Source organism: Terrapene carolina, unplaced genomic scaffold, assembly GCF_002925995.2.
Source record: "Terrapene carolina triunguis isolate 2854851 unplaced genomic scaffold, T_m_triunguis-2.0 Scaffold32, whole genome shotgun sequence".
NCBI lineage: Eukaryota > Metazoa > Chordata > Testudines > Emydidae > Terrapene > Terrapene triunguis.
In genome coordinates this window covers 1324548-1396636 of record NW_020664383.1, presented here as the reverse complement: position 1 = coordinate 1396636, position 72089 = coordinate 1324548, and the positions used below count along the sequence as shown (strand labels likewise).

Below are 72089 nucleotides of genomic sequence, written 5' to 3'. Positions count from 1 at the left end.
TCTACCTGGCCAGTGCATCTGAGATGAGAGTGCTGTCCAGAACGGTCACAATGAAGCACTGTGGGATAGCTCCCGGAGGCCAATAATGTCAAATTCCGTCCACACTAACCCAATTCCGACCCCCTAAGGCCGATTTTATCGCTAATCCCCTTGTCGAGGTGGTGTTAAGAAACCGGTTTAAAGGGCCCTTTAAGTCGAAAGAAAGGGCTTCGTAGTGTAAACGTGTCCAGGCTTAAGTCGATTTAACGCGGCTAAAGTCGACCTAAACTCGTAGTGTAGACCAGGCCTAAGAAAAGTGGGAATAGCTGGCTCTGACTTGAGAGTGTCTAGATTGAACAGTCCCGAGGTAGGAATCTCATGAACCAACATGCCTGAGGCAGAGGAGGCTTGAGCTGTGCTTTATGTTATTGCTAATTTTTTCATGAATAAAACCAGTCCCCAGAAAGGGAGTGAGTTTTTACTATATACACTGTGTATGGATTTTGTTCTAGAGCAGATTACAAAAGAGTCCTAGTTAGAGAGTCCTGTTTGGGGCTTACTAGTTTGTGTGGGGAGACAGCCTTTGGTAGCATGTTATGTTATCTGGTTACCTCATGAATAATGGAACTAGTTTAGAGAAATAGGTTTTAATTGATACTATTTTTCTACTAATGGATAATTAAGATATCAGGTGAGAGTTAAACTGGTGAAAGCTTTAAATGACATCCACTATGTAAAACATTACTTTCCAGTCACAATTAGTTTTTCATCTGAAATCCATCAAGATATGACTGCAGGGAGGAATCTCCCCTTCCCTCCAATGTGGCTTCCTGAGCAGCTGGCCCACTGAGTCTACCTGCCTCTCTGGCTTTCTGCAAGAGATGGGGGATTGGAGAAAGACTACCTTCTTTATATTTAATCCCTGCTCAGTCTCTGCCCTTTGGTCCAATGATAGCTCTCTGCTGAAGGCTTCAGAGATAGCTATGAAGTGAAATCTGTCTCAGCAGCATCACTAGGCCAATCAAGCTTAGCAAGTGGTTCCAGAACACAGGAAGAGACCAATATCACCACATATTCACAAGCTTGCCTTTGTGTTAGGGCTTCCTCACATAGTATTTATAAAACACCTAGACCTGTGGTAGATGTGGTATAAATAAATGAACAGTATGAAGGCAACTCCGTCACTGCACTCTCCCAGCCACTAAGCCTGTGGAGTTGTCACCCTGGCAAGTCTCTGGTGCTTCCCATCTTACTACTGGAGCTTCTGCTACCACAGCCAAAACTGGCCAGAACACAGCTGCTGAGCCTTCCTGTATCACTCATACAATTTACATGTTGCTAAATTAACTGTATCGACTCGGAAAATGACCTGAGCATCATTACAGACCTCTCAATGAAGCCCTCTACTCAGTGTGCAGTTGCAGTTAAAAAAGCAAACAAGATATTAGGATGCATATGGAATGGGATGGAGAATAACATGGAGATTATTATAATGCTTTTCTATAAATCAATGCTGTGGCCTCAGATGGAAAACTGTATGCAGTTCTAGTCACTCCATCTCAAAAAGGATATTACAGAATTAGAAGGGGTTCAGAGAAGGGCAACAAGAATGATTAGGGGCATGGGAAAACTCTCATATGAAGAGAGATTAGAAAGACTGGGGTTGTTCACTTTAGAAAGGAGAGGAATAAGAGTTAACATAATAACAGTATATAAAATAATATATGGTCTAGAGAAGGTAGATCGGGAGCTTCTCTTCACCTTATGTCACAACACAAGAACAAGAGAATAGTCAATGACATTAAAAGTATCAGGGGGTAGCCGAATTAGTCTGTATCCACAAAAACAACAAGGAGTACTGTGTCACCTTAAAGACTAACAGATTTATTTGGGCATAAGCTTTCGTTGATAAAAAACCTCACTTCTTCAGATGTTGTTTTTGGGACATTAAAAGGTTTGCCACAGTAAACAGTATTCAAAACTGATACAAAGAAATGCTTTTTCATAGAATGTGTAATTAACCTGTGCAACTCGTTGTCACAGGATGTTGTTGAGGCTAAAAACTTTAGCAAGCTTCAAAAAGGACTGGATATTTATATGGATAACAAGGATATCCACAGTTATAATAGTTAATGCTAATATACATTTTAGAAGAGATAGTAAATTCATGCTTCAGGGTTTAAATCGATCTCTAACTACTAGGGATTAGGAGATCTAACATAGGAGGTAGATTATTCCATTCTGTCCAATGTGCGGTTTCTTGCGCCTTCCTCTGTAGCATCTGGTGCTGGCTATTGTGAGTGATGGGATATTGGACTAGGTGGCCCATGTGTCTGATCCAGTATGGCCATGCCTATGTTGCTAACTTCTCAGGTATGAGAACAAAACTCTCAAGGAATACCATAACTGGGTCAGCTATCTCTCCTGGCCCCATGCAAATGTTTGGCACTGTGATAGGGCCTTCAGTGGCCGGGCAGCCTAGTAGCTAGATCACTGTGTCAGGGGGACCTGACCCCTCCTTTTCCCTCAGTTTCTGGCCCAGGGTCCTGTGCCGCTCACACCTCTAAGTAGTGGGGCTGGATCTTTCTCCCAGACATGTGGGGGGGGTTCAGGACACTTTTCGTGGCCCCAGTAGTCCAGTTTCCCCACAGTTGGGGCTTAGGTGTAGGTTCCACTTAGCAGGGAAAGACTTACTCGTTTCCTGTGGCTGAGTGGCTGGCAGGGTGCCAGTCTATGCCTTCAGGCAGGCATACAGAGAGCTCCTGCCTCTTCACCAGTCAGCCCCTGACTGAGCCAGACTCTCTTCTTTTCTCCCTCCTCCATCCTGGCATTGGTTGCAGGTATAACAGGGCTGGGTTAGCTGAACCACTGGTGTTCTTTAACCCCTGATGTGCCAGGCAGCAGTCTCTCTGCTCCTTCACACATCCCCTCCCCCCCATGACCCCATTTGGGGTGTGACTTCCCTCCAACATCCTGGGAGAAGAAGTCTGCATTTAGATGGGCTCTCCCAGCTGGATGCGGAAGGAGAAGGGTTGGAGGGAAAGGTACCACCTCATTATTCTGGGGTTTGTGTCCTTCATAGCATGCAGCCAGTGGAGAGGGGCATGGTCAGTGACTAGGGTAAAGTATGTGCCTAGAAGATAATAACGGAGCGACTCCGCTGCTCATTTTACCACCAAGGCTTCCTTCTCAATTACGGAGTAGGCCTTCTCCCTCGGGAACAGCTTTCTACTAATGTAGAGAATGGGGTGTTCGTCGCCTCCCACTACCTGGGATAGAACGGCTCCTAGGCCAACGTCCAAGGCATCCGTCTGTAACAAGAACTCCTTAGTGAAGTCAGGGCTATACAAGATGGGTTCCTGACAGAGCTGGGCTTTCAGAGTTTGAAACACCTCCTCACAGGCTCTGGTCCACTGGATCCTTTTAGGACTCTCATTCTTGAGGAAAGCGGGGCCACAATGGAGAACCCTGGGATAAAGCAGTGGTAGTAACAAGCCAGTCCTAGAGACTGGCGTACTTGCTTTTTTGAGGAAGGAGGGGGCACAGCTGGAGAGCCTTGACTTTGCCATTCAAGGGTTGGACGGTGCCTTTTCCCAACGTGTATCTGAGGTAGGTGGCCTCATCCTTTCCAAGGTGACATTTAGCGGGGTTTGCCATCAGGACGGCCTTTTTGAGGGACTGTAGCACTGCGGCCACACGTTTTAAGTGGTTCGGCTAATCGTGACTATAAATCACCACGTCATCTAGGTAAGCAGCTGTATACCAGCTATGGGAGTGGAGAACGCGGTCCATTAGTCGCTGAAATGTGGCAGGGGTGCCATGCAAAACGAAGGGCATGGTCTGGAACTGGAAGAGCCCAAAGAGGGTGAAGAAAGCTGTCTTTTCCGTGGATTCGGGTGTGAGGGGGATCTGCCAATATCCCTTTGTTAAGCCCAGAGTGGTGATATACTCCGCCTTTCCTAGCTGCTTGAGCAGCTCATCAACATGTGGCATTGGATATGCATCGAACTTTGATACTGCGTTGACCTTGCGGAAGTCAATGCAAAAGTGAGTACTCCCATCGGGTTTTGGGACTAGTACCACAGGGCTTTTCCAGTCACTGAAAGACTCCTCAATCATCCCCAATGCTAGCATCGACTGGAGTTCCTGTTTCATGGACTCTATTAATTTCTGGGGAAGAGGCAGAGGGTTTTCCCTGACCTTAACTCCTGGTTCCATCTGGATATGGTGGATAAATATTGTATAAAATACTATATACTAAAGCTGCATGAAACAAAAAATGTTTTATTGCCCAAAGTTTCAGAATTTGAATTCAAGCAATTTTATCTTGACAACATTTCTCTTTTCCTACAACATTTTGCAAAATAAAGTTTTTACAAGAAAGGTTGAGGTTTCCCCCATCCAAAAAATGTTTTAAAGGCAAAAAAAGAAAAAAAAATTGGAGGTATTTTATGAAATTACAATAAAATGCAAAAAACCTCACATTCTGAACAGGAGTACTTGTGGCACCTTAGAGACTAACAAATTTATTTGAGCATAAGCTTTCGTGGGCTACAGCCCACTTCATCGGATGCACAGAATGGAACATATAATAAGAGTATATATATACATACAGAGAAGATGCCATACCAGCTCTAAGAGGCTAATTAATTAAGATGACCTATTATTAGCAGGAAAAAAACTTTTGTAGTGATAATCAAGATGGTCAATTACAGACAGTTGACAAGAGGTGTAAGGATAGTTATCATAAGGCAATAGATTCAAGTAGTGTAATGACTCAGCCATTCCCAGTCTCTATTCAAGCCAGAGTTAATGGTATCTAATTTGCAAATCAATTCAAGCTCAGCAGTTTCTCATTGGAGTCTGTTTTTGAAGTCTTTCTGTTGCAAAATTGCCACCCTCAGATCTATTACTGAGTGGCCAGAGAGGTTGAAGTGTTCTCCTACTGGTTTTTGAGTGTTATGATTCCTGATGTCAGATTTGTGTCCATTTATTCTTTTGCATAGAGACTGTCCGGTTTGGCCAATGTACATGGCAGAGAGGAATTGCTGGCACATGGTGGCATATATCACTTTGGTAGATGTGCAGGTGAGCGAGCCCCTGATGGCGTGGCTAATGTGATTAGGTCCAGTGATGGTGTCACTTGAATAGATATGTGGACAGAGTTGGCATCGGGCTTTGTTGCAAGGATAGGTTCCTGGGTTAGTGTTTTTGTTGTGTGGTGTGTGGTTGCTGCTGAGTATTTGCTTCAGGTTGGGGGGCTGTCTGTAAGCGAGGACTGGTCTGTCTCCCAAGATCTGTGAGAGTGAGGGATCGTCTTTCAGGATAGGTTGCAAATCTTTGATGATGTGCTGGAGAGGTTTTAGTTGGGGGCTGAAGGTGACGGCTAGTGGCGTCCTGTTATTTTCTTTGTTGGGCCTGTCCTGTAGTAGGTGACTTCTGGGTACTCTTCTGGCTCTGTCAATCTTTTTTTGCTATTTTGCATACTGAAGAAAAGATGTACAGTTCCCTATACTACTCGAGGGCAAACTAGTAAAACTAGAAAACGAAGGGGTTAGTAATGAAGTATGAGCAGAGAGATGGGGAGAGAGAGAGAGGATTTAAATAGTAACCATATTAAATCTTTCATTAGTACCTTGGTGAAAACCTGTAGCACAACATATTCAACTCTGGACTCTTCCTCCACCAATTCAATTCCCAAAAAGAAACTCAGCCATTTGGCATGTTGTCCTTTGCTTGACAACTGCTTGGAAACAGGATGCTGCTCCCAAGATCCTTCAGAGACTGCAATGCTGGTCTCTCCATGACAGCTGTGGCACAGGGTTTAAAGGGCCAGTGGCCCTTTAACATGATTACTTTGATTAAAAAAAATGGGAACACAATTGCTATAGCTTCATATATTTTAGAATTAAAATTTTAAATTATTTTAAATAACACAAACAGTGAAAGGCACTGCTGGAAAACCCCAATCAGTCGATAGACATACCGGACCCCCATCGTGTCCAGTGCTTTGGGAAGACAACAGACTACTAGTACAGTTTACAGCAGCAGTCATGTATTAGAGGGGTAGCCGTGTTAGTCTGGATCTGTAAAAGCAGCAAAGAGTCCTGTGGCACCTTATAGACTAACAGACGTATTGGAGCATGAGCTTTCGTGGGTGAATACCCACTTCGTCGGATGCCTCCGACGAAGTGGGTATTCACCCATGAAAGCTCATGCTCCAATACGTCTGTTAGTCTATAAGCAGCAGTCATGTTTGTCTTCATGGACTGGGTCTCATGAATGACAATCACTGTGAAATTTTTATAAAGCAATCTCCAGCAGACACTACGTGACTGAGAGCTTGTCTACCCAGTGGAGTTATGTGCTCTACGGGGTTGTGATTTCTAGTGCACTAGCTAGTTGCACATTAATTGGTCTGTGTAGACCCTGCTGGTGCACTTTAAGGTAGTGGTGTTTGAAACAGTACTATGTTAAAGCACACTAGGGAACCTTTAGTGTTCACCAGCAGGGTCTACATGGACCAATTCATGCACAACACGTTCGAGCAGTGTGGAAATCACACCTCTGTAGAACACATTACCCTACCATGTAGACAAGCCCTGAAACTTCCACTGTTTTGGGTAGGAGTATCTCCCACTGATGGTGCATGGGTGCATGGTTCCATTTGCAGCCTCTCAACTTGATAATTTATTCAACCGGATACTGAAAGCAAAGGAGAAAAATCCCAGCAAGGGATGAATGCAAGTACAGTGATTTGATATTACCATCTGCACATCAGGAGACAAGGGCTAAATTCCTAACTGTGCCTCTGATCATTGTTTGACTTTAGGCAGGCACGTCGCTTAACCTTTCCGTGCCGCAGAGTCTTCAGCTGTAAAAATAAGGGTTATAATTAGAACTGGGAGGGAAGATTTTCAAGATTTCAGAAATGTTTTCATTGCAAATTGGGACCAAAAAGTTGAAATCTCAACTATTTTTGCCAACAGAAAAAAATTCAGGGAACTCAAAACATTTAATTTTGATCATTTCAAAATGTTTTGTTTTGATTTTGACCTATTTAATTTTTTTTACGCTTTTGTTTGGTTAGTTTTTTTACAATAAATTAACTTAAAATTTGAAATGAAAAGTTGTTTCAAACCAAAAAATTGAACTTTTTTTTTTGGAACATGTCAAAATGGGAAATTTGGTGAACCAGTTTTCCATGAACAATCTTGTTTTTTACAAATCATCATTTTTCAAAGGAAAAAATATATTATTGAAAAATTCCAGACCAGCTGTAGTAATAATACCCACTTACTTTTGTCCCTTCTTTTGACATCAGCATTACTGTCTGCCAGACAATAGCAGAATTCTGGGGCCTTGCAGTTTGCTTTCTCAGTGAAGGACAAATCAGTAACATGGGGTCCGTGTGTACCTGTGACACAGGGTACCAACCCTGCACTGGTGAGGTGAAAGTTAAGGAGCTGCTTTGGGCCCAACAGGCCACACCCTCTCCCCTCTGCTAGGCACGCTTCCAGTGAGGGAGCAGCTCAGCTCAGTCTGGGTGGACTGCGGAGGAGAGCAGTTGGGTGCAGCAGACTCCTGGTGGGAAACCACAAGGGCTCCACACCGCTAGGACCGAGCCTCATAGTGAAGCCTCTGGGAGCTGGTTGACCACAGGAGCCAAGGGTGACTGACTCACTGGGGCCAGAGGGAGAGAATGTGGAGACGGATCAGAGATCCCATGTCCAGCCCGTGATGATGCCAGAGAGACTGGAACAAGGGTAGGAAGTGACCCAGGGAGCATGCTGTGGGGTATCAGGCCCTGAGCCCTGTACGAGGTCTACTGTTTCAAAGGGTCCTGGGTCAGAACCTGGTGGAGTAGGGTGGGCCCAGCTTCCCCTACCCACCCACCCACTCTTGCCAGTAGATGATGCTACCCCTGAACTGTAGCCACTAATGGAGCTTCCTTGGGACTCTCACCAGTAGACGATGCTACCCCTGAACTGTAGCCATTAGGCTCAGCGGCCTTTGGACTCTTGCCAGTGGGCAACACTACCTTGGGCTGTAATAGCTAGATAAATCAACCCTTGGACTCTCACCATTAAGTGTCATGTCTCAAAGTACTGCCACTAGGCGGTACTGCTGACCTGGAGCACACAACCAACCCCTGACAGTACCCTAAGTGTAAATTGCTTTGTTTACACATATATAGCAGTTCTGACATTAAATGGTCAAACAGCTTCTTACAGGAATCTCGGCCCAGCACCAATGACCCTGAGAGCAACTCTGGCTCAAGAACTGACTCTAATCAGAGACCAAAACAGAGGGCAAATTCTTCTGCTGTTCACATAGCTCTCTCTCCCCCTAAGCTGCCTCTGTACAAAAATCTTGCATAACTCCAAAACATATTCAAAACTTGCTCTCACGCTATAAAATTGGAAGACTATGCATAACAGTTCCACTTGCTGACTCCAGACACAATGCTAACCTTTGTAAAGGGATCTGAAATCCTTAACTGTTGTTATAGTATACTATGTGTTTCATATAAGAAAGACTAAAATACTAAATCATGGATCACGTTAATTGAAGTAGTGAAAAAGATAATAGTTTCTAAGGCAAAAATCTCAGCCAACTTTAAAAGACATGTATATGACATATATTCCAGCCCATGGGAAAGAGATGCTGGCTAATCAGAACCAATTGGGAACAAATTCCAAAGCAATGAGATTTTACCAATGAGACCTTGGAAACACAAACTTAATTTCATTGTGTAGTACTGACCTTGCTACCTTATATCACAAGTTCCAATACAGTATCACCCCTGTGTCTACTGTTACTTTGTCTTCCAGCTGTCTCTTTATTCACCTTGTGTATTGTCTAAAATACTAGACTGTGAGCTTGCTGAGACAGGCACTGTCTTTGTGTGGTTTGAAGAGTATCTCATACAAAGGGGCTACTGAGAGAGAAATTAATAAGTATAATGACCAATTAGAGTTAGAACTACAACCTCATCCTGTATGTGGCATCCAGAAAAGAGCATATCCTTAGGAAATGATTTGTTGCAAACAGTATGTCTACTATGTACCCCAAACTGTCAGGTTCAAGATATATATATTTTCCAGGAAATCATTGAATAGATATTCATTAGTTTTTTAAAAAATATTTATTTATCACATACTTTACTGGGCATTCTTTTATGTTTGTATTTATTCATTATACATGAGCTTGAAATGATGATGCATTAAACTATTGGCAGAAACAGTATGCTGCAGTTTTGTCTAATAATAAAGAATCATGAAACCAACAAATGTTGGAAAATTTGCTAATGATTTTCAGGTTGGTTAAAAGCTTGCTTACAATGGGGGGAAAATTTAGGCTTCCTACATGAATTTACTGGAGAGAAACCTAATGGAACCAAGTAAGGGAAAAAAACATTTATAAATACAGGGCCATAAAACAGTTATACAAAACAGTTTCCCACTTTCTAAAGTGGAACATTTAAGAGATGCTGATTGTGAAGATTAGACATAATGGCAATGCCCAAAAGCAAAGTTTCTGTACAAGGCAAAGAGTCTCAACATTTTATTCTTGATTCATAAAGAAAACTTTGGTCTCAAAACAGGATGTACACCAGACTCTTAAAAGCCCTGACGCCAGCATCTGTATTAAGGATAAAATTTACCAAAGGAAGAGGAAACCTTTCACTGTTTTTTTGTTTTGTTTTGTTTTGTTTTGTTTTTTAACTGTGACAAAATTTGGGAATATTAAGAGTGTTAAATATATACTGTATGCAGAGAAGATTTTTCTTTTAATATAAGAAAAGGGGTGTTGGTTGTTTGTGTTTTACATTTTTGTTTGTTTAGGTTTTGTTTTAAAATGTGAAGGATATTAGTAAGAAGTTCACGACTCTCTCAAATCACATTAGTTACAGATTTTGTTTGGCTTCCAGTTTGCCAGAAGGGAATGGAAGAGTATGCACCAGCCAGGGAATGTTGCTATCCACTGAAAAATATGTTTGGATGGAGGAGTTCCTTTTCATGGATGGGTTGTGGCTTTTGGCATGCAGGAGGCAGGAAGCAGTTGCCATAACTACTATGCAATTTTTTAAATAAACTTCTCTTTAAGGTAAAGAGACCTTTTAAAATACATGTTGTTATTATCAGCCCTGGTGGAACCAATCTGTTCAATATGATGGGTGATAGTATATTGTATGTGGTCTCTCTGGTGTTGGTACACTAAAGATACACTTCTTTTAGGGCTATATCCTACCCTTGGCTTGCCTGGAGGAAAGGGTGTGGACAGCCACAAAGCAGAGCACAAGCAGCCTTGCATGGGATGAGAGTGCTTTCCCAGAATCATTTCATGGTGTTGAATATTGTGCTAGGAGATTATTTTTAAAGCATAAGGGTGGGATTTCCAAAAGCAGCTGAGTGATTTAGAAGCGCAAGTTCCATTGCCCATCGATGCCCTAGGCATATACACACAATTCAGTACATAAATACATTCAAATAATAAGAGACCAAACTGACAACAAACACAAACAGAGCTGGCTAACACCCCAAACTGAGCAGCACTACATAGCCTCAGGTTACGTTTCCCTCAGCATTACACAAGCCACTGTCATTATCAATGAGCAATTGGCAACTGTTGAAAGGAGCAGAAAAGAACAATGCAGAGAACATGGAGCTAGGTCACTGTAGGAAATCCTGGCATTTTCTGACAGGATTTCTTGTGAAAAGGATGCACTGGCCGGTGTCTGTATTTCTGTGAATCTAATCTAGCCTATTCATATTGTGTCCATCACCATAGTATCCGAGCATCTCACTGTGCAGCCTGCTGAGTGCCTAGGCAGACATTTTGTGAGGTTGGTCAATGTTTATTTATGAGATACATTATTTATGTCAACTACTTCTCTGAAACAAAGTTGATGATAAATTGCATTGCCCTCAGAAACAGCGAGCTGTGAAAATCCTGAAGACCTACAAAATGTTTTAAAGAACTATGGTCTTCCAACGCATTCCTCTTCTACCCCACCAGCATGTCTTAAGTTCTTATAGGACTGGGAATTTGCAGGAACACCACATACAGAAACCAATTCACTGAGACAGAAGTTGTCCTATTTGTACACTCCATTTATTTTGAAACTAAAGCCATAATATTTTTAATGTCTCTACCAATACAAGAGAAGACAGAAATCCACAAAGTACTCCTCATTTCCCCTTAACTACTGTCTCATCTTCTCCTGTCTCAGGAGCTGCCTGGGCTCACCTACTCAAGGTCAGTAGTAGGCAGCAGAAGGAAGTTTACAGGGGAAACTTGGTGGAATGTGACCGTAAGACCTGAACAGTTTTGTATCAGCATCTTTTGGGACATCACATAGTTCTCCTCATGACTGCTGCTGCTAGTGAGCATGTCTCCTTTCCCATATACATTTAGTTCTCGTATAAGCCAACTCTGAGATCAGCTGGAAGATCACCACCTTCTCCTCATTAAAGTCTTCTGAGGAGCCCCTGCAAGATTTCAGACAACCCATGTTTACGGGCTAAAGCGTGAGGCCTGCTGCCCAGAGGACAGTGGGTGGAGTGCCATGAAGGGGGCATTTGACCGTAGACTGAGGAAAAGCCTTTTACCTGGCTCCCTCTCTAACATGGTCTGGCTAGTTTTCAGTATGATCTATGGAAATCAATGTTGTTGAGTAGGATCCTGTGCTTCTATCTGACCACATAGCATATATACTTTGCATGAGCCCATCTTTTTAGGGTAATTTGAAATCATCGAATCATATAATCACAGAACCATAGGGTTAGAAGGGACTGAAAGGGTCATATAGTCTACCCGCCTGCCAAGATGCGGGATTTGTTGTGTCTAAACCATCCAAGACACATGACTATCCAGTCTCCTTTTGAAAACCTCCAGTGACCTTCCTAGGCAGTCTGTTTCATAGTCCTACTGTTCTTACAGTAAGGAATTTTTTCATGACATTTAATCTAAATCTGCTATGCTGTAGTTTGAACCCATTTCCTATTATCCTGCCCTCTGTGGCAAGAGAGAACAAATTTTCTCCATCTTTTTTATGACAGCCTTTCAAGTATCTGAAGACCGCTATCATATCCCCCTTAATCTCCTCTATTCCAAACTAAACATACGCAGTTCCTTCAGCCTTTGATCATATGGCTTGCATTCCACCCCTTTGATCACCTTTGACACTCGCCTCTGGATCATTTCCAGTTTCTCTACATCCTTTCTATACAGCAGAGATCAAAATTGGACACAATACTCCAGCTGAGGCCTAACTAACACTGAGTAGAGCAATACAATCATCTCCCGTGACCTGCATGCTGTGCCTCTGTTAACGCAACCTAAAATTGCATTTGCTTGTTTTCCAGCATCGCATTGTTGACTCATGTTGAGGTTGTGATCCACCACAACTCCCAGATCCTCCTCAGCAGTCCTACTGCCAAGTGAGATATCCCCCATTCTGTATCTGTGCATTTGGTTTTCCTTCCCTAAATGTAGACCCTTACATTTGTCTTTGTTGAATTTCATTTTGTTGTCTATAGCCCAGTTCTCCAATTTATTGAGATCCCTTTGAATTTTAGCTCTATCCTCTAAAGTGTTTACAGCCCCCCTCCACAGTTTTGTGTCAACTGCAAATGTGATCAGTATGCTCTCTATTCCTACATCCAGGTCATGAATAAAGATGTTAAATAACAACCAGACCCAGAACAGATCCCCGTGGAACCCCACTACTCGAGACCTCCTTCCAATCAGACATCATTCCATTAATAGCTAGCTACTCAGTGTTTGTGGCTGTTTAATGAATTATGTATGCACTTAATGATAGTTCCACCGAGCCGCATTTCACCAAATTACTTATCAGAATGTCTTGTGGGACTGTGCCAAAAGCCTTGCTGAAGTCCAGGTATATTATGTCCACTGCATTCTCCCTATCCACCAATCTAGTTACTCTGTCAAAGAAGGTAATTAAGCTGGTTTGACATGATTTGTTCTTGGTAAATCCATGCTGGCTGTTAGCAATTACCCCTCCATCCTCCAGGTATTCACAAATTGAACGTTTTATACATTGCTCTAGTAGCTTCCCAGGTATCAAGGTCAGGCTGACTGGTTTATAGTTCCCCAGCTTCTCCTTTTTTTTCCTTTTCTAAAGATGGGCACTACATTAGCCCTTCTCCAGTGTTCTGGGACCTCTCCTGTTATCCATGAGTTTGCAAATATTATTGCCAGTGGCTCCAAGATTTCTTCAGCTAAGTCCTTCAGCACTGTGTAGTGAATAGCACCAGCCTACACTGACTTGAGTTCATTCAAATTTGTCAGAAGAGCTCTGATGTGTTCTTTACTTATACTGATCTGCATCCCGGCCTCTTTATTGTCTATGGTAAATTTGCTAGTCATCCGGTCACGTTATTTTTTGTGAGAAGACAGAAGCAAAGAAGGCATTGAGCAGCTCTGCCTTCTAATCATCGTCTGTTGCCAGCTCACCTTCTCCATTGAGCAATGGACCCACACCATCGCTGATCTTTCTTTTTTGTCTGACGTATTTGTAGAACCCCTTCTTGTTGTCTTTAACACACTTTGCCAGCTATAATTCATTCTTTGCCTTGGCTTTCCTGATTTTTGACCCTACACACTCATGCTATTCCCATGTATACTTCCTTGGTGACATGCCTCTCCTTCCTTTTCCTGTATGGATCCCTTTTGGTTTTTAGATAGCTAAAAAGCTCCTTGTGCAGCCACATTGGCTTCCTGTGGGTCTGCTTATCTTGCCTTTGCATAGGACTAGCTTGATGTTGAGCCTCTAATATTACATCTTTTAGGAACTGCCAGGCCCCTTCGACTCCTTTTCTTTCTGCTTACTATTTCTGTGAGTTGATTGAAATCCTTGTTGAAGTCCAGTGTCCTTGTTTTGCCATAGGATGTCCTCCTTGCCATAGGATCTTGAATTCTATGAGATCATGAGCACTTCCTCCCAAATTCCTGACCACCTTCATATTTGCAACTAATTCATCTCTGTTGATCAATACCAGATCCAAACTGAATCAGAAAGTTGTGTCTAGACATGCTAAGAACTTGCAGTACAAATTTCATTTTGCTGTAATAGTTCTCCCAACAGATAGCAGGGAAGTTAAAATTAATACTAGCTTATGTGTGCTAAATAATTTTATTACCTGCTTGTAGATTGCCTCTTCTTGATTTGATGGTCTATAATAGACCCCCCTCTGTCGCAGGTCATGCACACCCTGTCCCCTTTTGAGATGGCACATGGGTTGTTATAGGCCTATGGCCAAGTCTGCACAGCCCCCCTGGGTCTCGGAATAATGTGGCCTAACAGCCAAAGTCAATCTACCTGCCCTCTCTATCAAGGCAGGGTAGTCTAACAGTCAGAGTCCCTATCACCACCCTCTGTATTAGGGCTGGGCGGCCTAGTGACCAGCGTCAATAGGGAGAGTCAATAAGGTTGCCCTCACAATCAGGACCATGCGGCCCAGACAGAGTTGGTAGAGCTGGTGAGGTGGGTCATCACTCGGGTTGGGCAGCGGCCAGGATAGGGGGACCCAGGCCCTCCCTGTCCACCGGGTCCCAACCCAGGGCCCATTGGTGGTGGGGTTGCCTGCCACTAGCTTGGTGGGGATCCAGCCAAAACACACCACGCTAGTCTCTGGTTCTCCAATCACCTCCCCGCAAAGACTCCCTGGGTTACTTCCTACCCGCTTCTCTGCAGCTTGTGGTCTCATGGTGCCCCTGGTCTCTCCTCCCTCTGTGGCATCCGGAGCCTGGGGGTCATGGGTCACTGCCGTCTGGCTGGCCTCCGTGTCCTGAAGTGCCGGCTGTCCTTAAGCAGGAGCCTGCAGGACACCTCCCTCCTCTCTGGCAGTCAGCCCTAAATCAACAGAGCTGCTCCCTTTTATACCTGGCCTCCAGCCGGAGCATGCCCAGCAGGGTCGAGGGAGCCTGGCCTCCTTGGCTCAAAGAGAGGAATTAACCCCTGCAGTCCCAGTGCGGGGCATGTACACCCCGTCACACCCACCATAACATCACTACTATTCTTTTCCCTTTTTATCTTCATCCAGAGACTTTCAGTAGGTCTGCTGTTCACTTCCTCTTGGACCTCGGAGCAAATGGTACTCTTCTCTTTACACTGAAGAAAGAATTTAGACCTACTGAAACTATGGTCCACTGGGCACTGAGATTTAGAAATACAGTAATATATAGAATACCCCTGTCTACTCAATAGTTATGCTTTTTGACACCTATCTTTTGTAAGTAATGCCCTTATGGTCATCCCACTGCACGCTGTGGAGCAAAACTATGTGAAATTGGGGCAAGGGTCAGGGTTATGTGGAACAAAAAATCAGTTATGTGTAAGGCTACGTTTATATCATGGAAGTCACTGAATCTGTGACTTGCAGAGTCCTCCGTGACATTTTCTGCTTCAGCTCTTGGGGCTGCAGGACTGGAGCTGGCAGCCAGCAGGGCCCCGGCAGGGTTCCAGTGATAGGTGACAGCAGCAACAGGGGCCCCCCTGCAGATTTCCGGCCACAGGCGACAGCCTGCTCAGGGTCTCCCTGCAGGGTTCCAGCAACGGGCGACAACCTCTTCAGGGGGCCCTCCTAGGGTTCCACCAACTGGGGACAGCCTCGCGGGAAGGTGGGGAGAGAACCCTTCAGCTCCCAGCCACCACTGTGGCCTGGGAAACCATGGAACTGCAGCAGCAAAAGTCAGAGATAGGTCATGGCTTCTGTTAATTTTTGTTTATTGCCTGTGACCTGTCCAAGACTTTTAATAAAAATAACCATGACAAAATCTTAGCCTTAGTTATGTAGTATATTCCAGCCCCCTCCATCCAGGCTGTGCGTCCGCTCTGTGGTGACTACACACAGATTAAGCTCCAAGAGTATTCGGGGGCATAAGAGTGGAGCAGGCCAATTGTTGAGGAGCAGCAATCGTATGTGGTATGCTTCCAGGGAAAATGAACTTAATTTATGTGGAAAATTGCTATGTAAGTTAGCACAGTAGCTCTGTATATTAAACATCTTCCTATGCATTGCCGATATGTGATAAACCATGTCTTCAAGTGTTAACTGGCAGTTTTTGGCCACTCCACTACTGGGGTGAGTTTTTCTTGCAGGTTACAGAAGGATTTAGGAGCAAATGCTGAACAGGTGTTTTTCTTTTATTCCAAAGACAGGGGAACTCTTTCCAGGAAGGATCTTGTTTTTGAGAAGCTGGTATAGGTGGTAGAAATACAACGGGGAAAGATGGGTGAAGCAGAGCGGAACTGGGCTGAAATATACATCTGCAGACTTGCTCTGGCAAAAATTGTTAAAACCCATGGGAGTCGCAGGTCCACAGCACCTCTGGATCAGGCCTTACATTTATACTTGTCATACGTCTCCTACTTGTTTAGGTGCCCTACCCTACCACAGCCCCAGGAACCTTACCTGATTGTCCTCTACTACGCTAGTGTTTTAGTAATAGTCCTACTAATAATACAGTGGCCTTGAGCTCATTTGCATTGTTACTCCCCTTAGGTTGTTTTCTACAATCATTCAGTTGTTAATGATGTCACTGCAGCTTTATGGAGCTGCTGTTACAGAAAATATCAATTAAAGGTGTTATTTTCATTTAATGTTCACTTTACCAGGGTAACCAAAGGAAAGCAAGGTGGTTGGAACATGAAAAATGGTCCTGGCCCCAGTGAAACAAACAAACAAATAATTTGTCTTCCTTACTTCTGAAGTTGTGGAAATTAATAGACTTTCTTCCGCTTTGACTTATGTTACAATTATTTTTCCAAATTCTGCCTGACCCCATCTTTTAGAATGTCCTCATTATCAATTACTCTAAATCTGGCATACAGAAAATGAGATTATAATATATGCAATATGCCTTGGTCTTTCTGATGAATTGTGAAGCTGGTTTAGCATCTTATTTATCCAAATTAGTTGCTATATTTTGAGGTTTCCAAAAGTTTTTAAAAAATCAGTTTAGCTTGAATACTAAAAGTCAATCAAATCCGATTGGTGGATTCCTTAGGTGAGACCACTGGGAATAGAGTCTTCTCTCATCAGATGCAATTATTTATGGTTTCTAAAGAGGTGAAATGTTACATTGGTAAAAGATGGAAAATGCATTAAAGGAGAATGAATTCCTCTCCCTTGTACAGGAAGGTCTCTCTTCCCCATAATTGGATGATGATAGAGTAGGACATTTGAGAAAGTTTGCATTGCTGTTCATGCTGTCTGATTTGTGTATGAATGCCTTTGTGTTCCCAGTAATGACTTTCCCTGACCTATCACAAATACGAACAGTGGAAATGAATATGGAAGTTTGGGAAACACAGAATAGGCCTTGTGAAACTAAATCCACTGGCTTAGTGATAATGCAGTTCACTTTGCAGGCAAAAACATTTAATCAATGCTAAATACTCAATGAAATATTAGTACTTGTAGCTCCACCTCTCAGGCACTGGCAGATAGCACCAGAGATGGCAGGAGAGGAAGATAGTAACCTGTTGCTTGTGAGGCCCAGTGGCAGCTTACTAACCCCCTTAAACTCATTATGCAGGACAGATGGTAAAACATACTCTAGCCCAGCGTTTCCAATGTATACACAGTAGCTGCTGTTGGTATTGTACGTATGATAACCAGAAAGCCTTATAACAACCATATCTCAGTTTAAATTTGTGTTATGTCCCAGATTTTATTAAACTATTTCTGGGTTTGTCTTTTAATACTATTATTTATTAAATATAGGCATATTAAAGCCGGATTCTCACAGGTACGAATGGTGTAGAGGCCCCTTTGTTTAAATGAGAACCAGACCCACACTCTCAAATCATCGAGGTTTTGTACAACACATGTGTTGCAACATCTAAAGTGCGTAGGAACTCCTCCCACAATCAAACTCCCTCAGAGCCCACACCCCCTCCTGAAGCCCAACTCCCTGCCCCAGCCTGATGAAAGTGAGGGTGGGGGAGAGCAAGAGATGGAGGGAGGGGGGATGGAGTGAGCAAGGGGCGGGGCCTTGGAGAAAGGACAGGGCAAGGGCTGTGCGGGAGGACGGGGAGGCTCGGGGGGTCCCCAAAATTTTTAAAATCAAAATGGGGGTCCTCGGGTTGCAAAAGTTTGAGAACCGCTGTTCTAATCAATTTTAAAAAATGATTTTTTTTAAAAAACCCCACAAACATGAATATAGATAGTTTTACGGAAGGAGAACCAGAAACCAATTTAGTTTCACCAAAGGAAATGTAATAACCAAGGAAACAGCAAAAAAAGCTTTTTTTTTTTTAAATTCAGTTTTAATAAATAGCAACATAACTGTTGGGTTTTAAAAAAATAATTTTAGCTTGATAGTGTCCCTTTAAAGGCCAGAACTAGGCTATATTTATGTAGTGTGTGTTTTTGCTTTCTTAATCATTGGAGCATGCCACTCCATCTACATATCAGTTCCCTAATCACAGAGATGCTACTGTTTTCTTTCCTTTGTTATATATACACAATTCCATCTCCTCTGTGCATACCTTGTATGTTTCTATTACTTGTTTTGACAGTATAATATTTTAACTATTCTTAGTCTGGTTTATAGAAATGTGGCCTAAATTGCTTATTATGTTATTAATTGCTATTATCTTGTTCTGCATGATTGAAGTCATTGGCCCTGCTCCTGGAATATGATGCTCAGAGACTGATTCCTGCACTCACTTGAAATCAGTGAGGCTCTAATAGGGCTCTGTGAATGCAGTTGTCCACCTACATTCATCATATTTAAGGATTGGGGCAAATGCGAGCTTTGTGATTGTGAACAAACACATCGGTGTTTCCATTTTCCACAGAAGTGGAAGTATCAGGGGGTAGCATGTTAGACTGTATCCACAAAAACGACAAGGAGTCCGGTGGCACCTTAAAGACTAACAGATTTATTTGGGCATAAGCTTTCGTGGGTAAAAAAACACTTCTGCAGGTGCATGAAGTGAAAATTACAGATGCAGGCATTATATAATGACACATGAAGAGACGGGAGTACCTCACAAGTGGAGAACCAGTGTTGACAGGGCCAATTCGATCAGGGTGGATGTAGTCCACTCCCAATAACAGATGAGGAGGTTCAATTCCAGGAGAGGCAAAGCTGCTTTTGTAATGAGCCAGCCACTCCCAGTCCCTATTCAAGCCCAAATTAATGGTGTTAAATTTGCAAATGAATTTTAGTTCTGCTGTTTCTCTTTGAAGTCTGTTTCTGAAGTTTTTTTGTTCAAGTATGGCTCCTTTTAAATCTGTTATAGAATGTCCAGGGAGATTGAAGTGTTCTCCTACTGGAATTGGCCCTGTCAACACTGTTAGTCCTTAAGGTGCCACCGGACTCCTTGTTCTCTTTTAGCTTGTACATCTTTGGGTTACAACTGGAAAATAGTCCACAGACATACCATATAGAATGAATATTTTAACCTATGATACAATTTATATTTATTAATTTCACTGAAACCACAGAATCAAGTGTTTTAAAATTACAGCTGGTAAATTATACACAGGGAATAGTACATTGGCAAAGTATTGTCAGGACACAGTACAGATCTCATACAATGAAGTTCAAACAGATTTAGCCTATATAACAGATTATTTTATGGTGTAAACTGGCTGACATGGTAGTGCTCTATTTTGTTAATTCACCTTGATTAGTCATTTATCAAAAGAAAAATAAATTTTAGTAACATATCTCTTAGTTTCCCAAAAGGTACTGGTATTTCAATAACACACTATGTAATGCCTCACTGAATATGTGGCCTCCGGTACAGCTTATTAAGAGATATGTGAAATTAACTAAAGACAATAATTATGTCTTTTTCCCCTAGTCTTCCCTACGACACCTCTCATTTTGGTCCTACATGACTTTATGTACATGCCCCTGTGGTAAAACTGAAATGGATTATTAAACAACTGCCCAAAAGCATTTAGATTCAGCATATTTCCTGTGTCTCACGAGGCATTAGTAATGTACATTTGCATGACTTTCACTGAGTAATGCTTCAATGATGAACCGTGTTCACTGCATACTTCATCACATTTTTATGTCAAATTGTGCAAACCAGTTTATGATACATTATGAGAAATTCTGCATTTAGTTACAATAGTATAAATAGAAGTCAAATCATTCCATGAAGTTACTCTAGATCTACATTGGTGTAACAAATCAGAATTTGGCCCTGTATATGTGAGTATACTGGAGACCCATATACCCGTCCATACATAAAAAATGCATTTTTATATAGACTGAGTTAATCTATACATTCATACAGATTCCTAATTGTTCAATTTTGAATAGATAAGATTTCAGCTGATATACACAGAAGTGTTTTTAATGTCCTGACAGCTATTGTAAATATCTAAGTAAGGAGAAACAATTGTGTGGCTTTTGTTTTTGACAATTAAAGCTGCAGTAGATAAAGAAGCAGGACAACAAATCTGCCAAGACATTCAGGAGAAATATTGAGTGTCAGGAAACAAGTTCTCATTTCATTCACCCAGAAGATTGTTATTCTAGTTGGGTTCTTCCAAGACTTTTGTGTCACCACTGAAAACTTGAATTTGCAACAACAATGGGCCAGATCCTGGAGCTATGTCAATTAACTCCAGCTGAAGATATGTCACTGACAATTTTTCTCATGCTAAGAATCACTACAGGTGTGCACATTAAAACCCGAAATAGCTGAAGGAACAGTTAATGGAACTGACAAGCGTAAACATAAGCAAGCATTTGCAAAGGCACTGACAAATGTGTAGAGTTCCAAACTAGAGAACCAGCCTTATAAACAAGCCAATATTCTGTGCACTCATATGGATGGTAACAACAAACAATAGCCCTCTTGGGAATGCTCCTCGTGATGTATATTAATGCATAGACATGTGTTGGCAGCTATTTACAAACTATGCACTATCGCAGGGATGTGCCAAAAATAAACTCCCTGTTTCGGCTGCAAATTGCAGTCCTCACTTAGAGAACGTTCAATTTTGGCTACACCAATATAGCAAGGTGCTCCTTGCTCCTACCATTTCTTTGCAGAGGACAACATATAATTTTTCATATCAGTCTTAATAAGAGGAGAATGTTTATCCAAAAAAGATTGCTCAGTAGGACAAAATGATTAACTCTCCTTCCCCACAAGTCTATTTTTAGAGTCTAATTCAAAGCTCCCTGAAGTCAATGAACAGGCTTTTATTGACTTCAGTGGACTTTGGATCAGGTCCTAAGTGAGGGAGAACTGTGCACACTATATAAATGATACACAACTGAATAATTTGGACTTGGTTGTTTGCTTTGTATGGCACTAGCATTAAGCTGGAGTGATCAGAAGGTGATTTTGCATCATTAAATAAATGACTGTACAGATGTTGTAAGTTTGCTTACACTGCTAATTTCTCCTCAAATAGGGCCCAGTCCAACTCCCATTGACTTCAACAGGAGTTGAATCAGACAAATGGTGGAAGCAATGAGAGCTCATAGGGACACATTGTGGGCTTTTTGGCAAATGCACATTTGGATGACTTTTTTGTGTGCCTTTTTGAAGTCCAATATAGTATGCATGGCTAGAAAATAATGAAACTAAAATGAAGCAAGTGTTTCTGGTTGGCTTTTCATTATACCTGATGATAAGAAGATGATAGTATTGAACTACTAGTGCTGATGTGATTGGAAAAGTAGCATATGTCACTGTAAATCAAATCCTACAGTATTTGGGGTAAATTTTCTAAAAGGCACAAAGGAAGAACTTTTCATAGTGTCCACATTAAAGTACAAGCGGTTGTGCGACTGAACGCTCACACACCATCTCGACAACTCAGACAAATTTCACTGTTGGAAGCATATACACATCTCCCATTCACTATGGGCCTGCTCCTGCTTCCATTGAATTAAATGGCAAAACTCCCATTGACTTGAATGGTCAATGATTGAGGCCTCTAATAGAATCTGTATGCGTGCATCTGAAATGAGAATCTGGCACTTCTGGTTCAATGATTTTTAGGTCAATGGGCTCTACGATTTGGTTGTTATGAGACTTTAGAAGCACATTAAGTACATCAAGGAGCTCTGCACACTGTTTCACAAAAATTAAAAATCATAACTTCTTTTGGAAAGGAAAAATCTGGTAGCAGAAAATGAATATACATATATACAGTGTGTGTGCATATGTGTATACACACCCCTATTTCATGCAGAAAACTTTCGTTAAAAAAACAACCAAACAAAACAAACAAAACTCAAAAGCAACCAGTGCTACACATCATGTAAACTCACAAAGTGTACTTTCCACACAAATACAAAGCATAAATAAAAAAAAGAAAAGAAAAGATGATAGCAAAACATTTTAAATATAGTATTTGCACAATTGGTAATTTTGTTAAATAAGAATAAATAAATTCATTACATCCATTCACATACCAGTTGTAAAAATAATAAATTATTTATTTTCAGTGCTGTGTTGCTTTTTTTACATTTGTGATTAACCCCCTAACTCCCCCCCTTTCTTCCCCCCCCCCACTCCCCATGGGATAAAACTGTTTCCACAGGAAGGTGACTAAGTTGAATTTCTTGATCAGCTCAGATCAAACGTGATAACCTTTGTCATAATGAAAATAATTATTCTAAGAATGTGATGTCTTATTTAGTGTAAGACATACCAAGTAATAGTGATATGAGTGGAAGACAATGGAACTGAATCCCAATACATCAGCTGTTAATTTAGCACTGGAGACACTAAAGGAGATTCCTTCTATGTTTCATTTCTATATAGAGAACATTATTTGGAGTTTTTGAATTGGGTTTCCATTAGCTAGAAGCATTTTCTGAAGCACTTTGTGCAAAACTCAGCAGTGATATAAACTGTGATGTAAAATATGAATTGAATACTTAGGGATTGAGTTGGACAAAACATGAGTCAAAATGATAAAGTCATGTAACTTGCACCAAAATTGCATTCAGCAGATGCACAAAACAAATGTAACTGACATGTGAAGAAAGCAGCTAAAAGGAGGGTGTAAAATAAAGCAGGCAAACTTACCTTACTTTTCAACATCCTGTTAGCTGCTTTTCTTGCTATGCCACTCTTGGCCCCCTCAGTGTGTAAATTACACTTGTTTTGCATATTCACTGAATGCTAAATCGATGGAATTTATACTATCTTACTACTTTCACCTGCGTTCTGGCCAACTTACTCCTGATGCCTAACTTAAACTATTAGTTATACCACCACAAGATTTGGCCTGGAGACTTCTAAGGAAGTTGCTCCTCTTCCTTTGAGTCCTCCCTCTCCTGCACCTGAGCAGTCCATGTTCACTTCACAAGTTTCCTCTAGCACATGCCTTTTACTGTGAAAGGTTGCCTCTCAGCAAGGGCCAAATTCATCTCTGGTGTAACTTCACTGATTTCAAGTGTCTTTGGGACACTTGCTCATGATGCAGCTGTGGGGAGAGACAGGGAACATTCCACGCACATGCACAAAGACAAATCTCACGCCCCAATCAGAGTTTGAACCAAAGCCCATTGAAGGCAGCGAGCTTTGAATCAGTCCCATTGTGAGATTGTTGTCTACTCCCCCTCACATTTTCTCTACAACTTGAAGGGAATCAACTCTTGAACATCAGTCTGAAGATCTGACAATCCAGTTTCCCCTACTCCACACTCAGTTGCCCAATTTTATGTATTTGGCTATCCCGCTAAGGTGCTACATGAGTTAGAAAAACTAATTTTAGTTAAAGGATGGGTGACCGTGAGAGGGAAATATTCACTATTTGGTTTGTTCTGATACCTACTTGTTACACAAAACTCTAGGAAAAGTATACATTTGATCTAACAATGCTTTAAATTTAGAATCCTTTGTGGTTTCATTTTCTGGAATTTGTATAACATCCAAAAAAAGTTTACTCATCACTGTTTAATATATGAGAAATATGATTCAAACACAACTGCTTGCACATTCTGTCTTCATAAGTAATGTAATTTTAGAAGTGACACTGACACTGTGGGCATAATCTTTCTTTGTAATGAACAGAGATGGAAAGTTTGGATCTGAACTGTCCAAAAGTTTGGGGATGGTCAGTGTCTGTTTAGATTCATTTCATTCAATTCAGTGTAGGAATTCTAAAAAAAATCAATATTTTTTGTCCAGGACCATTTCTAGCAATAAGGCCACACTACTCTTGACAACAGCAGTTGGTCTCATATCTAGTAACATACCCACACATTCAATTATCACAAATTAACATGTCCTGTTTCTATTAGTATAATTAATATATTGTACAAAAATAGACATTTCTCCAAGTTCCAAATGTACAGCTGTAGTAATTCTCTGCTATTTGAAAATGACTATCTGCTTTCTAGAGTTCAGAGTCCCAAATACATGCTTGTGCCAGCCTGAAGGGAAATTTCCCTTTTGGGCTTTGCAAACAAACCAATTTCCTTTACTGACTTACTGGTGATATCAAAGACTGAGATTTTCAGAAGAGTCTAAGGGAGTCAGATTCCCTCAGTTCCTTAGGCTCTTTTGAAAATCCTGACTTAAAAACAGACACCTAATTACATACACTCACACCATGTGGACAAACTGGTGGATAAGGTCTGGGTCAGAATCTATTTTGGTCTAATCTAGGTTCTATTAGGTGCATCAGCAGGTTTATGTAGACTTTAGGCAACGCTTATTCTTTTGGGGGCTTTGGATCAAAAGAAAGGACTTCAATGGGCCTTGGATCAGCCCACTATCTGTTACTTGCCTACAATGAAATGGCCTTTGCAGTGGCAGATCTCCTGTCAGATAACAACGTGATCTGGAAAGAGTTGCTGAAAAACATTAAGAGCTTCTACCTACTCTGTGGAAACAGTCTTACTGAGATTGGTTATATCCACCACATCCTGATGTGGTTTAACTTCCCTGTGACCCTTAATCCTCCAAAATATGCAAGGTGTACAAAATGTGAATGACTTCTACAGCTTTTTAAAACACAATGAAACAAACTGATTTTTTTTTTTACAAACTTCTACTGGTAAAATGGATACCAGAGTTAGATATGGTGGACAAAACACTGATCAAATACTATTAACTGCTTGCTGTGTTTTTTGACCTTTTATAGTCTCTTCAGTAGATGTAGGTACATTACACATTGTTAGATTTCACATGGAAGCCATAGAGAAAACAACAGAGAAAGCAGCTGAGAACAGTCTCAAAATATCTGAGTTATCTGAACTGTAATTTTTGGTTCTATAACTTGCTTCTACAAAATAATATATGCCTTTATTTTATTTAAAGACTAGCAGCTACTGTTCATCTGCATGGCTGCTGAGATGCTCCTCTGTGAGAATTTCTTGGAGGAAGAGCATTGTTTATTATACAATTAAGTTTTGCTGTCAGGAAATTCCTAGAATGGAAATGCATTTCCTGTTGTCAGAAAATTGTAACAACTCTTAAAAACAACAGCAAGCGCTTCATTTTCCAGTAAAACATCCACAGCCATTTCTGAAAAATGGAAGAGGTCACAATGGCTGCAGACATACTTTGGTCAATCACTTTGCTTATAGAAAGATTGTTTTTTTTTAATTAGTAGAACCAAGTGATATAAAGTGACATACCAAAGGGAAGATATTTATAAACTGTATAAAATAAGCTACTGTGGTATCATGGGTAAGTATGACAAAGTTGCCTAAGGACATACTGTATTAGAGGTAGGTGAAAAGGGGGAGATGATTCTGTAACCTTCAAATATCCCATGATTGTCCATTCACTGGTTTTTCCTCTTCCTTTTTTGCAGACACAGAGGGCTTATAACAATTCTAATGTTTAGTTTTTGCGACATACTAAGATCACTCCACTGTCACTTAGAGCAGTGCACATCTTCATTTGGTCCAAATAGGCAGATTCTGCCCATAATTTGAGACTGTATGTAAGTATATTGAAGCCTTGGCTTCGTCTGTCTAGGTAGACCTAATACTAGTATGTCAACAATGGCTTACTTAGACCTCTTTTTAAGAAGATCATAACCACAGGTTAACATTTTTTTAGTAAGCACTGTTTAAATGCCGATGGTCTCTGAGAGAGAAGACATCCTTTAGCTAGTTTTCCATGCCCATCTTGGCACTGGACAGTCCTGGTATGCCATCCTGTGTCGCATGTTCGAGAACAAGAAAGCCAGGGTCCAGGCACCCATTGTGGCTGCGTGAGCTGTGGTGTTACTTTATTACTGTTGCTATTGCTCGTGACATAGTTAGTCATCTGCGTTTGCTTCTTTGGCACAAAGAAACTGTAACGGACATCCACTGTTTTAGTTGGGTCAGTGGCAAGAATCTGTACTATAAGAATCTCCTTTGTGGCAGAATGTCCCATTGCATGCAAGAAATCATCCTTGTGACTCCAGCCACTATAGTTCATGACAGTTCCATTGAGGTCAATGATTGTTTCCGAAGTGGAGATCATGTATTTTCCATTGACAAGATACTCACCATTTTTCCTCTTCAGGGCCAGGTAAGCTGTGAATCTGTTCTGGTCTTTAGACTTGAACTGCCGCACTTTGATGTGAGTTGCCCCTGTGGGTATTTTCACTATATCCGTGTAGCCCTTGCTGCAAGGAGGAAAGGAGCATGTTAAGTAGCTAGTGAGAAATAAATGGACATGCTTTGAGGGCCTAATTCAAAGCTCATTGAAGTCAATAGAAAGTCACCTGTTGACTTCAATGGGCTTTGGATCAGGCCTTGAAAGCATTCAGCTTGAGGCCCATCTCAGATTGATGCTATCCAATTAATTTTTAACATGTTGTTCATTATATTTTTTTAATTCATTTTTATGTCCTTGAAAAAAATTCACTTCACTTACTTCAAATGACTTAATCTTTGGTTTCAGTACTAATTTTATATGAGTTGGATTCAAGAAGTATGAACAATAACTAACAGTTTATATACCTGAAGCTTATGTATTTGAGCATAAGAGGGGAGATATGAAATCTGAAGCACATTAGGTCTGCCAAGGAAAGCTAAAAAGATATGCATCGGGAGCAGGTAGCCACCCCCTACAGCTGAGTCTCTGTAGCAGTCCTCACTCCCCATGCAGAGCATCCATCCCAGTCACCTTCCTATCCCTGACACCCCAAACTTCCATCGCTGCTTGCTCCCCCACTCCCCATGCAGAGCACCTCAGCTCTAACTCCTTCAAACTGAGTTTCTGCCACCTCTGTATGCATTGGTTACAGCTGTTTCATACTCCCTTTGCTATAATGATGATTAAGGAAAGAGTGAGCAAGCTAACAGCTGGGTAAGGTACCTTGGGAACATTTAAAAATAATCTTGATCACTGAGAAAAAAACTGTGTTTCCTTTGAAACTTCATAAAGCTAAAGGTTAATTGCAAAATGTCTAATGAAAGGCCTGGCCAAATGCTTAACTCAGATAATTACAGCACCTTTACTTCATTTGTCAACCACTACTTGCAAGGTATCTTATTTCAATTCAGATTTAGAAAGAGATGTCTAATTCTTATACTCAAGGTCACAAGCATTCAGAATTGTAGGCTCTCTAGAATATTTAATATCTCAAGAGGGATACAATACATCTAGAGAAATAATAAATACATCATTGTAAACTACTAGCTGGACTGTCGATACATTTATTTTCATTTATAAATCTCTGACAAATAAGCTGATGCTGGAAGTATCACATTTGTGTTTGAAAAGGGCAGTGTAATATCTTTTTAAAGTAAAAGGAAGGAGTCATGAGAAAATGTGATAAAAATATAAAAAAAGAAGATGTCTCCCTGGGAGCCAGTTAGCTGACAGGCTGCTATGTTTATGAAGTTTTGAGTATTTATGTAAAGAATAAGTAACTGTGCTACTCTAGATTAAGTACTTGTATTATTCCATTGTTTTGCTGGAATAACTAATGATTAAAATCGAGTTACACTGCCAGGAGTAATGCAGTACAGAATTGCACCATCCACCACTGCAGGAAATATTTATATAAAATACATTACATATTTACATAAAATACATATCCAAAAATCTGTGTTAAAAGAATGTTATTAAGGTTACAAAGTCAAGAGCCCAAAAGTTAGGAAATGTCAGAATTAAGGTTGCTCACGGAAAAAACAGTATGTGATCATATAATTAAAGACTGTATCATAATGCAAAGACACAAGATTGCACAGATAGTCTTAGTTCTGGCATTTTCTAACTTCTGAGTACTTGATTTTGCAACCTTAAAGTTCTTTAACATTAAAAAACCCCCTAGAAAATTACATTAAAAATTAAGAAAAAAGGCATAAACAAATTGTATATTATTATGAGAAATTTTTATAATGGGAATTATTAGATAAATTTAATATAAGGGATGTTACTGTTCCCCTTATAAACAGAAAAACAACAGCCACTGTTTTACTGTGAAGGATATACTGGTTGGACAGAAACTAATAATACCATTAAGATCAGTAATAATTCTGTCTTTTCTGTGACAAAGAGATTTTTTTTTTAAACGGAGGGTTTTCTTTTAAATTAACGATTGTATTTGTAGTGATGGTGGTAATATTTTGATCAACTTGCTGTAAATATTTTTAATTGAATAAAAAATCCATCCTTGGTGGCTAGCATTAATCACAACTGTTCAGCTGCCTGAGAAATAAGGGCACCAAAGGTTGACTGATTTGGTGTCCATAGGTAGAGAGTGATATACAGACAATGAGATATTAAAGGCAATATGCTTGATTTGAGCACATGATTATAGAGGGATGTAATTTGCAACCATGCCTCCAAACTGCACCTAACCTAGCAAGGGGTAAGTAATAGTGCCAGCCCTCCAACAGAGTTGAACAGTTTTAAATTCAATTTGTGACTCCATAGGACCCTCACAAGCACAGGTCACCTGGGAAATGCACCATATCAGTGCATCACTTGACTGTTCCAGCCCCAACCCTTTCTGATTGGTTCCCCACATTCTAGGGGATATTAACCTGGCTCCAGGCCCTCTGGTACATCGATGGTTACAGGTAGCTTGTAAAACTATGCTCCATTCCAGGCAAATTTTCCATTGCTGGGGCTGCAGCCTAGGTTCTCTATCAGAACCTCAGAAGTGAATTGGGTGCAATGTTTTTCTCTGATTATTACATAGCCTGGATAGTGTTAGGAAGCTTGTTTTAAACATCTGAGAAGTGCAATAAAACTTAGGAAATGCACCTGTCTGGGATGTCTTATATGAATAAAATTCATGAATAGAAATCTGGCACCCAGTCAGACTTGTGCCTTTACAAGGTCTTATGAGTAAGGCTATGTTCTAGTCACAGGTATTTTTAGTAAAAGTCACAGACAGGTCACGGGAAGTAAATAAAAATTCACGGCCCATGACCAGTCCATGACTTTTACTAAAAATACCAGTGAATAAAACTTGGGGGGGAGAGGGCTGACCGGGGGCCTTGTGGGTGCTGGGGCTCCTGGCCAATGGCAGCTGCGAAGCCACCGCTCTGGGCGGAGGCAGCCCACTGAGCTGCCTGGCCACGCCTCCGCCTAGCAGCTGAGCGAGGGGGATGTCGCTTCTTCCGGGGAACCCCCCAGGTAAGCACCGCCCAGAGCCCGCCTCACCCTGTCCTGAGCCCCAACCCCCTGCCCCCTCCCACACCCAAACTCTGCTGCTGCCTGAGACTGCCCCAGCAGCAGCCAGTGCACCTGGTGCAGGGGCTGCCTGAGCGACCCCTAAACCAGACACACCGGCCGCTGCTGAAATCACGGAGGTCATGGAAAGTCACAGAATCTGTGACCTCCGTGACCTCCATGACAAACTCGCAGCCTTACTTATGAGCAGTACTTTTACTTCTAACTTAGACACATCTATTCAGTAAGCTTCATTTGCATCTATAGTTATTAAAGCCTGATAATAATTCTGCTTGCACAAAAGGGTACAATTATTTCCATACAAAATTATTACCTCTTTTTATTAAAGGTTCCCATGACTTTCGTGCAGCTGGAATTGTCTCCTCCACACACCCCACACTTGTCATATTGGAGCTTTGAACCGATGATGCCATCACAACCAGTTCGAATGCATTTTCCCCGGACACATACTGAATTACTGTATGGCCTACATTCAGTTCCGTCAGTCACCTATGGAATTAAGTCTTTGTTAGTTAAAACTGTAAAAGAAAAAAGATTTGCTTTTTGATTGGCAAGCATTGCTATGTATTTAGTTCAGCCACAGTATACCTACTGTGAATTATCTAAAGCTGTACTATAAAGGAGCAACTACTCAGTGTGTTTTTTAACAGTGTCCTCTGCATGTGTGAATTCTAGTTCACACTTTTCTGCTTGCTTGGCATTTGGTGTGATGATTAACAGAATACAGTTCTTATGCTGCCAGCCAGGACTGATGCAATCTAACCCTCAGCAGAAACATTAACAAAGGGGCCACAGGCTTCTGCCATATGGCTCTTCTGTTTACCCTAAGGCACTAAATCAGAAGTTCTGATTTAAGGATGATTTTATGAACAGTGATACTTTGCACTTATAAAAAGAACCGGAGTACTTGTGGCACCTTAGAGACTAACAAATTTATCTGAGCATAAGCTTTCGTGGGCTACAGCCCACTTCATCAGATGCATAGAATGGAACATATAGTAAGAAGATATATATACATACAGAGAATATGAAAAGGTGGAAGTTGCCATACCAACTCTAAGAGGCTAATTAATTAAGATGAGTTATTATCAGCAGGAGAAAAAAAAAACTTTTGTAGTGATAATCAAGATGGCCAATTTCAAACAGTTGGCAAAAAGGTGTGAGGACACTTAACATGGGGAAATAGATTCAATGTGTGTAATGGCTCAGCCATTCCCAGTCTCTATTTAAACCTAAGTTGATGGTATCTAGTTTGCTATTAATTCAAGTTCAGCAGTTTCTCATTGGAGTCTGTTTTTGAAGCTTTTCTGTTGCAAAATTGCCACCTTTAAGTCTGTTACTGAGTGACCAGAGAGGTTGAAGTGTTCTCCTACTGGTTTTTGAATGTTATGATTCCTGATGTCAGATTTGTGTCCATTTATTCTTTTGCATAGAGACTGCACTTATAGACAGACTTTCATCTGACCATCTCAAAGTACTTTATAAAACTTGAATTAATTCAGCCTCAGAACATCTAGAGGAAGAAAGGCACATAACTAAGGGATACATAGGAATCACTTCACTCTTGATTCTACCATGTCAGAAATCATAAACTCTGATCATAGTTCACATAACAGACCATTGGCTTTAAGTGAGCTACTCTGGATTCATATCAATGCAGCTTGGAACAAAATTTAGCAGTTTGCAGACAGACAAAGCAATTCCTTTCAACTAGAACGACCCCAATGTGCACTGCCATCTATAAATAGAGAAACCTTTTTACCTACTATTGATGTGAAAGTAGTACTGACTGAATTAGCAAACACAATTTCATGTGCATGCACATGTTTAGATGTGGAAAACTGTCTAATTTTAGGGGTCAATTCTGGCCAATGCTCTTCTGGAACATATGATTAAACAAAAGGTATTCTTCTCCTTGATACAGCCTAGCTACAGAGCTTTCCAAAATACCCTTCAGAGCCTGGCACTGAAATTGTCACTGAAGATACATTACCTTTGGAGAAAACACGACGTAGTAACCCGTCCCTTTGGCTCGGCAGGTGAGCTTGCACACATCTCCAGGAAGCACTCCAGCATACTTAGGGACCCATTCAACAAACGTTTTGACACCCTTTGCATCAGACTGATAGCCATTTCTTGCTTCACATTGTTCTTGTCGAAAGGCTTTAGCTGGAGAATTATCATTCATCTCATTAGTGTTTATCATAGGATATACTGCAAATGTCAGTATGCACAGCTACCTTCTTTGGTCTTGTGATACCATATTTAATTCACACCATTCCTCCTCCTTGCCCCAACACTTGTTAATGGCCTTTGAAAATCCTCTGAATCTTTTATTTTGGCAATGCTCCCATGGCATTATAAGCATCTTAATGACAAAACTCTGCTCATCTGGTTCATTTCTCCAGAACAGGGCTGCTGTTTATGGAATCCTCCTGTCAGTAGCCACCATCTCTTTGCAGGGTTAATTATGCTTTAAACTGTGTTAAAGAGACTTTGTTATCACTTGTTGCTAATGTTTCCACATTGTGGTACATTTGAGGGAAGCTATAATGGACACCATCTTCTTTTTTTTCTCCTATGTAGGTTAGTATTTACCATATAACAGGAACAAAGGCTGTAAAGTCAAGCAGCTTTGGCTGCTGCAGAACATACCATTTGCTGGGCAGGATGCGACGTTGCAGGAGCGATAGATGGCCCTCTTTCCAGTGCAGTATCGCCCGTTGTTTCTAGGAGCTGGGTTGTTGCAGTGACGATAGGCAAACTGAACTCCTCCACCACATGTACGGGAGCACTGTCCCCACGGGCCCCAGGAACCCCAGTTACCGTGGTTTGAAGCCTAGAACACATGAAACAGTGGGATGTGAAAAGATGATCCAAACCTGAATGAAGATACTATATCTCAAAAGCACAGATACTTGTCCCCAAAATGGCAGATGTTTTTCCTCTTGTTTAAACTGGGGCTCTCCTCATATTAGGATGTGGAGTAACTCTAAGAAACTTTTCACTTGCAGTCATATCCATTTACTGCCCTTGATCTTCATGTAGGTGGCATGATGTCCGGCGGAGTTCTGGATGTGGGTCAAGGGCAGTATATGGCCTAACTCTACAGAACCAAATTCTACCCATTTCACTGTGGGGACACACTTCAACTTAAAGGACTCCTAATCACATTTCCATTCTTTCTTTGTAATGATTGTTCTTCCAGGCCCTCTTCACTTAGCTCTCCTCTGCCTAGGTAATATGCTGCTATTATTGATCATTGTGATCCCTGAATAATTAAGTAGTACAGTTGTATGGCACTGCTTGTGGTAAGGAGATATTGTTCTTCATCATGGAGTCCTTTTGCTAATTATCAGTTATATAAATAGCTATGACCTGACCAACCTAAGCAAGATTATGTGACTCCGATTTGTATTTTAGATTTCTCAAGAAATGTGAATAGTGTTCATGGTACCTTTACCAAAATCACTTTTGTTTTCAAAGTGACACTTCACATGCATGCCAGCCATATCACAGAATGCCTACCACATTGCTAATTAAATGATCTTCCTGAATTATATTGCTATAATCTTCCCCTATTAAGTGACTGTCTTTAATTTATTCAGCACATAAACAGAAATACAGATTGAATTTCATAGCTGTTCTAAGTTCATGAGGCAAAGGTATGAGCTGGTAAAACAGAGCGTGAAAAAGGAGTGCAGTTAAAGCAACTTCTCAACCAGCGAGCTAAAGTGCTGAGAGGCATTGGCATAAGAGAGAGCAGTCAGATACTGTTTGCAGCTAAGCCTGCCACTCTACTAACTTGGCTCACTTAAGAGAAAAAACTCTGTGCACAATGCACCACTTGCACTGTAATTATACTTCTGAAATGTATGCATTTTGTACTAGGAGGATGGGAATACGTCATTTGAGAAAATACAGTTATATAAAGAGAGAATGCACTTAGATTCGGCCAATCGCAGCTCCCACTGGCCGTGGTTCACCGCTCCAGGCCAATGGGGGCTGCGAGAAGCCGTGGCCCGCACATCCCTCGGCCCGTGCCGCTTCCCACAGCCCTCATTGGCCTGGAGCGGCGAACCGCAGCCAGTGGGAGCCGCGATCAGCCGAACCTGTGGACGCGGCAGGTAAACAAACCGGCCCAGCCCGCCAGGGTGCTTACCCTGGCGGGCCGCGGGCTGAAGGTTGCCGATCCCTGCTATAGACCATGGGTGTAACCCTGCCAATGCTCCATCCCTTTAACACCCATTACAATCAGCACATTGCAGGATCAAGCCTTCTAAGATTTCCCCAGGCTTTGGCCCTTGGAGCAGTAACATACCGAATAATATTTCTTCTTCGTTTTGTCAACACATTTTCCTTGGAGGCAGATCCTTCCTTTCCCACATGGTGTCCCCTCCACAGCAGGTAGCTTCTTGGTCAGACACACCATCTGACCTTGGCGAACAACTGCACACCACAGACGAGAGCATACGTCCATGCCAGGACACACTGTGTACTCGGGTCCAAATGCCAGTTTGCACTGACGAATGGCATCGTACGTTTGTCCTGGAAGCTCCTCAGGGCCCAAGATCTGCTTTCGTGGTTGGTCGAGTAAACAGTTCCCTGAAAGAACAATCCAGTTTATTACTCACTTCCTTGTTATCTGTACTATAGGACCTCTAGCTTTCAAGCCAGACAGAGTGATAATGATTTTGGACCTGATCCAAACCTCAATGAAGCCAACAGAAATACTCCCATTGACTTCAGCGGGCTTTGGATCAGGCACTGTTATTGCAACTGGGTTCTCTATCTACAGCACTCCAGGGAACCAAGTATTAGGGGGTAGCCGTGTTAGTCTGTATCCACAAAAACAACAAGAAGTCCGGTGGCACCTTAAAGACGAACAGATTTATTTGGGCATAAGCTTTCGTGGGTAAAAAACCTCACTTCTTCAGGGAACAGGTATCAAACTCTTGTTTGTCTAGCTGTTTATTTCATCTTGTGGTGAGCCCTTCCTCCCTGCCCCCCAAAACTATAAACATTAGAACACTGAACTGCATTGAGGCAATTTGGGACTTGCATTGTGTTTCACTGTATCTGAGTTCACTCAAAGTGGGTTCCACTCTATTTATCAATTTGTGATTTGAGGCATGATCAAGAGACACATAAAATAAGCAAAGCTGTCATTTGAATTTTGAGCTAGAACATTTGAAAAGGCAAACCTTTTAAAGGAAAGCCAGAAAACGCATGAAAAAATAGATTTGTAGCCAGTGGGGCCCTTTAAGAAAAAAACATCAGTTCAAAGAAAAATATAAGCAGCATATCAAAGGTTATGTTAGTGGTAAATTTGCATTGGGCTCCTCATGTAAAGCATCACAGTTAGCCACTTCTGGACCCAGTTTGAACAGTTCTATTAATCTTTAAATAGAAAATAAATTAAAATATAAGATAGAACGCTGTTATTTGCAAATGTCAAAAATCTGCCTGGCTCCCTCTCTCTTTAAAAATGCAAAGCACATTCACATTCTTCAAGAGTCCTATTCTAAAAAAATTTTTCACACCACTGACAAACTCACATGCTGACGTGGGAAACTCGGTCTTCACTCTAAACTCTGTCATATCATGTGGTATGGGCATACTTCACTTATCCTCAGCCAGAATAACTTACCACAACCCATCTTGCTTTGCAACCAACACCAGCACCACCCCTGCCCACTCATGGGTAAAAAATGTGTAATATAAATACTTCACAATTACCGTAGCTTACAAAATATGAGAAGTCAAGGTCTGGCATCATGTTTCAAGACCTAGTTTAGAGGCTTTAAAAAAAATGAACAACAGGTTTCATTTCCCTCAAGAAAACACATTTACTGCAATTGTTTGCTTTCCCTAAAGACCACTAAGGGCTCTCAACAGCTAAATTCAGCCAAAAATCCTTTCAGCATCATCACTTATTTATTACCGAGAAGACCCATCTCATTAAGTTTTTGCTCCATTTGTCCCCTTGTGGCCTTGACTTACCCAACATGTTGATCTTATCTTTAGTCTGGACTACACTGCCTTTTTAAAAATGAAAACAAGGTGTGCTTCTTCTAACAGCTAGGCTGGTGTCCCAAGATAAAAGTCATTAAAAGGACCCTACTGTGAAATGTGTCTTGTAACATAAAATATTAAAGGCATAGTGGAGGGTGAGGACACACAGATGTTTTCTACAAGACAAAGGGCTGGGGTTTCTAAAAGGAAAACAAAAACTAGCAGCAGTTTATGTCAAAAACTGTGTTCAGTAAAAATAAAAAAACAGCAAATGTCTGCCCCGTCACACCATTCCTGCTGATGGAGGAAGTTAGCACCACTTTCGGATGCTGACAAGAGAGGGGGCCAGCTTGTTAGACTTAGCTGTATTCATTACTATCAGATATACATAGTGCTTATCAAACTCTAACAGCACCAACTATTCCGCAGTTTGAAACGTATGACAAAAATAATACAAAACTGCCATAGTATTAATACTCAAACATTCCTCAGCCCCTAGTGGCTTGTCTACACTTGAACTAACCACTGGATTTTAACATGTGTTAACTGACATGATTGAAAATTCTAATGCAGACAGGACACAGTCATTTTAGTTGACCCTGGGATTAACCATGACCAGCTAAAATGATTGTGTCCTTCTATACACTAGAATTTTCTGTTCTCTTAGTTAATACATATTAAAACCCAATTGTTCATTCAAGTATAGACATTCTACATATGGGCCCTCATGCCCAGAAAATCAACAAACTCAGTTTTCCTAACTGGGTGGGGAGTGAATTCCAGAGATGAGTTCTCTTTACTGAAAATGCCCTGTCTCCAGCCCCTGGACAAATACATCTAGGGACTATAAACGTAGGCAGGGTGAGCTTCAGCCAGTTTCCAAGCCTCTATCTCAGCCAAGGTCTGTGAACACAACTGCACGGTGACTGACTGCATAGTCCAGATCTGATTAAACAAAGATCTAGAATTATGGTACACGTTATTGACATTTGATGGCAATGCAGTCCAAGCCATCTCACTATCTCTTCTAGCAGTCTTACACACATGTTGCACAAGAGAGAATTGCACAATAAAACTCTGCATGAGGCAGATGAGCAGAGATGGAACCTTCTTGGGACAGAGACTCTCTTTGTCTAGGCTACGTATGGTACTGAACACATTGCCTGCATGCAATAAATAATGACCAAAAATCCAGATAATCTGTACAATATGGTAGAGAGAAGGTAAAAGCAAATGGAAGGAATTTTCTCCTGTCTTCTGAAGAGTAACTAGGCCTTTTCTTCCACAATATTATATTGGTGCTTAAGTCAAATCAGTAACAAAGTCAGCAATTAAATCATGGCTGCAAAAGGAGAAGAAGGAGGATCCGGTGGTTAGGGTAGTAGCTAGGTGTCAGAAGACCTCGGTTCAACTCACTGCTCCACCACAGATTTCTTCTGTAACCTTCAGCAAGTCGCTTAGTTTCTCTGATTCTTTGTCAGTAACATGGGAATAATTATACTTGCCTACTTCACGGGTGGTGTTGTGAGGATAAACGTATTAAAGATTGTGAGATGCTCAAATACTGTGGTAACAGGGCCATAAAAGCACCTTAGATCGATGGGGGAAAAAAACTATATGGGAAGGTTAACTAAAGTCTTAGTAAGGAAGTCACCCTTCTTTTACGAAGGCAGCCTACCAATAAGTCCAGCAATTTGGATTTCATTTCGGTTTCTGTAAGTTTAGCTGTAACATGCAGCAGATGGAATGCTTTATTTATTTATTTTCTCACGTCAATGCTCAGATGCTCTAGTTGTCACAGTTCATGGTTCACAAGCTCCTGTCTGTCCAAAGCAAAATACAGTGCTAGTTTACTATGTTCCAAAGAAAGAAAGTATCTTCTTCTTGTACAATCTCTCCTATGTTAGACTGCACATGACACTGTAAAAGCCAGAGACAAACAACCCCAAAGTATATGGAGATATACTCTCTCTCAGAGATGCTACAGTGTGTTCTGCAAGGTATCTCCTCCTCTATAGTGTGGCAACTGCAGCTCTGCACTCATTATGTCTGAATGAATGGGTAGGTACCTCTCTCTGCCTGATAGCATTTTGGAGTCACAGTCTTTTCACCTGTCCACATGGGGGATTGCAGAAAGATAACTTCTTCAAAAGAAAAATTCAGAGGGAGCCATCCTAAACTTCAGCCACCAGGAGTTGGTCAAGAGGGGAAAGGGTGCAGTGGGGAAGGGCTGACACAAAATTATTTTGGGGAGCCCTGAAAATCTGATGTATCTAGGTCAGTGGTCGGCAACCTGTGGCCCGTGGGCCGCATGCGGCCCATCAGGGTAATCCTTTGGCGGGCTGCGAGACAGTTTGTTTACATTGACTGTACACAGGCACGGCCGCCTGCAGCTCCCAGTGGCCACGGTTCGCCGTTCCCGGCCAATGGGAGCTGTGGGAAGCAGCGCGGGCTGCAGGGACATGCTGACTGCCGCTTCCCGCAGCTTCCATTGACTGGGAATGGCGAACCACGGCCACTGGGAGCTGTGGGCGGCCATGCCTGCAGACGGTCAATGGAAACAAACTGTCTCGCGGCCCGCCAGCGGATTACCCTGATGGGCTGCATGTGGCCCGTGAGCCGCAGGTTGCCCACCACTGATCTAGGTCCTGTTTACTCTTAATACGCCCCAGCCTTCAAACTGGCTTCATGGTCTAATAGGGTTCAGTGGCTGAAGTTACATCATTTGTATAGCGCATGCTGGGGCATTAATCTAAGTGGGAGCTTTTGATCTGTGATTTCAGTGAGCCTGAAAAAGAATAAACTAAAAGATTCCCATTCCTTGTACACCGAATACCCCTGCAACATTGTTATTCAGGGAAATTTAACAATTTAGTCTGTTGGATAGGGTTTTTTTGGGAGAGGGGATTGATTTCATAGGTTACGTTTATCTTTTGTCAATACAAATCCTTGATTTAAAAATAGACGGAAGATCCCATGCCCAGGGGATACAATAGAATGAAACAAAACTCTATTACAAAAAATGTCTTTGTTTAGAAAAGATGTCTCTGAAAGTTCAGACACTCAAACAATCAGAGTGCCTGAGCTTCCACAGGGACTCCATTATGATTTTGAAATAAATGGAGTAATGCCAGGCATGAAAGCGGCTTGTAGGTCAGATTGTGGAGCACTTCACCATGTTGGAGATTTCAATGGAACTATTGGTGTTAGTGACTAAGTGCTCAGCAGGGTTAGTAAGGGCAACACAACCTGACCCAATCATGTTAAATGAAAGCCAGATTCTGAGAGCCTTCCTCACTTTGTGTAGTACGTTACTGTGGGAGAAGTGGCACCAAAATCTTGGGGATGTCTTGTGTGCTAAGGTACTACTTATTGTGAGTAAGGGGATTGGAACATGGTCCTGAATGATTTGGGGCCCAATCCTGCTCCCATTGAAGTAAATGGCATGAGTCCCTTGGGCTTGATTGTCACAACTCCAGTTACTCTCCAGCTCAGATCGTGACTCCAGCCATGGGGTAGGGAGCAGGGGCTATTCACTATACACTTCCCATTGCAAGCAAATTGGCAGTGAGGAGAATGGGAGGAGCCCTGTCTTTGCACTCACACTCGTTGCCCCTCATAGAGTAGCTGACTGGGTTCACAGTATGGGGAGAAAAGGGATGAAGTAACTTACTCCCTCCCCAGAGAAAGGTGGCGGGAAAGGGGATAAACTGTGGTTCTGAATCACAGTTCATTCTTTGGTCTGCTCCAGGCCTGACACAGCTATGTGATACAGATCTGCTCTTGCACATATGGAAACTAACCTGTTAAATTAAATTAATGCCAAAGTGATATGTACCATAAAACAGGACAACCCTAGATTAATGGAGCTCATAAAATTAGGAGAGAAAAAATGAAGTAATTTTCCAGATACAATAATAGGATAAAGCATTTTGGACAGCCCTGAAATTAGCCAATAAAATATTTACTTTACTTGCTTTAAAAAAAAATCCCATACATTCTGCAGGCATGCAGTACCTTTCATCCATAAGTACTGAAGTTACCATAACAACTTGATCCGTTCGCTCAATTACGTATTTTTTATCTCAGTATTTTAGAATTTTCTTGGCTTGTTTAAGAATTGCAGTTGCTTTGCAAGCACAATGAACAATTTAAAATGCATTTAGGATTATTGATTATGCTTTTTTAAAAAAAGCTTTGTATTAAGTAAAAGTTAAATAAAATGTTAACATACTACAGTGTATAGTATTTATTCAGGATCAGGTTAATAATCAAAGACCCTGACTAAAGACTCTGGCTTGCTAGCTGAGGAGCCTTTCTCCTCTGAGTATGCTAGCCATTTCTAAATAGCTATCTCGTTTTGGCAAGAGATAGAATATTAGTTTTGTTCTCTAAAGTACTGTATAGTAGACTGTAAGATCCCTGGGGCAGAGGTTGTCTTTTTGTTATGTGTGTCAATAGTGCCTAGCACAAATGAGTCCTAATTCCTGGCTGGCACCTCTAGACACTAACATGACATAAATAATAAATAATAGTAAGTAGGAGGAATGAGACTTCTAAGTGTAGCATCTTCACTTTTTAGCCGAATATCTGATAACCTTTAATGCCCATTTTAATTACTTGATAAGCCAAGGTGTTCATGCATCTTTTGGGTAAAATGCTCTCTGGACTCTCTTCTTCAGCATTGGGAAACAAAAAGTAATACTGTGGTTGTTAGCTAAACTTCACCAACGTTCCCAGTGAAAACACCACTAATCATAATCCACCTACATTCTATCCATGCTTATCTATGTTATGCAGGCTACTCAAGGGGCTAGATTCTGCCAGCCTTAGGGCTTGTCTATATGAACAGTTAAAATGCAGTGCAAGCTGGTGTAAATCTATCTTGTACCAGCCTGCTGTGTACTAACTGTCCATGTGGACATCACACACTAAACATTCCATAGTGTGCTTTGAGCTACACCATTTTGAAACAGGAGTCGATTTACACCCCAGCTTGCCATCTGCTAACTGTTCATACAAACAAGTTCCTAGGCATGCTGTGTACTACCTACTGCTTGCAAGTAGCTGCTTGGTAGTGCTCAGTAAGGATGGCAGAATATGGTCCACAATTTTCCTGATAACATAAGAATGAGCTTTCTGCAAACACTGCTGTGATATATAACAGGAGTGTGCAAAGCTGAAACCTATATCTGACACCAGGTATACTAATACGTACCATGACCATCATCCAAAAATTCAGTTATGGTTGCTGAAGTGCATTTGGACCAGGGTTTGGAAGCATCAATGCTAGTCAGGATGGAGGACATTAAGCGCTTATCTTCCATGGAGCCAAAGTTCTCCTCACAGAATTTGGAGTCATCATGGGAAAGCCCAAGCAGGTGCCCTGTAGGAATGCAAGTAGGAAATGTAATTATATTATTTCCCAGTGGATAGGATTTTAGAAGGTGAACTGTATATTCAGAGTGGGATGCATCAATTACCTAGGGAGGTGGTGGAGTCTCCTTCCTTGGAGGTTTTTAAGGCCCGGCTTGACAAAGCCCTGACTGGGATGATTTAGTTGGGAATTGGTCCTGCTTTGAGCAGGGGGTTGGACTAGATGACCTCCTGAGGTCCCTTCCAACCCTGATATTCTATGATTCTATGATTCTATGAAATGACAACATGAAGATGGTCACTTTTAAGCTTCCCGTTGGTCAGATTCTCAGCTTGAAGTCAATAGAGTTCTGCTGATTTACACCAGTTGAGACATAAATGGAGCAATGCTGATTTATATCAACTGAAGATCTGGTCCTTACTGTTTGCAGGATCGGGTACAAAAGGTGTAACAAGGAGGACAAACAGTGATCTCTACAAATACATTGATATTCTGTGACTGACTGGTCAGGAGGGTGCTCAAGATGAATATCTCTGAGTGTGCTCAAATACCAGATTTAATCAGCTGCTAAATTTAGCAACAACATCTACTTCTCTCAATCTCTGGGAAGCAATGTACTTGCTCTATTCATTCAAATACATTTTCTATTTCAAGAAAACATATAATATTCCTACATACTGTGGCATAAATGTTCGGCAGAATTTAGCTATACAACTCTCTTTAAATTTAATTAGTCTCATATAGTTAAAACCTGTACATTGCAATAGAAATTGATCCCCATTACTGTCTGCTATAGAAATGTGAAATTATTATGTGGTAATACAATGTAAATAACAATTCTATACAACAGTATGCTTGCACTCATTCATACATTACTATAACAATATATTAAATCAAATATTTACTGGTATATGTAATGAATGTCTAATTATAGACTTGTGATATCTATCACATGTAGGCATTTTTTTCTCTGTACATATGAATATTTTCCTTTGGGAATATTTAATATGTATGAGCCATATTCTGCTACCCTCACTCTGCAGGAAGGCAGTACTCATGTTTTAGGGTGGTCAGTTCTGGCCCTATGTTACTATTTAAAAACCCCATACAAACACCAGTTTAAAAGAGTTGATTTTTTTTTTGTTTAAGGCAACTATTGATGCTGAATAAAACTTACTGGCAATATTATTATCTTGAAGAGATGTGTCTCTTAGAAAGAGCGATTGAATAATCAATGTGCCATTGGTAACCTATATTACAAATTCTATGATGTTATAGACTGATAGCTTAGCAGATCAACAACTAATTTAACAATGAAGGCTCTATGATGTTCTGCTTCTGACTTTGTCAAAAGCCCTGCAAGCCTTTACTCAAACAATGAGCTTCTTCAAGAAACCTGAAGACGGTGCTTCTTTTTGCTGTCTCACCATATGATGTTATCAGTTCAGAGTATTTGTATCATATTCATGAAATGAACGGCAGGCACCAGGGTGTATTCAATGTCTGAAAAGAACTCTAGGTGCAATCCAACTGACATATTAATAAAGTCTGACTCACATAAGACTCTTAGCCACTGTAACTAGAACTGCTTTGTGCTGACTTGTTAAATCACTGCCTCCTAACAAATTTACACAATTAGTTCCCACAACTCTGCTGACATGTTGCAGGAGTGTTGGTCGGTTTCTAATGAGAACAACTGGCTATTACCGTGGCTAAAGCTAAATGAACTTGTTGATGCATTGATTATATATATTTCCAATCAAAATAATAGGAGTATTAACACAAAAAATAATTTAAAATAGCCCAACAGCCATGAGAATGCTATGCTGATGAGATCTAACAGCATAATGGATTGCAGCTTTAATGGCTCAAAACCAATTGACAGCATGATATCTAAATATCAAAGGTCATTAGAGGATACTACGGTTGCATTAATTATTTTCAGGATAGTGTGTTTGTGAAATAAGGCATTCAAATCCCATTAACAACAAGAGGAGCTGCATTTCTAAGTCTTTGGGCATTGTGCTAAATATTTGCCATTAAGTGCCTATAAATACTCTATGATTACCATAGAAAGTAGGGATACATAACATTACATGGCACACGCTATACACTAAGTATTTGGATATGGATAGTTATTGAGTGTGAATCAGCAAGTACAAAACTTAACAAGAAAAAGGGAAGACCCAGTGAAGTTAATATTAAGCATCAGTGAGGTTAAATAAAAAATGTATTTATACATTTTTATATATTCCCCAGTATGTTCCAGGGTAACATAGCTGGATCACCACAAAGCTGGCCCTATAAATATATGCCATCTGCTCATGTAGTCCAATTACTACCTAACAAAATTAATGGTGACCTAAGTCACCCAATGGACTACTCAACTTTTCACAATTGCAAGTGCTGTAGTGAATCAATGTTTCACACTGTCCACTGGAACTATTCAAGATTTATACCTGTGTAATTGAGAGCAGAATCTGATGCTAATCCAGATTTACATCAAGGTAACTGACAACAGAATTTGGCCTATGGTTTTAGGAGCAAGATAGCCTCCTGTTATTTTTTCATTTAAAATATTGCAATAACTCAGTACTATAATTCATGAATGACATTGTTGCTGCTTGGGAAACTATTAATCACCTTTAGTTTAGATCTTACTGGGTTTCCTATCTCAAAGTAAAAGGCTCAGATGATTTTGGAGCTTGTTCATACTGCTACAATTTTGTCAACCAAAGCAAATTTAGAGAATGAAGAATCAATGTTTTGGCATGTTAAAAAAAGTGAGAAATCAATTGTCAGAAAACAATTTTAGTAGCTTACTGATTTCTGAGACAGTAAATTCGAAATTACAATTTAAATAGGCAAGACAAAAAAAGAGTGGGAAAAAGGTAGAATTATTATCACCATTGTACAGGTGGGGAACAGGCATTATTGTTCCCTCTTGTCACATGTACCTTCCTTTCTATCCATCCATCCACATATCCAACACCAACACCTACACCCATCCCTACATTGAACGAATAGTAGGGTAGCAAAGTCAAGCACTCAAAAGTTAGGGAATGCCTGAATTAAAGTTGCACATGCAACCTATAAGCAGGCAAAACCACACTGAAAGCTACAGGTAAGAACAGAAATCTTGGAAAAATATTCTTCTAACATGTGTTTTTATAAATGGTGCCAACTGCAGCATGACACTATTTTGTACTACTATGAACTTCAAGTCAGGAAAGAATAATAATAACACTAAAAAAGGCTCCCAACAGCTGTCTGACAATGACTGATTCAGACTGAGTTAGTAGATCATCTTATGTTTTTTACTTAATGAAGCATCTTACTGGCGTTGACAGTTCCCACTGAGTGAAAATGACACAATCTCATTTTCCCAGAAGGATGGTTTTTAGTTATGTTATGCTGCAGGAATGCACAAAAGGGTAAAAGAAACAGAGAATAGATGATGCAAGGTTCCCCCTGGTGCATGCTAGTCTTCTTACACATTAAACTGTTCTTCCAAAACAGCAAAAGAGAATTTAAATGGACTCACACCCTCATTAATGCATCTGTTTTGAAATTAGCGAAGGACTGCTTATTTTCCAAACTATTAAAAGCAACATTAAAACAGTATAAGGACTTTGTCCTCAGAAATGCTGAATGCCCTTTGTCAATGTGCTCAGTGCCCTCAAAACCTCTTGATGCCAATGGGAGAGGATAGAACTCAGCACCATGGAGGAATTCTTAACACCTCACAGGGTTGGAGCCTATATTCTCAGCTGGACACACAGAATCTTGCAGAAAAGTGATAATACTCCTAAGGGACTGTCACAAACCCACCAAAGCCTAAATCCTCTCTGAAAACCAGTGCACAATAGGCCTGATTCTCAGTTAGACCACAATTCCTTTACTGTGCTTTGGCAGAACAAAGGGGTGCAGAGGGTCTCTCTGGCCAGCGTGGAGCTGGCATAAGCGGCTTTATGCTAGCCTTGCTCACAGCACCTGGCATAAAGCATGGTTTGGGGGCACATACAGGGTGTGTTGGGAGCTGTGACCAGAACATTTTGGCTGTTCTCTTCTTCCCAGAGACTGTGAAAGCAGAACAGAAGTTTGAGCGCACCGCGTCTGCTCTAACTTATGCTGAGGGTCAAGTAGATCCCAGGTGGGCCTCTGTACATGGGGAGTGCAAAGGTAGCTTCAAATCACCTTTACTCTCCATCCCTGTCCCCAGGGCTGGCCCACAACATTTTGGCACCTGAGGCGGGGAGCTCAAATGATGCCCCCATGCCCGCTCGCTTGGGCCAAAACTTTGAAAGGTCTCAATTCTGCCTTCTTCCTGTTTTACGCCTCTCATGGTACTACTCTGGTACCTACACCAATAAAGGAGAACTAACAACTTAAAATGCCTTGTTCAAAAATTTTAAGTAACACTTAACTTTCAAACACCTGAACAGCAAATGTAACTGTTCTTGTCTGCATAGTAAACACTGGCATTTTTATCTGTTTGAATAATCAAAATGGTGCTTTCCCTGCCTTCTTGGTTGCAAAGATTTGAACTGCTTCCTGAAGGTCCACAGTCTGGGCCAGCTCATGCTCTACTGAGATGGTTGCAAGGCCGACCAGCCTCTCCTGTGTCATTGTGGAGCGTAGATGTGTTTTTATTAACTTCACCTTGGAGAAGCTGCGTTCTCCACTGGCAAGTGTTACAGGAAGTGTTAGAAGTATGCGCAGAGCAACAAAAGCATTTGGAAAGAGGGTGGTCATTTTATTTGTGCACATATATTCTAGAATAGCCTTTGGAGTTGATCCTGCTGAAATGTATCTTGAAAGGGCTTTCAGTTCATCACCTAAATCACTCGCATCAATATTGCACATGTCATCATGTGTCAACACTGTCTCTAGTGCCCTGCATTGCTGGTGTAGGTCTTCTTCAGGTACAGTGAGGAGTTTTGGAATATCATACAACATCCCAAATATACTGCTCTGTTCCTTGAGCTGCATGAAATGTTCTTCAACTGACTGTATTGCACAGTCTAGCACCTGGTTAAAGAACTCAACTTTGAATTGTTGTTTGGGGTCTCTTATGGGATTATCCCATGCCTCGTAATCAAAATGTCTTCTTCTTTGGTGACTTTTCCTGTATTCTTGAATGGGTGGGAAAATAGCCTCAGTGTGAAGTTCCTCTGCCAACTTCTGTGCACTCTTCAGAACATTTTGAAATCCCTCATCTGACCGGTAAGACTGTAGGTATGACTTTGCTTTGTCCAGTTGTTCCATTGCTCCAGAAATATCAAGGTCAACACCTTGGAGTCTCTTGCTTACAACATTTATTTCAAACAGTATGTCATGCCACAACACTAAGCCACACAGAAATTTGAAGTTATGAATGTTTCTGGTGATTCCTTTTCTCTCTGGCACTGTTCTCCCATGAACAGTTCCTGTCATAGCATTATCCTCCATAATGGCAACTATGACATCATCTATCTTCCCAATTTGGTGTTTGATCGGCTTTATTGCCTCCACTCGACTTTCCAATGGTGTGGCACTCAGTGGTTTCAGTGTCAGAGAGGATGTTCCCAGATGTTGCTTCAAAATTTGCCATCAGTGAGTTGATGCGGAGAAAAATACATAGATGTTTTGAATTACATTAAAAAATTCGGCAGCCTCACTAGAAGCTGATGCTGCATCACTGACCACCAAGTTCAATGAATGAGAACTGCATGGGACAAAAAAAGCTCGAGGGTTTAACTTTCAGATCCGTGTCTGCACTCCTCTGTTCTTTCCTCTCATGTTGGCACCATTATCGTAGCCCTGACCTCTCATGTCAGCTATCGTATTTCCCATATCTTCCAGCAACCAAAAAAGTATGCAGCATTCTGGGTTTTTGAGGACATAAGCCATGGCCTCTCCACTTTGTCACCATTGGGGATTTCACGCCAGTAATGTGTTGGATGGAAACTTCTATTTTCATTGTCTTTGGGGAACATAAAGTTTTTCATTTGCTGTGGCCCATGCAGTACAAGGAAGTCCCTCAGGCTACTGCTCAAGTGGGTCCACAGTCCTGGATCATCTAGACTTAAGGAACTAAACTCAGCAGCAGCTGTTTCTTGCGCCTCCACCACACTCTTCTCTGAGCTACACTTCTTCAGGAATGTGCACGGTTACATCCATTTGAGATGGAGATATGGATGCTGCAGTAGCTGCCAGGTCACCTGCACTCTGACTAACTGGAAGATCAGGCATCTCCTCACCACTCACATCCTCACTGGGGCTGGAAGACTCACAATGAACATTTGTGTCTATGTATCTCAGGAGAGCGCCTTCCTGCTTAGATAAAAAAGCTTCCTTTGCTTTCTTTCTTTTTCTGAATGCTGCCCCAGAGGGGCATTTTCTTCTTTCACTCATGACTGCTGTTCTGTGCCAGCTATAGTGGTTCTCAACACTCAATTGAAGGGGACAAATAAGCAGGCTGGTATCAGGGCCTGAGTGAGGGAAGATATCAGCATCTTAAGGGCCTAACTGGCTCCTACTACTTCAGTTGACTGCCTGTTCTCCTCAAGTGGATTCAGGGAAGCAGCAGGAAACAGGAAGCTCCCTGAGAAGCTGGTGTTAATCAGTCCAGGCTCCTGGGGGTGCTAAAGAGGTACATAAGAGGCTCCTCCTCCTCTCTCTTTGTGCAGCTCCTGCTGCTTTCTGTTATTCCCTCTCAACTTTTCTCCTGCCTGCCTGTTATGTCTCTTGTGCCCTCCTTCCTCCAGCACAGCACTCCACCATCTCTGTGCATCTAGAGCAGAGAGAATACATATGCACCAGCAGCAGACACAATTTTCTACACTCTGGATCCTAGTGGCGCCCCCACAGAGTCTGGCACCAGAGGCAGCCGCCTCAGTTCGCCTCATGATAAGGCCAGCCCTGCCTGTCCCAAGAACAAAGTAAATGAGAATCGGGCCCAACATATAGCATGTAAATTACAATGTAAAATGCAATCAAACATCCAAAATGGAGGAAAGTCTGTTATGGGTATACATTAAAGTTTAGTCCCTGGATTAAACAGCATACTAAAGTATAGTCCATAAACTAAGTTTGATCATTGGACATATGCGATGACACAGCATGCTAAAAAATATTATAAACATTGTAATTTGTTTACTTAGGAAAGCTCAGCTCAGATGAAGCATCTGTTTTCAGTGAGGTCATAACTTTCAACTAATTTTCCAGCTGCGATGATTGAGATACAAGAAGGTCAAGAGACTTGCCCAAGGTTATACAATGAGTCAGTAGCTCACATGGGATTAGAGTCCAGTGATCTCCTGGCTCAGAGGTTTTTGCTCTAATCACTAGTCCATAAATTTTGGATAATCACTTTTTTTCACTTCCGTGCAGTAACTCTTTTAGAATAAAAACAATTTTTTTACATTGTTTTTCTAACTATGAAAAACAATTGATCTTCATTAAGAGCCACATCCTGCTATCACTCACGGGGAGAGATCACTTTGAAGTCAATGGGAGCTTTACATAAAAACTGATGACGCTAAGGAATAGTGATTTACAAAGTTCTGTTTTATAAGGTGTTTTGAATTGTAAAAGCACAACAAAATACCTACTGAGAATCTAACAATGTGCTTTCCCCTCTACTTCCATCTGAATCTTCATTTTCTCTAACTGGTATTCTTCAATTATTACAAAAAAATTACTTTTTAATTTAAATCTTCAGCCCAGAGGCAATTTTAAAATCTTATAGTTAATAAAGCTCTGGATCACTGACCTGCACCTTAATGATTTCATTAAAGTTCAATGCAATAGCAGACAAAAACAGAAAACAACACAGCCAAAAAGGCATTCTCTTACAGACCTCACATAGACAGAATTCCTACCAGTCACTTATCATAACAGGCTTCAATGGGAGTTCACATATACATTCAGTCCAGGATCTACATCTGGATCTGCTGGTGTCGACCTTGATGGAGCACATGGGTGGCAGAAAGGCCACTGAGGAAAGGTTCAAGAGAAGAAAACAGCTGCCATCTTGCCTCCACTGGGGGAGGGAAGGGGGGAGAGGGAGGACTGTAGAAAAGTAGCTCATCCCAAAAAATGTTTAGCATTGCCTGGGAAGAAGGCACGGCCAGAGGATGTGCTGATTCAGCACATTCTCTCAGCAGCCTCCGTCAGCAGGATTCCTGTGCCTTAAATCTGTTTCCCCCAGCCCAAATTTTGAGGAACACCACATGAATCCCCTAACGAGACACAAGGAGATTAGATACTGCAGGAATGTATAAATTACATCTCCCTGTGCCAGGTTCATTGGTTCTCTGACTACAACATGAGGACTACAGGGATCAGGACCACAATGTTTATCTTCATTTATAGCACTACCAGAACATTAAAAAATTCTTTGCTCTCCTCTAGAACATGAAAGGGTATGGGATGGGACGCACATGCCCAACATACACTTTTACTGATAATAATGATCATGTTGAAACATCAGGCAAAATCTGGTTTCATTCCCACTTCCCTTCAGATGGCTGGGACACTGATATTTGACTCTGTGGCTTTAATTTATGATGTTTCAAGATCCACTGCAGCTTTTCAAAACACAGCCTTGTTTAATCTAATCATGTATGGGGGTATATTCCTACCTAGATCAGCACAACTCCCGAAAACCTCTAACCACAGCAGCAAAACTCGGCAGTGAGGCTGTTGTGTCTAAGCCATTTCCTAAGTCTCTGGCTGAACATTTTGCTCTGATTTTGGATCCTCTCACTTCTCCTTCACAATCACTTTACAGCCTTCAATAAAGCAAGGAACTTAACATGCTTAAAAACAAGCATTAGAGAAAGAAAACTTACGCATGTTCAGAAATTGAGGATTCAGGTATTCTAAATCAAATCAACCTCCTTCCGCCATCCCACCTTCCACTCCCACCTATAGCCAATAACAAACTGGCCCAGCTTCAGGAAAAGGGTTATTTTTAAGCCCCATGTGTGCAGCAGGTGGAACAATTATCATCATTACAAGTTAATAAAAATATTTCTGGATGAGCCAAGAATTTTTAGTAAAAATTTAACCTGGCATTAATTACAAACCTTTTGTACAGCTCATGTTTGTTGTTTTGTACAGCTCATTTTGAAACAGCAGCTGAAGTCTCTGCCCTATTCCTTACCTCTCACCAGGGCTTAGTGTTGAGCGCTCATCTTGTTTCTGAGGGCTTAACCCAGATGCTTTGGTAGCATCAAAAGTTAAAATGTAAGCTTGAAAAAGAAGATATAAAAAGAATGTATTAAGTAATTCTTCCCATGGATACCATTTGAGAAGATTTAGATGAATTGTAGTGTCTTGGTTTTAGAAAGGAACTCAGCCTAATTATAGTCACCTGGATATTAGCCCAAACTTTATCTTTCATGTGGGAAGAGTAAGATGAAAGTTAGACATCCTTCACCATTGTTTCTCGCGCTATGAGATTCTGTGCCCTTGGCAATGTATCCCCTTGGGATGGAAGGACTACAAAAGATTTGTTCCTATCTAGCCTAGGGCTTTTTCTTATCTGTTTTATCTTAACAGCTTTAAACTCAAAGGCTACATATTTATCAGTAAAAACAAAAAGCTACTGTGAATTTAGTTACATTTTGTGCATATACAAAATATCACAAATGTTAAAACACTGACATAGACAAAGATATGCTTACTCACATATCTGTCATATAATATAATTTATCTGAGAGCAAAAGCGGTGCTCAGATATCAAGCGAAACTCACATTGACTTCAAAGTCTTGTGGAGAAGGGTCAGAGTCACAACGTTTGCATGCAGAGTTTAAACACGCCTATTTCAGTATGAGGGAGGTTAAGATCCAGGTTCTTGGTTTGGCCTTTTATGGAGATAAGAGACAACTATCAAATTCACAGCTGGGTCCAGGTTCTGAACCTGCTCTCAAGCCTTTTATCATTTTTGCATCTGGGGTTTTGGTTTGTGTCTGTACTTCATTATGTGTTTCCTGAGTAAGGATTGCAATACCATTGTCTTTATATTGAGCTCAGAAGCATGTCTGCAGTATTTGCGCTTGCAACTGTAAACTGGGTTCTCACAATATGGGAGCATGTGCTAACATATACTATAGGATGTTGACACAGAGAAAAGGTTTCAGTATTAAACATGTTATTCCCAAATTGTAGCTTCCATACAGCTCCATAATGTCATGACTGTACCTATCTGATGAAAGTGGAGAGGAGGAATTATAGGAAAAAGAATGAAATTAATGAACAAACAGAAACTTAATTAATTCAGTGTTATAAATGTCACGTTACATTCTAAAAATAAAACACTGGGAAGAGCATACCTGAGCCACATTACTCAGGAGGATACAGAGAGCAGTGATGTGTCAGTTTGATCACATATGGAGAATTAGGCAATTTTCAAAAGGCCAAATGAATGTTAAGGTTCCTAGCAGAGAGACTGATGTTATCCTGCATTACTGCTTACCAAAATTGCCTTCTGCAAAGTTGAAATAAAGAACAATGAAATGTTCAATTGGAGCCTCACCTGGCGAGTTTCTATGCATGTGTAACTCTCCATGAAGTAAACAGGAGTTTTGCATGCTGTTTTGTGGCAAAGATAGTGGATAATGGGATGCGGGTGATGTAGCCTGGATTCCTGGCTCTGCCGCAGGGTTTCTCTGTAACTTTGGGCAGATCACTGGTTCTCTGTTTGCCTCAGATCCCCAATTGTCCTTTCTTCTAGCCTTTGCAAGTCTTATTTCTTTAGACTGTAAACTCATTGGGGCAGGGGCTGTCTCCAATTATGTGTAGGAACAAAATCTAGTACATTGGGGTCCTGAAATCAGCTGGGTTTTTTAGCTGCGGTGGTAATATAAACAGCAACAACAACAAGAAGAAGTGGTTACTAAATTGACAAGTGTAATATTGAAAATTAAAGGATGTCTGGCGACTCTGGATCATGTCAAAAGCCACATTCTGACTGGCTGCTTGAGTCTTTTAATGACATCACGCCCATGCACCATATTTCAACAGGGCACAGCTGGGACTTCCATAGTGTTAGCAATGAAATCTAGCTATCACATTTCTATGGTCCCCACTACCGTGGTGCCTAAGCACATCACAATTTTTGATGTGTTTATCCTCTGTGAGGTGGCAAGTATTTTTACCCCCACTCTAAAGTGGGGGAACTGAGGCACAGGGAAAACTAAGTAACTTGCTTTAGATGACAAAGGAAATCTGTGGCAGAGCAGGGAATTTAACTCATGTCTTCTAAGTCCCAGGTTAGAGCCCTAAACTCTGGACCTCCCTTCCTTAAGGGGAAGGACAAAATGTAGCAACTGTCAGGAAACAGAACCCAATAAAATAGATCCAAAGTAATAGGGAAAAGTTATTTACAAACCTTTTCCTACATGTATTTGTTCACTTTTCTACTAGGAACTATTTGTCATGGAAGAAGGATACATTGCATAACCACTCCTAGAATTGTTTTATTTTTAAAACTGAAAGGTAAATATAAATCACAATCAGGATGTGCATGAGTAACCTACTGGTGACCTATTAATGTTATTCAAGGCATTAGATCTTTGGCCTCATACTTTCCAATACACCTGAGATGTCCCACCCGTTTTCTATTAGTATGCAACCTGTGGGTTTATGGTTATAATTAACCTATCTCTACCATTGCAAATGTTATCAATCACATAAATAGTACCATCCCAACTACACATCCAATGCATATTTTAATACAGGAAAATTAATACATATATATTCACCACAAATGATTGAACATCTTTACAGGTTATGTTTTAAAAGTATAGCCCATACCTGCTGCTTGCTTTTACTCGTGGCAGAAACTGGATTATTACCTTCAAAGGTATGGAGGTCTTTTCCATAAATACTGTTTTTGATGCAACATCCTTAGCATGAAGAATGTTGTGCCTGATTCTCCTTCACCATAGGCCCGTTTTATGTGAGTCTAACTTCACTGGGCTCAGTTAAATTATTCTTGTTTTACATCAGTATAAGTAGGAGAAAATTGAAGCCCAACTTTGCTGAGTTCCCTGCTATGAAACCTTCTCCAAGTCTAACTTACTGTCTGCTAACCAGTGCTCTATGAATGTTGTTATTTCAAGACTCCACTAGTTTGTTTTTGCTTTCATGTTCATAGTCCTCTGTTGATTTCGCCAGTCATTGCTAGTCATTCATATTCGATCTTTCAAAAACCACTGAGCAAAATTCACCTATTTTCTCTTTCAGGGGTAAATCCAAACCCCATGTATGTGGGTGTGGAAGTCCTGCTGGTAGCAGAACCAGTGAGGTTCCATGCTGTAGCAGGCAGATGAGCCCCCTTCTGGCCCCCTATCCATTTACCCAGCCCCAGCCTGTGTACTTGGGTTGCACATAGAGCTGTGGATTTGATCTTTATTTCCATTTATTTTGTTGATCTTCCTAAAAAAGGACACAATCCTGCAAAAGGTCCAGCCTTCAAATCCAGGCCTTCAAATCCCGCTGAATTCAGTGCAAAGTAAGGGTGTACAACAATTCACAGGATCAGATTAATTAGTTATCACATTTGGTTTCTCATGTTATAACACATCACAAATCCCTTAAAGAACTGCAGACAATTATTCTGATTTGCTTCTTAGCTGGCTTGCTTAACCAATCCTGTTAATAGAAAAGACCAGCTAGCTTTGGAATACTTAGAATACCCCTGTCCTGATGGTGTTTTCTGCCCTGCTAGGTGAATTCCACTGAATAACTAAGTTACTGTAAAATTAAAGCCACTCCCTTCCTGCAAAAAAAGAGAACTGTAAGACTCCAGTATGGTAGGAAGGAATTCGGCCTCCAGCTTAGACACATCAGGGTTTTTCCCAAAGAGTTTAACTACAAGGTAGTCCCACCACACTTTTATTTTTCTTGACCTTTACTGTCATCTAAGTACCAGACTAAGCAACGTTAGTGTGTTTTTCCCCAGCGTCTTCCACTTTGGGTCTCTCTCACACACACACACACACACACTTCCCAGCATCTCACAGTTTGGGTAACACACACACACACACACACACACACACACACACACACACATAAAGACCATTCTGTGACTGAATACCCCCTCTTTCTTAAAATCTTATGGTGAGGAAAGCCTGGCTATTAAACAACTTAGAACTAGAGTTTTTGTGTGCAGTAGGGTACTTATTTATCCACTAGTTTCAATACATGCCTTTTTTATATTTAAAATTATAGCTTTTACAGGTCCATGGTAAACCTCTAGGTAAGAAAGTGGTGGGGTTTTTTTTTTAAATAAAAATCTGCTTCCAAATCACTAAAAATAATTCAAGCATGTTTATATTTTCTTCTCATTGAGTTTAAAGGTATCATATTATTCATTCATCTTTTTATTCATCTCCTCTCTTCTCTTTAATGTATAAGATATTTAAAAATATTATATGAATTTGGTGCTGGTGAAAAGTATCCACAGAACAGATCTAGTATGAATGGCAGCAGTGCAAGCCTTCACATCATTCTCTGCCAGTGTGCATTAACCTTTAGCTGGAGGTGCCAACTCTAGAAGTCAGAGGATAATTCAGACTATATGCTCTTTAATTCCTTGGCCATTCTGCTACGGGTGTCAAGGAGGGAATCAGTCAGCTCCAGTTTTGAAGGTGGGTTTTGTGATGTGGACTCTTCTTGCTGGGAAATGAACTAAGCAAACACATTTCCTATAGGGTCAATGAATAACTATCATATAGTGGCACCTATCTACCAATGCTTTGAATTCATGACTTAGAACGGCTTTATCTCCTATTATGATTCCAGCCCTCCTGTTTAAGAACTTTCAGGATCAGGATCCACTCTGACATCATTTTATAGGTTTTCCTACAGCAAATGATTTAGCTCAAGCCATCTGTAGTTTCATTGGACTGTGTCATTGCAAGAGTGCCGGGTTAATTTCTCTTTATTATTTGAGGGTGTCTGGTAGAGGAGCTAGAGGGGCTAGAGCCACTAACATGAAAACCATGAGTAAAGCCCAAGTGACTTCTGATTGCCATTCTAGGGATATTAGACACAGGATTCTTTTCCCCTACCTGCTAGCTATTTGAAAATTGAACTAGTGCAATGATACTCCCAAAACAAACTTTACTTTGGTTTGGCATGAGGTACAAGGCAATTCAGAAGTTGGCACTGCCTGAAAGTCTCTTGCCTTGTTATTTCCTTCCAAGAATGTTAAAAAAATTATGTTTTCCATTTCCATTACGGTTCATGCTGCAGAGCTAATAGTTTTTATACAAACAAATCTCCAGCAATCATGATAGTGTGAATGATTGAGGAAAGTGAAGATCTGAAACATAGTGTGGGATCTACCGGTAAATTAAAACTGATGAAGGTGTCAGCAATCTGTCTCGAGGAATATATGATACCAGATGTAATTTACAGGTATGCAACCCCTCCTCCGTCATTAATGCAGTCTTAAATGTCACCTTCTGAAGGCCAGGGAGTGGATTTTTAGTGTAAATTATTGCCTGCTGAGGATCAGCTGACACATGGTTGAGTCATTTTTGAGACTAAGTCTCTGGCACCTAAACCTATTTTCAGCTATTTCAGAACTGATTTTAATATTGCATTTCACCATAAAATTGGAATGTTAATAGGGTGAAAATAATATCAGCATTTGCCCATTCCATGAAAGCTGATTTCAGCCCACTCAGCAGACAATAAAATACATACTGAGTGAATGTTCATAATGATTGCTCCTGAAAGGTCCAGTAAGTGATTCTGCAATGTAAGTTATTTCCCACGGTATGTATGCTAGATGCATATAAACCATAATAGACCGGGCCAATACTTTCTCATAAGGGACATGTACTGACATTTTTGGACAGTAGCAGTCCTTGAATTTTCACTTCAACTACTGATTTAAAATGACATTGTCAGAAAGGAAACACCTACTGTGTGCCTTCACTTGCCTTCTGATCTCTTATTAGTTAACCCCAAAGTGCATATGTATACAGCTTTAATCCCCAAGTGTACATCTGAACCAGGGGAAATCTGGAATTAATTGTGAAGTATTTTGGTTACTAATGCAGCTGTTACAAGTGTTTGATTTGGCAAGGGAACAGAAAAGGCACTGCATACCAATTTCGTGAGCCACTGTAAAAGCTGCATGGAGGCCGTCATCTTCAATCACTGCACAGCTGCGCTCAGGAGAGCATATGGTCCCAACGTCTGCCATTCCCAGAGTATCACATGAATGATGCCCACATAAATCCTGCCAAGAAAGGGGGAAAAAATCATTACAATAAATTTTTAAACCCACAAATAACAACAAGTAGAGTCACTGGCCCTTTGCAAACAGCAGGACCCGGATAATACTACTACTACTTTGGACAGTCATCTAAGGATCTCAGTGCAGTTTAAAAGCATGATGGCCCAATCCCACCCCCATGAAAGTCAATGGGAGACTTTTCATTGACTTTGAGGGGAGTTGGATAATACTTGTAATTAATTACTATGGTGCCTAGAGGCTCCCACTGACATCAGGGTCACATTGTGCTAGGCGCTATACATACGTATAGTAAGAGACAGTCCTTGAACAAAAGATCTTATAATCTAAATAGATAAAGATAGTGCGGGAGACTTATAATCCTCATTCTACAGCTGTGGAACAGAGAGAATGAGGTCACGCAGAAAGTCAGTGGCCGAACTAGGAATTGAACCAGAGGTGGGCAAACTACGGGACCCTCCTGCCCGGCCCCTGAGCTCCTGGCCCGGGAGGCTCACCCCCGGCCCCTCCCCTCCTGTTCCCCCTCCCCTGCAGTCTCAGCTCACTGTGCCGCTGGAGCAATGCTCTGGGCGGCAGAGCTGCGAGTTCTTGCCGGGCAGCATAGCTGCAGAGCCGTGACCTGACCCGGTGGCGTGACTGGCTCCAGCCGGGCAGCATGGTGGCCTGTCCTGGTGCTCTGGGCGGCGTGGCTGTAGCACCGCCAGCCACCAGTGCTCCAGGCAATGTGGTAAGGGGGCAGGGAGCGGGGGAGGGGGGTTGGATAGAGGGCAGAGGAATTCGGGGTGGTGGTCAGAGGGCGGAGGTGTGGATAGGGGTCGGGGCGGTCAGAAGGCGGGGAACAGGGGGGTTGAATGGGGCTAAGGGTCCTGGGGGTGCAGTCAGGAAAGAGAGGGGCGGTTGATGGGGCAGCAGGGGGCAGTCATGGCAGAGGCTCCGGGGGTGGTCAAGGGACAGGGAGAAGGGGTGGTTGGATGGGGCAGGCGTCCCGGGGGAGCAGTCAAGAATGAGAAGCGGGGTTCGATGGGGTGGCGGGGGGCAGTCAGGGGCGGGGGTCCGGGGACCATCAGGGGACAGGGAGGGGTGGATGGGACGGGGTCCTGGGAACCGTCAGGGAACAGGGAGGGGTTGGATGGGGCAGAAGTCCTGGGGGGGCCGTCAGGGGGCGAGAAGCAGGGGAGGTCGGATAGGGGGCAGGGGCCGGGCCATGCCTGGCTGTTTGGGGAGGCACATCCTCCCCTAACCGGCCCGCCATACAATTTCAGAAACCCGATGTGGCCCTCAGGCCAAAAAGTTTGCCTGCCCCTGAATTGAACCAAGACCTCTGGAGTCCCAGTCCAGTGCCTTAGCCCCAAGACCATCATTCCTTTCTAAAGAGGTCATTTTTTACCTATACTTAAGAAAATGAGATGGTCCAATATCTCCTATGCAATATTAAACCTCATAATAAAACGTAAGAGATAGGTACAGCATGTATTATTAATCACCATTTTACAGATGAGGTAACTGAATTGTACGTGATTTTTTTCCAAGATCACTTAGAGAGAGCTGGGTATGAAAACAGATGTCTTGACTCGCAATCTCCTGTTGTAACCACAAAACTATGCATTCCTATGCCTTAATGGCACTTATAATTAATAATATTTATATTTTTCATCAGTAGATCACAGGCTTTAATGTATTTATTCTTACAACATCCCTGTCAGGAAGGGCAGTGCTATTATCTCCATTTTATGGATGGGGAGCTGAGGCACTGAGAAACTCAATGACTTGCCCAAGGTCACACAGGAAGTCTGTGGCAGAGGAGGGAATTGAATCCAGGTGAGTGCCCTGACCACTGAACCTTTCTTTCTGTCCTTTAGAGTGTCTAAAAACTATACAGTGTGGTTGTAGCCATGTTGGTCCCAGGCTATTAGAGAGACAAGGTGGGTGAGGTCATATCATTTATTGGACCAACTTCTGTTGGTGAAAGAGACAAGCGTTCAAGCTACACAGAGCTCTCTCAGCAACAAAATTAACAACCAATATTAACTTTCCCAATGCTTCTGCTTTCAGATGGTAGCATTAATATTACATTGAGTGGCCATGCATATACATATTTGGCCTGATGTAAAGGTCAACAGAAAGACTCTCATTGAAATGTCAATGGACTTTGGATCAGGCCCTTATGTATTTTACATATACATAGTATGGACTGCTAAATCTGTCAGCAAGTTTAGCATTCTGTAATGTGCAAAATGCAATTAACAGACCCTGTGCAACAGAGATGGTCAGATGGCTTAAAGGGAAAATACCAAAATATGCCTATTCCACAGTCGATCTACCACTTAAGAATGGTTGGATGAAAGTGCCATTTGAAGACACAACTATATTTTAAAATGCATCTGTCAAAGAAATCTCCCTGCTTGGTACCTTTTTTCTCTAAAATCATTCAGATTCTCTTCCTTCCTTCAAATCTCCATTTAAAATGGACCGCTTCTATCAAGCCACTGACAATTACAAAAGCTGTGAGCAGGCCAGGCGTAAAGGAGTTTAATGGAGTTTGAGCAGTGTAAGCTACAGCTTAGATGCAGAGAGAGGTAGAGGAAGGTGCACTCTGTATCTGGCTACTCCTGCTTTTAAACACAGTTTTTGTATCAGTACATCTATTTTGTTAAGGGGTGTGATTTTTTATCACGATAGTAATATCGGCAAAACCCATAATGTGGATGCTGTGATACTGGTATAAAGGTGCCTTATACCACATAACTGCTACCACATTAGGGGCATTGTACTGCTTTAACTATACCAGCATAGTTAAAGAGGTATAACCTTTGTATGTAGAAGAGCCCTTAGATTCACTTCTGAATTTTCCTCTGTAAGCTGGTAGATTCATGACAGAGATGTTAACTACAATACTTCACTAAATGAATTCTGCCTGAACATACATATTACTCTTAAATTTCCAAGGTGGTGCATGGGGATTTCACCCTGCCACTTCTATTAGTGTCAAGACTGCTACATATACAGAAGTTGGTCCAATAAACGATATTACCTCACCAACCTTTTGTCTCAGATATATATACATGTGGCTTTCAACACGCCAGGGCATCTGTATTCAGCAATGTTTTGTTAATATGGTCATGTTGCTGACATCACATCAGACTGCATGCTGTGTGTCACCATACAACAGACAGGTTTTCAGAAATTTTGCAACACTGCCCAAAAAGTGTATTCTCATCTCCAGTAGTTGCCCAAAGTGCTGTACATGCCAAAGTCAAACCTATACCCAAACAGCTCACCAACAAATGTCACTACCATGCTCGTCTTCGTAACATTTGAATGTAGCCAAAATAAAACAGGCTTGAAAGATGTCCCCTATAATTTCTTTGACCCTTTTTCCTGTTTTTACAGAACTTTACATAAGGCGATTTGAGTCCCCAATGAGCTGCATTATTTAGTGGTCACAACCGGAAAATCCCAAGGGAGGAGATCAATTACACTGAAAATGCAATAGCTTTCAAGCCATGGTGTTCCTAAGTTATCATGATATTAGGAAGGGGTGTATGTTCCCTCTTAGGGAGGGAATGAAGCATGTGATCATAAACCCCTATATGGGAAAAAGAAGAAGGGATGAAGGGAACAACAGAAATTGTGGATGTAGAGAGCAGACCCATGGATCCAGTATTTGGTGGTGGAAAAAACTTTGGTCATTTGGGTCATCTAAGCCTCCATTCCTGTGATGCAGTAGGTGCCAGGCAATGTGGAAGAAGGGTGGATGTACGTTGCAGGCTCAGTCAGTGAATTTTGGTAGAGAGTTGGGCATGAGAGGAGAGGTTGGGGGTAGTGGTGGAAGGAGGACCTGTGGTGTGGGGATTGGAATTGCTGTCTGGTGTTAGCTTCTTGGTGTAGAGTGATTATTGGAAGAGTGTGGCTGTGGGTTGCTCTTTTACAATGGCTGTAACTATAGTCAAACTTGCGTTGGCTTGGTTTTGGAGATTCAGATTTACATACTGCCAGCGGTGGTTTATCCTGTTTTTCAATCCTGGGTAACTATGCATAGATGCATTTTTTTTACTTAAGTTAATGCTATCATTATCCACGTTAACTTAGGCAGACTTTTAGACATGCATTTCCATGCTGTTCTCAGCTCATGATCTCAACTATGTTTCCTTTCCCCTGCCTCTCCATGGCTGCTCAGACTTGACCTATGTAACTCATTTTACTGTGGTTCTGTATAATGTACACCCTGCATTTTTTAATCCTACCAAGTGATGATTCTGAGACAACTGTTCTGCAATTACATTGCTTTCATACTCTTTACCTCAACTCGCTACCCATTCCCTAGTTGCCTGGTCTTTTTCAATAGCAAAGACTTGGACTATATTATTAAGAACCTAGCCTGTTTATACTTATGCGGATTGAAACTTGTAGGACAAATTTTGTCCTGATGTATACACCTCAGTGGTCCCATTGACTATTGATGGTTAGTTGTAAGTATCAATAACATTCTTAGCTTCCCTGGGAAGTGTCAGATACAACCTCAGATGCTCCTAAAGTTGCTCCTAAAGTAAGGTTGCTGGGAGTATATTGGAGGTTTTTATTGCACCTGAAGAGTATTCTTGCTTAAAATCAGACCCTGATGTAATGATGTAACCTAATAAATCTGCAGGCTTGCTCAATTTTTCAAACTGCTTCAAAAGCACTAAGCAAGCATGGACCCATATAATACTTTTACTTAGTTTTCAAGCATTATTTCCACATAATGTGTGGTGTTCATTTAAAGAGTTAGATACCCATTCATATCTGTCTAATTTCATCTGACCTTTAGCTCACTTAATTATCTCCAAATAATGGTGGAAACTTTCAAGAATAAACATTTCTTGCTCTTTCTAAAGAAAGAATTCAGTCTGCCCTTTGATCTAGATTGCAGTAGTTTCAAAATGATGCATCAATAGGAAATGCATTCGCTGTACTGGAGACAATAGATGGTAATCCTAAAGGTTTGGCAAAGAAATGATTTAGGAACAATGAGTTGTGCATCGTAAGATCAGTAGTTAACTAGACAGCTCATTAAAGGCCAAATGTTCTCGGCATTCTTGAAGTGCATCAAGAAAGTCTGATCTTTTGCCACCTACATGTGGCATTGTTGTGAATGAAGACAAGTGTGAAGTGTCCCTACTGAGACTAGTAACTAATTTCACTTGAAAATCTTTAATTCCAGTTGTACCTCTGAGAACTGGAATAAATTTATCTGTAACAGATGCAAATTTTGAACCCTGACATTAAATAGTGTCTTAAGCTCTAGCTAGATATACTTTGAGCAAGAAGTTTAACATTTCCCCACACTTCTTCCATTCATAAACCTTGCTCTTCAGTTTTAGCAAACACACTTAATTCTTCATAGTGTAACATCTTTTGCATGTTAGAACTATAAAAACTATTTGAAAGAGGTTTCTGGACATGCCAGAAAAAAAGTGCCTTGGGCTACCAAATTGGTAATCTGGCAGACAATTAGAAGTCTGTGCATAACTGTGTTAGGCCTAGCTTTTTGGGGGGAGGAAGTCAAATATTGTGAAATATTACAACGGTTTTCTCACATCTACTTACACACACAAAATTACCACATATTATTTTCCCCAATGACATTTCCTACACAAAACATATTATATTTATATAAGGTCAATGGAACCGCTCTGCAAGTAAGAGTGACAGCAAATGTTGTAAATGCTTAGTGTAATAAGGATCAGTTACACTGGACATTAAACATCAAAAACCTATGTAGCTATACTGCTGGCAATTGGCACAATGACAGAGTGACCTCTGGCTTACTAACAAAGGATAGTAATTTGGATGAGATGGTGGGGGGGGGGGGGAAGAGAGCCAAAGAAAGCACGTTCTCCACTCAATGAAATTATCATCCATTGAGCTGAGATAATCCAATGCTTGCTGTTAAATTTTAACAGCACTGTCAGCTTGATAGTTGAACTAAATCACATAAGCAGGACCCATATAATTGCTATGTGGAAAAGGGCAGGACTGTGGCCTCTGGCTCTAATGTGAACTTTTTTGTTAGAGCCAGGCATGACGGTACTATCATTGACTATGCTGACCAGTACTTATGAAAGACTTTTTCATGTTCTGGTTGCCTGTATTTGTTGTGAGAAGTATCTATTTTAGTTTTCACTTGATTCAAGGTGGAATGAAAGGAAAGAAAGAGAATGGGATTTTGTCCATGTGTTTTCAGAAGTTCTCTTCTGGAAGCTTGCATTCAAGTTTAGCTTAGGTCTTGAATGATATAGGTTGGGGGAATTTTACACAGGCCCAGATTAAATAATTTTGGGACCCTGTGCATTATGGAAATTGCCCCATCCTTAAACTACACAGAGCATGTGATATAGAAGACAATTGCCGCCCTAGCCAAAACTTCACTGTGCTGCTCCCCACCTATAAACTCTTAACAATACACTCTTAACAATGCTATCCCCTTGAAGAGAGGGTCTTAACTAGGGGTAGGGGAGGGGTTGGATTTTCGGGGCAGGAGGGGGCATGCAGCAAAACCTCTGTTTGGTTTGGTGGTTGTGGGAGAAGTGGAGGGCCCAAGCGCCAGTTCACAGCGCCATTCACACAGGTTTGCTCCATCATGGCTGGCCAAATCTGAGTGAGTGGTGTTGTGACCTGGAGCAGAGGCTCACAGAATCAATCAGGTTTTGCAGGGAGGGATGTTTGGTGGTTGGGGCCCTCCTGAGATGAGGGCTGTAAGATGGTTGGCCCATCCACCAGTTTGGGAAAAAACAATCAGCCACACCTAACTCTGTTTTAGCTCTCAGCACAGTTTCTTTTATTCCTCTGCCCCACAAAGGCAAAAAATAGTGATAAGAAACGAAAGTGATAGTCCTGAACTGGACTGGTACTGCAGGGTCCTCTACCACCCAAGGAGATCAAGGCCCTCCCTTAGCCTCAGGGGGGACCACAGGGCCTTCCTGCCCTGTTGCAGCCTTCCACTGCTGCTCAGGAAAGTGTTTGTCTCTCATGTCTCCTCCACTCACAGATCTGGGTCCTTATATCTGCCAACTGGGAATCAGAGCCAGTCATTAAAGCTGCTGCTTGGCTGTATCAGCTGGTTCCCAACACCTGCCTGATGGATTCTCCTTAGGCCAGGGCTTGCTGCTCCCTGACTCTGCAAGCCCTTAAAGGGGCAGACAGTGCTGTGCACGTTCACACTCGTTAATCTGGCCTGATTTTATTGGGTACTTGCTGAGAAGACTTAACCCAAGAAAACAATGGTGTTGTTTCAAGTACAGTTTGGAAACTACATCACTCATGTGTTTGTGTTGCAACAAATAGTGTCAATAAGCTGTGTCAATACAGCAAATAAATAGTTTCCAGAGTCTAAGCATTAGACATAAACAAAAGAGATTTAAGCAAAACAGACTAAATTCATCCTTGGTGTAACTCCACTAAAGTCCATGAATTTACACAAAGGGTGAATTTGGCCCAGAAATTTAGAACCATAGTTAGAGACCCAGTCACAAAATAAACAAAGACAATAACAGATCTATGGAGAATGTATTTATCTGCCCTAATGAAAAGTCCTACAGAATTTAATGGAAAATTATCAACTTTATATTGGATTTTTTTAACCATTCTATAGAATTCAAATACCCTACAGGGCCTAGTTCTCTCATAGTGAGCAGTAGTGGCAGAACCAGGCCTACAGAAAGAATATTTTTCTTTATGAAATTGTGTAGGCTTTGAAATAACCTCTGTAGAACCCTATCACATTTCTACAGAACCTAGTGATTTAAAAATTTCACCTCTATTAAATTCTATAACACTTTTCCATAACGTTGATAACAGAGGAGCAAATCATTGAATTTGTCATACAAGAGTTAGGATTAATTGAAACTAATGGGTCTGATTTTGTAATCCTTACTCAGGAGAAGCACCTGTTGATATCAATGCATACTATGGATCCAGGTTCCCACTAGGTGTCTAAATACCTTTCAAAGCCTGGCCATTTGTCTATATTAGCTAGAGTTAAACCCGGATCCCTTGCAAATTATATATTGACCTCCTGTGTTATGCAGCGTGGCTCATTTTGAAGCACTTATCAAATGAAATACAGATAACAGATCACCTATCATTGAGCCATAAAGGTCAATTGCTTTTTCTAAATCAGGACTCAGTAGTTCTGCTTAAAAACAGATTGCATAGGCACTACCTGTAATTTAAATACTAACAACATAATTACTGGTAGTAATTCTACACTGAGGGAAAGCCCTCGGTGCTTTCAGTACTATGAACATTTATGTGTTGATTTGTCTTTAAAAAAAAGTGAAAGGAAAACAAGAACAAGGGAAAGGACCTTGAAAGCACTTTCACATTCAAGCAAGATCAGTGTGTCTTTAAAATATTTTGCTGTGTGTAATATGAGTTCTGGTACGAGAGTCCTTCCAGAATCAAGGTAAGTGTTATGCTGGAGAGCTGTATGGTAATATGCTTGCTTAATGTACACACTGATGATGCATAATGAGTTACTTAAAGTTTGTGAAATGTGCTAGTTTGATAAATGAATTGCCAATATTATTCTGTTGACACACAGACGCAAAGTTCAAGGTGGCCTTGGCTAATAAACAGACGGAAAATGTATCTCACCCATTTGCTCCAGGCCTGAAAAACAAGCCATTTAGAAGAAGACATCTGGATGTACAAACACTTAGCACAGCAGCATTCAGAGCCCATGAAAACATGGAGCCATAGCTTGGCGTCTAGTTGCTAAGCAACCGACTTCATACATTCAAAACACAGTTGTAGAAGTTGGATCCTCATGCCAACTGCTGCTTCTTCTCATTGAAAAATAAAACTCTGAGTGTGGGGGGAATCTTTCTTTGAGGTTAAAAAAAACCTATTTTCTAGGAGCTGTATCTCATCTGCTTGTTGATCCTTTAACCCTTTTCCACGTTTACATTCTGAGGTCTAACTGAGATTCATTTTGAACCTTCCAACACCATGAAATGAAAGCGGTATGGATCTCAGCACATTCCCTTCTAAACCAGTCCAGGAATTCACATAGTAAGAAAATACCTGTGTTTTTTTCTCATTAAGCCAAATAAACTTTTGATGCAATCTCCCTGAGTTTAAAATACAGGGCCAGCTCCTCAGCTGATGTAAATCAGTGAAGCAATTCATTAAGTTGAATTGAGCTATGCTGATTTACGTCAACTGAGGATATGTCAAATAATTAATTGTGTCAAAAACCATATACTACCAAGCAAACCGCAACCAGTGATTTTTCTTGGAACATATATCTGCTTGTTTGGTAACAGTGCAAACTATTTTTCCATATGAAGGCTGATGTGTCATATGAATGTTATTACTATAATCACTAAGATCAAACAGACAGCAGAAATTGTGATATTTTGCTCTTTGCTGTGAAATTTTCATCTAAAATAAATGTTTAGGATCAGAGTCTACCACCCTTAGTCCCTTTGACGCCTAACTCACAGAGTAAGATATTATGCAATGCAGTCCAGTCGTTAGTGATCATCTCAAAGTTTAGGGCCACAATCTGCCATCCTTATTTGCGTGAAGCACGATTAGTCCCATTGAAATCGACAGGAGTACTTACAGAGAAATGTAAGAGTGACAGAATTTGGCCCAGAATCGCTATTCAATATTGATGTCTAGTCACAAACAAGAGCAGTCTGATACAATCAAGCTAGCTTCTCTCCTTCAGATTGTAATTAGCAAGGTGACTGTTTTAAAATGAGATCTGATATAGCTTTTAACAAACAGAATGGATGGGTTTGAACTGCCACCAGAAAGCGCCTGCTGTACAAGTTTGGGATGACAGAGACGGTGCCTAATATTTCAAGTATTTACGGCTATAAAAGTAAGCCAGGCTTTTTTCTTCCCCTTTCCTCGAGTACCTCCTTCCAGAAACCATCCAAAGAATCCTTTTTGGCAATCTCCTGTGATGTAGCAAAGCAAGAGAATTCAAACTAACAGAAAGTCCCGCCGTTTTTTATTATTTTCTTACTGAGGAAAGAAAAAATATAACTGAAAGGGATATTCTTACAGTAGATCATTGCATAAACTATGCCACATGTCCACAGGAGCAGTGCCCCTTAACTATGTATGGCAATGCAATTACGGCACTGATGCAGAATATTGCATGGATGAGAATTGCGGTATCGGGCCTTTAATTGATTAGGAGACCAATTTTTTACTATATGGATAGCAAGGTACTACATGCTCCTCCACAAACTGAGTTGCACTGAGTTAGTGTGGCTTTGTTTATGTGTCTTATATTTAAGTCCTAGTCTTGTACCACAAGTTCTGTATTCCTCTAGGCCCAGTGCCATTTTTCTGTCGTGCTGGGAATACCATGTTAAATTACAGCAGCTAAGTAGGGAAGTCATGTGCTCCTTAAGGTGTTATTTACCAATTCATTCTGTTTTCCTAATCTCAATGGGCCAAATTCATTGTTGGATTAATTTGATCCAATGGGTGTTGTCAGTTCTTTACTGTGACTATACACAAATGAAGAAAGATGCACTACTGTTAACAAGGATATGTGAAACAGACTATGACAGCAATGTAATATCTCAAGTGGAGATGAATTTGCTGATCTAGGTCTAGTCCAGGGGTAGGCAACCTATGGCATGCGTGCCGAAGGCGGCACGTGAGGTGATTTTCAGTGGCACTCACACTGCCCGGGTCCTGGCCACCGGGTCCGGGGGGCTCTGCATTTTAATTTAATTTTAAATGAAGTTTCTTAAACATTTTAAAAACCTTATTTGCTTTACATACAACAATAGTTTAGTTATATATTATAGACTTATAGAAAGAGACCTTCTAAAAACATTAAAATGTATTACTGGCACGTGAAACCTTAAATCAGAGTGAATAAATGAAGACTCGGCCCACCACTTCTGAAAGGTTGCCGACCCCTGGTCTAGTCTCTAGTAGCCACGAGTCCCAGTCATACAAATTAACACCAGCTCTAAACACCTGCAGTCTCTATTCAAGAGTGGCTCAACTCTGGAATAAACATGGGGTGCTGCAGGCCACGGAGGCAGTGCATCGGCAGATGCGCCAGAGAAACTTGCAAAGCACCTGCACTCATTACACTTCGGTTTAGATAGCACCACTCATAAGGTGTGGAGGGGTTATTTTTAAAAAAAATCATAATGATTCTGTTGTGCTGTCAACTAAGCAACTGGTTAGGAAATGACAGTAGGATCCCACACAACCCGGATTTGCAATCAGCCTCGTTGCTGTCCAGAGTAGTGACCTACATACCAGCAGAAGCCAGGATCAAATACCTACCCTGCAGACTGGAGGACTGCAAAGGGGCTGTCAAAGAAAGGGAAACAACCAAGGAGGAAGGAAAATCAGGCCAGACAAGAAAGGAGTGTAATTAACCACTGAAACAATTGACCAAGCACCATGGTGGCTTCTCCATCACAGACAATTTTGGAATCAAGATTGGGTGTTTTTCTAAAAGCTATGCTCTAGGAATTATTGTGGGGACATTCTCTAGCCTGTGCTATACAGGAGGTCAGACTAGATGATCGCCATGGTCCCTTCTGGCCTGTTTGCTGTTGCACATTGTGCTGCTGAGCCCTGGTGGGGCTGGGCAAGGGGTGCCAGGGCCTCAGGCGACCTACCTCCCGGGTGAAGAGGATAGCGGCATCGTAGTGCTCCTCATGCTCCTCCTCCAGCGGGTTGTGCTGGTGCTGCCACTTGCAGAAGTTCTTCAGCGTGGTGGCTGCGTTCTTGTTGACCTCCAGCCCCTTCTCCTTGTCGCCCAGCACCACCACCTTCACCACGGCCAACCGGATGGGGTTCTCGATGCTGGCGTGCCCGTAGAGCCGGGAGGCGATGGTGGCCAGGGTCAGCAGGTAGTGCTGCAGGCCCTTGCCGTACTTCTTGGCCATGGAGCCGTCGGCCACCAGCAGCAGCTCCACCTGGCGGGCTCTGGAGATGGAGCGCCTGCTCCTGCGCCCGGCGCCGGGCGGAGCAAAGGGCCCCGGGGCTAGCGCTGCACTGGTGGCCGGCTGGGGCTGGGCGGGGCGCTCCTGGCCCCCCCGCAGCTCGCCTTTGCCTCCCAGCGGCGGGGCCTGGCCGGAGCCGCGCGTCTCGCAGCTGGGGCGCGAAGGTACCGTCTCGAAGCTGAAATGGTCCTTGCGGAAGAGGTGCGGGATCAGGGCGGAGCCGGGCCCATAGACCCGTCGCGGGTCCGCCCCCTTGGCCCGGAGCAAGGGCTTCACCGTGTAGCGGGCGTGTTTGACCGCGAAGTAGCCATCCAGCCCCCCGCAAAGGTTCAATACGGCCAGGGACTGGGGGCTGCCGTCCACCGTGCCCCGGTAATAGCAGTGAGCCCAGCCGCGGGGATGCTGCACCGGGGCCTGCGGACCCACCAGCTCGTCCCTCTCCAGATCCAAGAGGAACCTGCTGCCCCCCGCGTAGAGGAGGTAGCCCACCTTGCCGCCCCCGGAGTAGATCTGGTCAATGTTCTGCACCAGGCCGCTGGTCCGGGACAGCTGCTGGGAGCCAGGGTGAGGGGATGCTGCTGCTGCTGCTGCTCCGGGAGGCGGCTGGGTTTTATCATAAGCAGGTGCTGCTGTTGTTGCTGTTGGAGCTCCGGTCTTGGCAGCAGCAAAGTGCAACTCCGCAGCCAGCAGCAGGGAAACAAACTTCAGGACCATATTTGTTTCTCTTAAAAAAAAAAAAAAAGTCACCCGGTGGAGATCAACAGAGGAGCTTCAGAGTGGAAAAAAATCCTCCCAAGGTTGAAGCAAGTGTGAGTGGGAGGAAGAAAAAAAATGTCAACAAAGGCAGCTCGCGTTTGAACTTTGCGTTTCTCTGCAGGGAAAAGTCAGGAGCACATGGAAGGAGAACACCACAATCCTAAAACAACTGCTGAACAGGCGGCAAACAAGTGAGGCTCACACCCGGCGAGCGGAGAAGTTTGAGCACTTTTCACTCTTCTTCCACTTCTCTCTTGTAGTCACTGCATCATCCTCCTCAACAGAGGCAGGGGGATCCGATGCAGATCGGCACTTTCAGAAGCTAGTGCCTTGCCTTCCTTTGCCCCCTTTTGTTTGAAGAGAGAAGAAACATACGCCAAAAAAGGCTCGATCGTCTCCGGTGAGATGGTAAAAAAAAATGCCCTGGATTTTGTAAAACAACTTCTCCCTTTCTAATGCTGGTTGTTATCCCCAGTCTGTCGATGTGAACAAGAGGAGAAGGGAGAGAAATGTGAAGATGAGAGGAGGTGGAACAATGAATTTATAGCGGAATGCCATCCTGCAATGGCAATTTCAACAATTCGTCACTGCAGGCTGCCTCTTAAAGGGAGAGCTTCAAAACCACCACTCCCACACTTCCTTCTCATTTAATCAGACACAGAGAGAAACTGGGGGGCGGTGGGGAGGGGAGAAAGAGAGAGGGACTGAGGGGGGAGGAGAAAAGGAGAGAGAGAGAGGGACTGAGACAGGAAGGCAGGAGAGAGAGGAAGGAGCGAGGGGAGGAGAGAGAGACTGGGAGAAAATGTTTGTTTAAGAAAAACACAAGATTTCCTTTGAATCATTTAAAGCCACAGTGTCGCCTGGATCTTTTGATATTTCACAACTGATCGGGGTTGACTAAGCTTTGCTTACCTCATGTCCCGCAAGGTTCCTTCCCTACCTTCTTGTTATTTGTGTATTTTTTTAAGTGGATGAGACAGATTTATGCCTTTTTTAAAAATGGTGATAGGAAGTTGTTGGGGCTTTTAGAAGTGATCCTTTCCGCAGAGGGCTGTAAAGCACATGATATCCCACTTGGCTGGGGTTGTGCAACCAGCAAAAAGGATGAGTTGCTCTGGTTAACGGGAAAAAGAATTAGCAAGCCGGTGTTTTGCAGTGACTTTCTGCTTCCTGTATTTACTGCAAGGACACAGATCGCTGCAGGTTTTCCATGACATTTGACTTTAGAGAGTCTGGTGCATGGGGAAGTTGGGGAGATTCATGCCTCTCTTCTCTGGACAGGAGCTGCCACATTTACCCGGTCAGAAGAAAATGCAAAAAATGTCCTCCCTTTGTCTGTATGACTGTGATTCTTCTGCACACACGCCTGTCATTATTTCAAGCAAACTGTTATTTAGTCTGGGTGGGCTGTAATTTCCCTCAATTCCCAAGGAGGAGAGAGGGTGGGGAAGAGTTAACTCTTACTTTAACCGTTGGAATGCTTTCAGATACTTAGATCATCCCCCTACTTCCACACACACATTAACCCCTCTACCCTCCGCCCTAGTCCTTGTGCTCCAGCAGAGACACCACAAAGGGAGGATATGTGAATTAATTGACAATTTACTTTTTCATCTGACCACAGCATGTAAAGCCATCCATACCCAGCCAAGGTGAATTGTCTGATAAACAGTACAACAGTTCCTGAGAAGGGAAGGAAGAATCACTATAAGGCAGCTCTCAGTGAATCATAGAAAACTACAACTGGAAGGGACCTCAAGAGGTCATCTAGTCCACCTCCCTTTGTTGAAGCAGGATTAAGTACACCTTGACCATCCCTCATGGAGTTCATCTAACCTGTTCCACTTGAAGAAAAGGAGGGCACACAGACATAGGAGGGCATTGCTTTTGCTGTTCCCATTCACCTACCTGAGAGAAGGTCAAATCACACACTTTCTTTTGCAGTAACTCAAAGATAAATCATTGCTTGAAGCAAAGGAGTTTAGTGTGATGCATTTTCTGTGTGTCCTTTGAGGTTCTCCAGAAAAGGACAGATTGCATAAGGTGCTTTACAAGGGTTCCAGGAGTCCATGCTACTTAGCTTTCCAGTCTTTTCAGGTTAGGACATCTAGGTGCCATCTCACACAGGTGTTTAACTTTACATACTTCAAATAGTCCATGGAAGTTAATGGAACTACTCACAGGAATTATATTTAAGCACATGTGTAAATTCTTGCAGGATCAGGACCATATTATCAAGCAATTAAAAGAATGTCAGATTAGGGTTTGAATTCAGCATTCCTGGAAACTCCTTAAAGAATAGAATACTTCTTTAAATAACCATCTAGACCACAAGTTAACATTTGTAAACCATTTAGAACACAAATATTGCCATATAAGTGCTAAGTAATATAATTGACATATCCCTAGTCTTAAATTATATCATTCAATGATTATGCCAGGATGAGAGTTCACAAATGAAAGTTTGCGGCTGTTCATTTCTCTATGCAATCCTTCGTTTTCCTGGAGATACTAGTACTTGGATTCAATAGTTAATTTTTTGGAAACCTGATGCTACTTATTCCCTGTTGCAGTAATTTGCGAGCATCAGAAATTGTTGGCTATGAAAGGTAGGCTACATTATTAGAGCCCTGCATGGATACAAAACTTGTATCCACATCTGATCCGCAAAAATGATCCGCTGATATCCGCATCCGCGGATGCCAAGATCTGTGGATATAAAGCGGATATCCACCGATTTGCAGGGCTTTAGATATAAAATTTGAATCTGCATCCATCCGCAATCTGAAAAAATGGTCCATGGATATCTGCATCATCGGATGTGGTTATCTGTGGATATAAAGTGGATATCTGTGGATTTGCAGAGCTATATACATTATGCTTCAGGAATGGCTCATCATTTGAAGTTTCTTGAGCTACTTGCCAGAGCTGGTCAATACTTTCTGAATTTTGTAAATTTATGAAAAGTCAACATTTTCATGGTTTTCCCACCTTTCAATTTGACAGCTGCAGAACTGATAGAAAGTTTTTACAATTTTTGACATTAAAAAGGGGGGGGCGGGGGAAGAGAGGAAGATTTTGAGAAAATATTC

The 72089-nt window shown here is 41.6% G+C and overlaps 1 protein-coding gene across 1 annotated transcript; it reads right to left on the bottom strand.

The window, feature by feature from the left end:
- Positions 1 to 25696: 25696 nt before the first annotated feature.
- LOC113406622 (A disintegrin and metalloproteinase with thrombospondin motifs 5-like) lies at positions 25697 to 69648 on the bottom strand. The gene is made up of 8 exons (XM_026652324.1): positions 67915 to 69648; positions 56116 to 56248; positions 40842 to 41009; positions 33930 to 34213; positions 32264 to 32447; positions 31602 to 31777; positions 29922 to 30097; positions 25697 to 26582 (listed from the first exon to the last, which is right to left on the bottom strand). Exons 1-8 carry the CDS (start codon positions 68953 to 68955, stop codon positions 26012 to 26014), a joined length of 2733 nt encoding a protein of 910 aa, XP_026508109.1. The 5' UTR covers positions 68956 to 69648; the 3' UTR covers positions 25697 to 26011.
- Between the last annotated feature and the right edge of the window lie 2441 nt (positions 69649 to 72089).

Excerpts from the sequence above, each read along its gene's own strand:
- LOC113406622 (XM_026652324.1), bottom strand. The coding sequence starts at position 68,955 with ATGGTCCTGAAGTTTGTTTCCCTGCTGCTGGCTGCGGAGTTGCACTTT. Across the intron at positions 34,214-40,841 it reads ATTTTTGGATGATGGTCATG|GGAACTGTTTACTCGACCAA; the intron begins GTACGTATTAGT and ends TTGTTCTTTCAG. Across the intron at positions 31,778-32,263 it reads CGCATCCTGCCCAGCAAATG|CTAAAGCCTTTCGACAAGAA; the intron begins GTATGTTCTGCA and ends ATAATTCTCCAG.